Source organism: Vigna umbellata, chromosome 7 (genome assembly GCF_029865625.1).
Source record: "Vigna umbellata cultivar VRB3 chromosome 7, Vumbellata_1.0, whole genome shotgun sequence".
In the NCBI taxonomy this organism is placed as follows: Eukaryota; Viridiplantae; Streptophyta; class Magnoliopsida; order Fabales; family Fabaceae; genus Vigna; species Vigna umbellata.
This window is the reverse complement of record NC_142171.1, coordinates 4,114,857-4,186,945: the sequence shown is the minus strand read 5'-3', so window position 1 is coordinate 4,186,945 and position 72,089 is coordinate 4,114,857. Positions and strand designations below refer to the sequence as shown.

General features: G+C 36.2%; 5 protein-coding genes across 5 annotated transcripts in view; 2 read left to right on the top strand and 3 right to left on the bottom strand.

The window, feature by feature from the left end:
* Window positions 1–2,033, bottom strand: part of LOC148194975 (lysine-specific demethylase JMJ25-like) — a 2,932-nt gene extending 899 nt beyond the window's left edge. Inside the window, exons 1-4 of the mRNA XM_088093955.1 lie at window positions 952–2,033; window positions 723–838; window positions 222–321; window positions 6–144 (exon numbers count right to left, since the gene is read on the bottom strand). Coding sequence (XP_087950081.1) covers window positions 6–144; window positions 222–321; window positions 723–838; window positions 952–1,542 — 946 coding nt within the window. The 5' untranslated portion in view covers window positions 1,543–2,033. The remainder of the gene's footprint in view (window positions 1–5; window positions 145–221; window positions 322–722; window positions 839–951) is intronic.
* Window positions 2,034–24,774: 22,741 nt separating this feature from the next.
* On the top strand, window positions 24,775–28,166 carry LOC124829648 (uncharacterized). Its single transcript, XM_047303203.2, has 3 exons — window positions 24,775–25,471; window positions 26,107–26,258; window positions 26,380–28,166. Exons 2-3 carry the CDS (start codon window positions 26,114–26,116, stop codon window positions 27,816–27,818), a joined length of 1,584 nt encoding a protein of 527 aa, XP_047159159.1. The 5' UTR covers window positions 24,775–25,471; window positions 26,107–26,113; the 3' UTR covers window positions 27,819–28,166.
* An 8,275-nt stretch (window positions 28,167–36,441) lies between these two features.
* LOC124829647 (uncharacterized) lies at window positions 36,442–38,897 on the top strand. Its single transcript, XM_047303202.2, has 2 exons — window positions 36,442–37,778; window positions 37,890–38,897. The coding sequence occupies exons 1-2, from the start codon at window positions 37,034–37,036 to the stop codon at window positions 38,543–38,545; spliced, it is 1,401 nt and encodes a 466-aa protein (XP_047159158.1). The 5' UTR covers window positions 36,442–37,033; the 3' UTR covers window positions 38,546–38,897.
* Window positions 38,898–44,319: 5,422 nt separating this feature from the next.
* On the bottom strand, window positions 44,320–59,139 carry LOC124829644 (alpha-1,4 glucan phosphorylase L-2 isozyme, chloroplastic/amyloplastic-like). The gene is made up of 15 exons (XM_047303197.2): window positions 58,694–59,139; window positions 58,016–58,245; window positions 57,813–57,914; window positions 55,874–56,050; window positions 55,427–55,702; window positions 54,967–55,238; window positions 54,022–54,139; window positions 53,426–53,887; window positions 53,158–53,310; window positions 52,576–52,704; window positions 51,650–51,886; window positions 51,042–51,118; window positions 45,571–45,757; window positions 45,022–45,222; window positions 44,320–44,780 (listed from the first exon to the last, which is right to left on the bottom strand). Exons 1-15 carry the CDS (start codon window positions 58,908–58,910, stop codon window positions 44,664–44,666), a joined length of 2,955 nt encoding a protein of 984 aa, XP_047159153.2. The 5' UTR covers window positions 58,911–59,139; the 3' UTR covers window positions 44,320–44,663.
* Window positions 59,140–59,822: 683 nt separating this feature from the next.
* On the bottom strand, window positions 59,823–63,402 carry LOC124829645 (putative inactive purple acid phosphatase 9). Its single transcript, XM_047303198.2, has 2 exons — window positions 62,499–63,402; window positions 59,823–61,413 (listed from the first exon to the last, which is right to left on the bottom strand). The coding sequence occupies exons 1-2, from the start codon at window positions 63,204–63,206 to the stop codon at window positions 60,136–60,138; spliced, it is 1,986 nt and encodes a 661-aa protein (XP_047159154.2). The 5' UTR covers window positions 63,207–63,402; the 3' UTR covers window positions 59,823–60,135.
* Between the last annotated feature and the right edge of the window lie 8,687 nt (window positions 63,403–72,089).

Here is a 72,089-nt window from a genome sequence, read left to right as displayed (position 1 = left end):
AATACCCTGAATCTTAGCTTCTGTCTCATTCTCAATCCTTTGCTCTTCATCCAACAATCTTAAATACGGAAGAAGTACTTGCAGCAAACACATAGAGAACTCAACCTTCTCATCTTTATTGGTGCTGGTTTTTGCCTTCATTTTCTACAGCAACCAAAGTGACACCATTTTAAATGCTGAACTCAGAAAAGATGAAGACACTTGAAGGGGGAAGACCTAACTTTAATAAGTACATCAGATCGCAAGCATGCTTTGCAGTTGCAATTACCACGGCACACGGGACATGCCTCTGCAATGCAATCCTCTTTCAAATGAGGATACCTAAACACACAGAAAACACTTCAAGGATTAACAGTTGGTCACGTTATCATCATTCAAAACCAAAACTACAAAATATTTGCAATAACTGATCCAGAAATTGGTATGGGAATTGTTTCTTTCGACTAAAGTCATTTCCCCCTAACATAGGAAAGGGGACCATATTAGACATATATTACGTAACTTCTGGAAATTCCCCATAGAAAGCATTAACATATGGGTAAACAATGGACATGCCATTTATACATCGGCTTGTCATTTCTAGTCTTTCAAATATTCTGCTTGGCGCAGAAATAAACAGTGTATTGATCTTACCGAACCAACCAAGGCATGCTATACAATATCATGACATTACAATTTAAATAGAGAGAATAAATAAATTTCAAGGTGAGACGTAGTTATACCAATTTTCAATACAGGGTATGCAAAATCTTTTGGTTTTGCATTCTGTGCATCTCACAACCCTGCCTTTATCATTTCTCTGGCATTGATGGCACATATTGGATTGATTTTCAATAGACTGTTGATTGACAAACAGAAATACCATCTCAAATGTGAGCTAAAACATGTTTGTATGAAAAGCTAAACCCAAACAAACATAAGTACTTTTTATTAAATAATAAATCACTTCACCTCCTTATCCCTCTTATTCTTTTTCGGCATCACAACTTCTATTTTGACTTTACGGCTTTTAAAATTATGTTGTTTCCGAATGTCACTTCCACTTCCCGAAAAACCGGCAGGCATTTCAAACTCACCGTCACCTTCCTTAACAACTTTTCTTTTCCTCCCAAGTCTTTTCCTGCTATTTTCACCATTTTTCTCCAACAAATTTTCCCCCAACAACTTCATTTCCATCTCCTCCTTTTCCTTTTTACTCTTTCTTCCACGCTTCCTTTTCACACCTTGATCAGAGGTAGAAAATCCAACCCCCCCATTTTCACCTTCCTTAACAACTTTTGTCTTCCTCCCAAGTCTCTTCTCATGAAGCTCGTCATTTCCCCCATCTATCACGCCTTCTTGAAGAGGAGAAGAACCACCCACCCCATCCCTTTCACCGTGGCTAACATCTCGACCACCCTTCTTCTCCAGCAAATTGCCCTCTGACATCTTCTTGTTCATGTCTTTCCTTTCCTTTCTCACACCTTGAAAAGAAGAACATCCGACCCTGCTATTTTCAGCATTTTTCTCCAACAAATTTTCCCCCAACAACTTCCTTTCCATCTACTCCTTTTCCTTTTTTCTCTTTCTGCCACGCTTCTTCTTCACACCTTGATCAGAGGTAGAAACTCCAACCCCACCATTTTCACCATGGTTTTCGTCTTGAGCGCTGTTCTTCTCGGACAAACTGCCCTTGGACATCGTTGTCTTGCGCTTCTTTTCACTTCTTCTGCCACGTTTTCTTTTCACACCATCATCAACTGTTTCAGTAAAGTTGATTGCTTTCCTCTGATCAGCCTCACACTCGGCATTAAAATCCAAAGATTGAATATTTTGCTGGGTGGGGTTTGAATCGACCGGAATGGTGACTGTATTTCCTCGTCGCCTTTTCCCTTTGCCCGCCATAAAGTAGAGGGTATCAAATTTTTTCAGTGTCTTGGCAAAATATAAATTACCAAGATTGAGAATCACTAACGAAAAGTGATAAGGATTGAATTAAAACCAGTTTGAACCCTAACTATCTGCCTTTGACTGTCTGCATTTTATTTCAGTTATGCTACACGCTCCAACAGTACCTAGATTATTAAGATTTTACTTGGAAATGATAAATAAAAAAGACAAAGGGCAGGAAGAATTTTCAAAACCCGCGCCAAAATTAAAGCTTTAGGAAATGCTTTCCAAATTTAATCAACTAATTAATCAGAAAATTAAGATATCAATCGAAAAGCATTTTTTTTCTAATATTTAGATTATACACTACTACATATTACTGAAATATAACACCATAATCCTAAATAAAATTTAGGTGTTTTATCCTAAATACAAACATGGCAACGGCAGGAGGGAAGAATACTTCACCTTAGGTGTTTTATCCTAAAGCTATTGGTGAACAGATTCTATTTCATGAAAACTAACATCCGTGTTGATAAAAACTCAACAAGTAAAAGGTTGATAATGACATTTGTACCATTTTTGTTAGACAAATAGCCAAGGTTATTGAACTGAGTCTACGTAGACTTGTGGGAAGATTACCCTTGACTAGTAGACTCACAAGGGTCCAGTTCCCAGGAAAATTACACAAAAAAATAAACATTCACGATAACAAAAGAAAATGTAATTACAAATGTAATGGACAAAATTTATCTTCGCTGTTGAGCACACAATTTGATCGCCATCGAGAACAACCGACTGTTGAGTTTTAATGTTCATTACTGTCTTTTTTTGTTATTTTATACAACTTAAAAAATTTCCAGCTTTCTATTAAAGTTACATACTTCATATTCTATCATAAGATTCATGATATTCAGTTTTATTACAACCCCAAATTTATATACTACCTGGTGCTTCTCACTTCCCCAGTTAGCTGATACTAATCACATTTTTTATTTGCTGAAATAGGAATTCTTAACACAAATTCTTATATAGGTTTACATTAATATTTCAGTACCATTTACTTTGGAATGTCAGAGTGTACAACAGGATCAAACTCAACTGATGGCACTGCAGATGTCTCCGCAAATACTAGAAACTAGAAGTAAAAAGTTCCCTTTATTTGACGTTGTTTAAACTTAATTAGTAATAATTTACTACTAGATTTCTTTCAATGTTATTGGGATTCACTATTTTTCATTATAATAAAATTTAAATATTGAACTTATAATATAAGTATTTTAATAATTTTTTATATGATGCAGGAGTCCAGCTAGAAAAACTACCAAGAATTTAGGTAAGCTCTTGAATTTAACAACCTTCACAGCAACAATGAAGATAAAACAAATTTACCCTGTCTGTTCATTTTACCTTCAGATTTCTGACTTGGTGAGGACAGCCGGCTGGAATGAAAACAGCATCTCCAAGCTTCTGAACGAATGTCCAGGGCTCAATTCCTACAAGATACATAGCAGTGAATTTGGAGAGGAACAATTCAGACTTCTACCCAAAATCAAAATACAGAAATTGGGTTACTAACCATACTCCTCCTTAAGCTTCCTCTTATGCTCCACGGTCAAATAGAATGTCTGGTCATGGATCGGGTGAATAACCTTCCATACCGGAGGATATGAACCGTTCAAGAAAAAATAAAGTCAAATGAGTAGGTGAGGAAATCACAGCTGATGCACTATATGTATACAACAGGTATTGCCCGCCAATATACTTTAAAATAATTATTCACCCAATCCATAACGACATGCATTTAATGGAGTTGAGGAAGTGGACGAAGTGGACGAAATGAAGAAATTGGAGGAAATGGAGAAAGGGGAGGAAGTGGAGGAAGTGGAGGGAGTTGAAGAAGTGGAGGAAGTGGAGGAAGTGCAGGAAGTGGACGAAGTGGAGGAACTGGAGGAAGTGGAGAAAGTGGACGAAGTGGACGTAGTGGATGAATTGGACGAAGTGGACGAAGTGGACGAAGTGGAGGAAGAGGAGGAAGTGGAGGAAGTGAAGGAAGTGGAGGAAATTGAAGAAGTGGACGAAGTGGAGAAAGTGGAGGAAGTGGACGAGTGGACGAAGTGGAGGAAGTGGACGAAGTGGACGAAGTAAACGAAGAGGACGAAGTGGACGAAGTGGATGAAGTGGACGAAGATCGAGAAGTGAACGAAGTGGACGAAGTGTTCAAATTGGACGAATTGGACGAAGTGGACGAATTGGACGAGGTGGAGGAAGTGGACGAAGTGGAGGAGATGGAGGAAGTGGAGGAAGTGGAGGAAGTGGAGGAAGTGCAGGAAGTGGACGAAGGGGAGGAACTGGAGGAAGTGGAGAAAGTGGACGAAGTGGACGTAGTGGACGAAGTGGACGAAGTGGACGAAGTGGACGAAGTGGACGAAGTGGACGAAGTGGAGGAAGAGGAGGAAGTGGAGGAAGTGGAGGAAAATGAAGAAGTGGACGAAGTGGAGAAAGTTGAGGAAGTGGAGGAAGTAGACGAAGTGGACGAAGTGGAGAAAGTGGAGGAAGTGGAGGAACTTGACGAAGTGGACGAAGAGGACGAAGTGGACGAAGCGGACGAAGTAGACAAAGTGGACGAAGTGGACAAAGAGGACGAAGTGGACGAGGTGTACGAAGTGGACGAAGTGAACGAAGTGGATGAAGTGGATGAGGTGGACGAAGTAGAGGAAGTGGAAAAAGTGGAGGAAGTGGACAAAATGGACTAAGTGGACGAAGTGGAAAAAGTCGAGGAAGTGGAGGAAGTAGAGGAAGTGGACCAAGTGGACGAAGGTTCAGAAGTGAACGAAGTGGACGAAGTAGAGGAGTGGAGGAAGTGGAGCAAGTGGAGCAAGTGGTGAATATAGATGAAGTGGACGAAGAGGACGAAGTGGATGAGCTGTACGAAGTGGACGAAGTGGAGAAAGTGCACGAAGTGGACGAGCTGTACGAAGTGGACGAAGTGGAGAAAGTGCACGAAGTGGAAGAAGTGGACGAAGTGGATGAAGTGGACAAAGATTGAGAAGTGAACGTAGTGGACGAATTGGACGAATTGGACGAAGTGGACGAAGTGGAGGAAGTGGACCAAGTGGAGGAGATGGAGGAAGTGGAGGAGGTGGAGGAATTGGAGGAAGTGGAGGAAGTGGAGGAAGTGGAGGAACTGGAGGAACTGGAGGAAGTGGAGAAAGTGGACGTAGTGGACGAAGTGGACGAAGCAGACGAAGTAGACGAAGTGGACGAAGCAGACGAAGTAGACGAAGTGGAGGAAGAGGAGGAAGTGGAGGAAGTGGAGGAAAATGAAGAAGTGGACGAAGTGGACGAAGTGGACAAAGTGGACGAAGGTTGAGAAGTGAACGAAGTGGACGAAGTGGACGAAGTGGAGAAAGTGGGGGAAGTATACAAAGTGGACAAAGTGGACGAAGTAGACGAAGGTTGTGAAGTGAACGAAGATTGCGAAGTGAACGAAGTGGACAAAGTGGACGAAGATTGAGAAGTGAACGAAGTGGAGGTAGTGGAGGAAGTGGAGGAGGTGGAGGAAGTGGAGGAGGTGGAGGAAGTGCAGGAAGTGGACGAAGTGGAGGAACTGGAGAAAGTGGAGAAAGTGGACGGAGTGGACGTAGTGGACGAAGTGGACGAAGTGGACGAATGGAGGAAGAGGAGGAAGTGGAGGAAGCGGAGGAAGTGGAGGAAAATGAAGAAGTGGACGAACTGGACGAAGTGGACGAAGGTTGTGAAGTGAACGAAGTGGATGAAGTGGAGAAAGTGGACGTAGTGGATGAATTGGACGAAGTGGACGAAGTGGAGGAAGAGGAGGAAGTGGAGGAAGTGAAGGAAGTGGAGGAAGTGATGAGAGGGTCGCACCTCTCACAAAAGTTGTGCATAAAAGAATGCAGTATAGTACTAGGAAGTGACTCCTAGGTCGTCTCTCAAGGACCAAATTGCGGTTCAGTCTCAGATCGAACACATAGTGGGGGGAGTTTGAAAGTTTTTTGTGAATGCGAGTAAACTAAATTAAAATGCGAATGTAAACACGGAAGGAACCGAAGAATTAAAATGGTTGGTCACTAATTCAATTACGTACTTCCAATCACCGATTAATGACAATTACACACTACTCTTATCCAAATCCAAGACGAGTCACCCAACTAACTTAAATTAACATTACAACTAAAATATCACAACCGACCAAACTAGACAACATTAAAATGAAAATTGCTTGAACCAAATTAAATTGCAACATGGAATTAAAAAGTGAAAAGCAAACCGAGAATGAAGACACCAATTTAAAATGCTAAATGCACCGCTCCAAATTAAAATACTGAATGCATCGCTCCAAAGCTAAATGAATGCAAAGAAAAAGGAAATTAATCACCATGGTTTCCTCTTTTATACGCTCGGACTGCTCCCTGCCGTGCACCACTTTTCCTTCACCTAATCTACTTCTCGGTGCGCTACCTTTCTCCAGTGAAATTAACAAAAAAATACTCCAAGGCCGTGACACCTGTGTGCTTACTTCTCCTTCAATCCATCACCGTGCTCCAAAATGAAGAAAATGAATGCTCATTCACGAAAGGAGCACTCCAGGACGTCACCATGTGCACTCTGTCCGTGCTGCATCCCATCTCAATCCATCATGTGTGCCTCATTTTTAAAGAAAGAAGAAAAATCCCTTGATGTAACTGTGCTCTTCATTTCTCCACTGAAATTGAAAGTGATGAAAGATGTGCCTTGTGTGTGGCGGAATAAAATAAAGAAAACATTGAATGCCAAACAATGTTGGCCGTGACAACGTTGGAATCAAGAGGATAAAAGAATACTCAATGCTGCTGAATCAATTTTCATTCAATGAGAAAACAACGTAACAACTCTCCAAACTCCCAAAGGCGTTCCAAACCAAAACCCCGAAAAAAGAAACCGAGACCGAGAGTGTGTGTGCCCCCAAAATGTGTGGCGGCTGGCTCTCCCCCTTAAGGCCGTGTGTCCCTTTTTTTAGGGTAGGGTCCACACAATAAAACCCTAGGGTGCCAAGTCATTAACTTTTAATTTTGGGTCTAATCTAATTTACCAAAAATTGACCCAAAATATAAAAGTTGATACAAAAATTCTAAACTACTGAATTACAATTTAATTAATTCTAAAATGTCTATGTGGAGAGTCTTGAATTTATTTGGCATTCTTCCTGATGTCCCAAAATGTATTTCTGAAATTTTCCTGCACTTCAAAAATGCACTTAATCAGCTCAGAAAACCCAAATTAGCACAATTACAAATTTCCGACCAAATTAAGCAGAATTCGGAAAACGGGGAAATAACAAACAATTAAACACAATTCCCTGGTTTATTTAAGTGCAATAAACTAAATATAATTCAAGAAATAACGACTCATCAGATGCAAACAGGCTTTTGACCGCCTGACGGAAGCTTTGACCACCACTCTAATCATCCAGGCACCAGATTGGACAGCCCCTTTTGAGCTTATGTGTGATGCATCCAATTATGCATTGGGGGCTGTCTTGACACAAAATATTGATAAGTTGCCTCGAGTGATCTACTACGCTCCCAGGACTTTGGATGCTGCCCAAGCGAACTACACCACCACTGAGAAAGAGCTCTTAGCCATTGTGTTCGCCCTTGACAAATTTAGATCTTATTTGCTTGGTTCTCCTGTCACTGTTTTCACTGACCATGCAGCTCTTAAGTTTCTATTGAAGAAGGCCGAGTCGAAGCCTAGATTGATTAGGTGGATGCTCCTACTCCAAGAGTTTGATCTGCAAATCCAAGACAGGAGTGAAGCACAAAATCTAGTTGCTGACCACCTCAGCAGGATTGAGAGAGCTGAGGATGAAGCCAATGTTTTGCCTATCCAGGATAACTTTCCAGATGAAAGCTTATGGACGGTTTCACTTTCTTACCCTACCCCTTGGTTTGCAAATATCGTCAATTATTTGGTTGCTTCTGTTTTTCCTCCCTCAGCATCACGTGCTCAAATTTCTAAAATTAAGAGCGATGCTAAGTATTACATTTGGGATGACCCATATTTGTGGAAGTTGTGCAATGATCAGATTACAAGAAGATGCATTCCGGACCATGAGATTGACTCGGTCCTACAGTTTTGTCACGCTTCCTCATCGGGCGGTCATTTGGGAATTCAAAGAACGGCTCGCAGGGTGTTAGATTGTGGTTTCTATTGGCCCTCCATCTTTAAGGATGCTGAGAGGATTTGCAGCACCTGCGAGCCATGTCAGAGAGCAGGAGGATCACTTTCATGGAAACAACAGATGCCTCAACAGCCCATGCTGTTTTGTGAGGTATTTGATGTCTGGGGTATAGATTTCATGGGTCCCTTTCCTGTTTCTTTTGGTTTCTCTTATATTCTCCTGGCTGTGGATTATGTTTCAAAATGGGTGGAAGCTAGAGCCACCAGAACTAACGATGCTCGAGTTGTTGTAGATTTTGTTAGATCTCACCTCTTTTACAGGTTTGGAGTGCCCCGAGCAATTGTTAGTGATCAAGGAACCCATTTTTGCAACAGATCAATGCAAGCCTTGCTAAAGAAGTATGGGGTGGTACACAAAGTCTCTACATCTTACCACCCCCAAACAAATGGGCAAGCAGAAATCTCAAACAGGGAGATTAAGAGAATTTTGGAGAAGATTGTCCTGCCCAATAGGAAAGATTTGAGCAATAGGTTGGACGATGCTCTTTGGGCCCACAAGACTGCCTACAAAGCACCGATAGGGATGTCTCCCTACCGGGTTGTCTTTGGAAAGGCATGTCACCTACCGGTTGAGATTGAGCATCGGGCATACTGGGCTGTGAAGACTTGCAACTTCTCCATAGACCAAGCTGGAGAGGAAAGAAAGTTGCAATTGAGTGAATTGGACGAGATCCGATTGGAGGCCTATGAGAACTCGAAGTTCTACAAGGAAAGAACAAAGAAGTTCCATGATAGTTCTATTGTTAGAAAGGACTTCGAGGTTGGCCAACAAGTTTTATTGTATAACTCTAGGCTCGGACTCATGGGGGGTAAGCTGAGATCAAAGTGGACCGAACCTTTTGTTGTGACTAATGTTTATCCTTATGGTGCAGTTGAGATCCAAGGTCCATCCGCAGCTGAAAGCTTCAAGGTTAATGGGCACAGACTGAAGCCCTTCCTCGGCAATCCTTCTTTGTTGGATGCAGTGGTGGAGGAGACATCTTTGGTCGACCCCGCCTATTTTTCCCTTTGACTCAGGGGAGTTTCTTTTCTCCTTTCCTCCTCACTTTTATTGCACTTGTCTATATCTTTTGACTGTTCTGATTGTTAATATGATGATTGTGACACACTGAGGACATTGTGTAGTTTAAGTGTGGTCTATTAGGGGAGGTTTTTCTTTGTTTAGGTCTTGTTTTCTAGGTAGTTTTTGTTGTGTCTTATGTATAGTTTTACCTATTTCTCTTGCTTTCTGGACTTTGTTTAAGTTGTAGATATGTCTTTCACTTCATTGATACTCTGATTGGTTGGAAATCATTGCTTTTCTCTGCTTGGAAGATGATTATGATGTTTGAGAGGTTGATTTGATTGTGACAAATACCCTGTGCGAGAAATTGAGCCAGTTGATGTTCTTTCTTGTGTGTGATATGTCTCTTGATTGCTTGCACATATGCCTTGGCTTGACTCTTGTTGATAATTCTTGATTGATATGCATGTTTGAAAGTGATAAAGGCAGTTTTGTTCTTGAGCCTCTAGCCAAATAAGCTTACCTTGTTTTGATCCTTTGATACCTTTTTGATCCTACGCTTTCATCTTTCCTTGTTTTCAAAATCATACACAAGCCCTAAGTGAAAAACCATGATTACCTTAACCTTAGGGAATTTTGGAGCTTTGGAAGTGTTTTGGGAACAAGTGTGGTCTCTTGGGGGTTTCTGATGAATTGGCTGGTTGGTTCCTCTTCTTGTTTTGTGTTTATAAATATGTTGTGTATCTTGTCTCTTACAGTTGTGTCCTAAAGAGTGAGAAAAGAAAAAAGAGACAAGATGAAAAAAATAGAGAAAAAATGAGAAAATAAAAAAAATTGTGAATAATGGAGTCAAGAAGAAGATTGAATTAGAGGTTTTGGGTGTGATTTGACTGTGTTTACACTTGTTCCCCATCGCTCCTCTATTTCTTTTGGTTTGTAGCTTCTCATCCATATTTATCCTCCCTTGTCCTTGGCCCCATTACATCCATAAAAGACCTTTTGATTTGAACATGCATATGTTTCTGAGTGTTAATGTTAGAGGCCCGCCAAGTCTGTTGTTGTTTGCTTTCTTGAGTGCATTGAGTTAACATTGTTTACCCTAGACACTTGAGAGAAACACTTATAGTGCATCTGTGAGGTTTTGTTACTTTTGATTCACCTCTTGAACTGATTGATTATTTTGCCATGCTTGGAAGTGCTTGGATAATTTCATGAGTATCTGTTTTCTTTGATTTTGTGTTGGATATTGTCTACTTCCTTTCTTGGTCCAAATTCTTGGAGAACTGTGTAATTCTGTTTCTGTCCTTGTTAGTCTTTGTTTTCTGTGTGCTGAGTTTGTGTCACTTCCCTGATGTTCTTTGAACTATTCCTTGATTCGCGTCTTGATTTTGCCCAGGAGTGCAAAAGACTAAGTGTGGTCTATTTTGATGAGTCAATATTTTCTCGACTTCACCTAGTTTATTGTGCTAGAATTAATCAGGGAATTGTGCTTAAACGTCCGATATTTTTCCATTTTTGCTAATTGTGCCTAATTTGACCAGAAATTCTTATTTTAATTAATTTGAATTATCTGAGTTAATTATTTTCATCATTGATTGCAGGAAAAATTTTGGAGATACATTTTGGGACATCAGGAAGAATGCAAATAAATTCAAGACTCTCCACACAGACATTTTAGAATTAATTAAATTGTAATTCAGTAGTTTAGAATTTTTGAATCAACTCTTACATTTTGGGTCAATTTTTGGTAAACTAGATTAGACCCAAAATTAGAAGTTAGTGACTTGGCACCCTAGGGTTTTATTGTGTGGACCCCACCCTCATTATAAGAAACTCACGGCCCTTGGAAAGGCTGCGAGCCGCCACTTGCATTTGGCCACTTTACTCTCTCATTTTTTTTTTTTTGGAGGTTCTTGTAATGAAAATTCTCTTTAACTCTGGGTTTTTGGGAACGTTGGATAATGAATGAAGAACCCATTTCTCTTTTTCTTGGAGTATGAAAACGGTGATTCCTGGTGTGTGTGTGTGTGATGGGTGATTTCATCTTCAAGTGACAAAAACGCTGTCACGGTTTTGTTAGCTTTGAATATTCCCTTTGTTTTATTCTGCTACACACAATGCACATTCATTTTTCTTAGCTTGGAGAAATGATGATTTAACTAGGGAAGCGTTACACACTGTGCTGGAATGAACGCACGGAGAGCACAAGGGGATGAGTCATTTGAGTGGTCCAGCGCCACCTGGTGAGAGGGGAAAGAATTCATTCACTAGAAAGAGCAGCTCTTGGTTTTCACTTTTATTTGGAGAATAGGAAGCGTTGTTTTCAATTTGGTTTATGCACCTTTGGAGCTTGATTCCAGCAAGCACCCTCCAGTGGAGTGCACGGTTTTTTCTTTCTTCTAAAAAGGAGAAACTAATTCATTTTGCTTTAGGAAAGTAGAGCTGATTCAATCTATGGAGAATTTGGTTTTTGCTTTGAGAAAGTAGAAGTTGATTTTATTTGGAGTCCAATAGCGATGGGGAGAGAGCTGCGATGTGTTGGAACAGCCACTTGTTTGAGGGTGAAGAGGTGATAAGATGGGTGCAGGGACGTTACGGCTAGTAGAGGGAAAGTAGCTAAGCTTTTGGAGATTTCTTTTCTTTAGGAAATGAAGAAGTGGATTAGGTGAGAGTTGGTGGGAAGTCACGTCCAGCTAGGAGTAATGGCTGATTGACTTTTCCTTGAAGAAGATTAATTCATTAGAAGATTGTAGAAGAAGGGCACCACACACGCTGATTTACTTTGCTGGAAGTAAGCACACGGAGAGGAAGAGAAGAATTTACTTTATTATATTGAGTAAAAGGGTTGTTACGTTTGTGAAGAGGAGAAATGAGTTTTGGTGGAGAATGGCACGGTGATTGATTACACATGGTGTCACGGGAGTGTGTCACGTTCTGGAGGCAAAGAGGAGAAAATGCCATTTCATTTATTTTGCTAGAAGGAGGCACAGGTTCTAGTTGTAGAATAGGAACACTTTCTTGGAGAATGAAACACCTGATGGATTGAGATGGTGACTCACGCGGATGGATTTTGGGAAGCACACGGTTTAATTTGAATTATCTCCAAGCGTTGCTTCTTGTTATTTCTGTGATGAATTGTTTTTTTTATGTTTATGTTTAGCTTACAACATTGTGCATTTGATGTTTTAGCTTGAATGTTGCATTTCTGTAGTTTGAACTGTGTTTGGATATTTATTTGTTGTTGTGTTCAGTTTCGTGTTTTTATGCACTTGAATACCGTCAATTATATTCGGTTGTGTTTTATTTAATTTCAGTTTAATTTAATTTTACCACATCAAAGTAAAAATCTTCCACCAAACCCTCCCCCCCACTTCGTGTTGACCTGAGACTGAACCCAAATTTGGTCCTTGAGAGACGACCTAGGAGTCAATTCCTAGCTATACTGCATTAATTTTGCAATCAACTTTTGTGTGAGGTGCGACCCTCTCAACACCTATATACATGAGAGTAAACTTAATTGAATCAAACCCAAACAACATACTCATATCATTTTATAAACAACCTCCGTTCATCTCTGTGTTACTCTACTATTGATCAATTTGCATTCATATTTAATTTTATGTCTTTGCATTTGAAACCAACAATCTCATTTTATAGTCTTAATTAATTGAGTTATCTCACAATTGTTCAGTGTCGAGAGTCTTCAGGGATACGATATTTGGTCTTACCATTTTAAATTACTTGTGTGATTCGGTACACATTCCGATTCATCAACAAGTTTTTGGTCTCGTTTCTGGAGATCAAAAATATTGTCAACAAGTTTTTGGAGCTGTTGTCGGGGACTCACGGTTTAAACTATTATATTTGTGTGATTCTTAATTAATTTTGGCTTTATTCTATTTTACTTTATTTTATTTTATTTTCATATCTTTTATTTTTATTTTTGTTTTTGTGCTAACAATATTTTCTAGGGTTTTGTGTCTAATGCTTGTATAATGCAATTCGGACAAGAAATTAATTTTATGGGCACTCAATTCCACCAAGGTACTTTCAACCACTGTGGGAACCTCACTCAAGCATAGATCAAAGTCAATTTCGGCATGTTGTTGGACAATTTTATAAAGAACAACAACAAAAATGGCAGCAACAACCCTCTATATCAGAATACAAAGGAATGTGGAAGTTAGCCCTAAAGAGGAGTGAAACGTTGTTATCACTGAGAGTGGCAAGTTTTTAGATGAGAGAAAAATAGAGATAAAAGAAGAAAGTTTGAGCAAAAAAGAGAAGGAAATAGAGAAAAAGAAAGAAAAAGAAGAGAGTGAGAGAAAAGAGAAAGATGTAAAGGAAGAGGAAGAAAAAGAAGAGAGAAAAAGTGAGGTTGGGAGAAAAGAAAAGGGTAAGAATGTGGAAGAAGAGAGAAAAGAAACAGAAGAGGTCGAGAGAGAAAAGAAAAAAATTGAGAAAAATATTTTGTACCCTAAGGAGTGTTCCAAAAAGGAAAAAGAGAAAAAGAGAGAGGAGGATGAGAGAAAAAAGAAAGAATCTTTTGAAAAACCCCTTCCTCACCCAAAGAAGTATAATAGGAAGGAGAAGGAGAAACAGTTTGAGCGTTTCATGGAAATCTTCAAGAAATTGGAGATTAAAATTCCTATGATTGGGACACTGCAACAGATTCCTGGTTATATTAAATTCTTGAAAAAATTCAATAGAAAGCAAAAAAAAAATCCGGAAAAGGGAACAATTGAGGCACATGGCAATTGCAGTGGGTCAAGCCATTTTTTTTTCTTTTTATCTTTTACTTTTTTATGTTTCTATCTTTTCATCTTTTTATCTTTCTATCTTTTATCTTTTTATCTTTTTATCTTTTAATTTTTTATTTTTTATCTTTATCTTTTTATCTTTTTATTTTTTTTATCTTTATCTTTTTTATTTTTTTTATCTTTATTTTTTTATCTTTTTTATATTTTTTCTTTTTATCTTTTCTTTCTTTTCATTGTTTTTATCTTTTTATCTTTTTATTTTGTTATCTTTATCTTTTTTGCTTTTTATTTTTTTTCTTTATCTTTTTATTTCTTTTTATCTTTTAGTGTTAATTGGGTGCTTTAGTGTGGCATTCTTTAGTGTTTGTAGGATAAAATTCGAAAATTTGTACTAGGAGCACAAGATCATCAAAAGAAAAAGGAGGAAGAAGGTCGCAGGGTGCGCCTGGGCGCCCCATTAAGGGCGCTGAGCGCCGACCTTCAAGTGCTATGTTCATCAACACTTTGTGCATGAAATGGTTAAAGATATCAAAGATGGTGAACAGGAATATGTTGTAGATAAGTTGGTGTGATGAAAGAAAAAGGAACACTAACATCATAGATGCAGATTGTGCTTAATGGTGTCAGGCTCGTGACATTAAACAAGCGCTTATTGGAAGGCAACCCAATTTCTGAATTTTTTTATGTCTAAGGGTCAAGCTAGTGACGTTAAAGAAGCGCTTGCTGAGAGGCAACCCAATGTTTTACAAACTTTTATTTGTTTATTTTTAATTTATTTTCTGTTTATTTTATGATTGCTCTGGGTTAAGGTAGTGATGTTAAAGAAGCACTTACTGGGAGGCAACCCAATGTTCCTACAAACTTTTATTTTTTGTATTTTTTGTATTTTTTTTCTGTTTCTGTTTGTGTGTGATTCTAGAGTGCCTACTCTGTAATAGTTGAATGTTTGAGGGGAGAGGAGAGATTAATTAATTGATCTGAGAGTTATTGTAAGGACTAGGGAAAAGAAACTAAAAACTTTTAGGCTGAATATGAGAACCCAGGGCAGGGCAAAACCCAAAACAGTTTAAATTAAGAGGGGGAGAAGTACCGCCCACCGCCCGGGTGCCTACTTAGCCCGCCTGGGCGGCAGCACTACAGATGGGCTTTTTAGCCCAAAGCTTGGACGGACTCAACCAATTTTCAGCCTTTTTAACTCCAAGGGTTTCGTCCAAGCCCTCATTCTCTGATTTCCCTCAACCTAGCCTCTCAAAACACTTCTCCAAAGTGCTCTCTCCACTTTCCCCCTTTCAATTTCACCAAAACCCTAAGATTTCACCAATTTTGCACCATCCAAGAGTTTAAGTGGGGTTTTGAAGTGGTGACAGCTAGAAGCTGATAACAGTTGAAAAACTGTTATTTTTATACTTAATTTTGACATCAAAAACAACCTTTATGACTTAGAAACTAGCTTGGAATAATGCTTTTGCTTATGTTTTGGAAATAAGAGAGTTGGATGGGTTTTATGCTTGGTTTACTTTGTTTTGCAGGAATTAAGATGAATTAGAGGAAAGAAGTTGAAGTAGTAAGGAGCTGGACTCAAGAAAGGAAGTGAAAGTGCACAAAAGAAGAGCAGCAAGTACCCTCAGCACCACTTTTACCGCTGAGCGGCACTCTGAAGTCCCGCAGTCAACGCTGAGGGGCAAAACTGTAGCTGAGCGTCAAAATAGAAGAATCGCACTTACCGTTGAGCGGCAATTACCGCTGAGCGCCATTTTATTGGGCCTTGGGCCAATTTTCTGTAATTTTTAGGAAGCTATATAAGGTTTTAGTCGAATTAGGGTACCATCTTTGGACAGAAAGAGGCAAAATCACACTTTCTTCACCCCTTGGAGGAATATTTTGGATGCTCAAGCTCTATTCTTCAACTTCTAGGGTTCTATCTTTCATTCTTTCATTGTTTTTCATCTAGTTTCACCATGTCTATAATGAACTAAACCTTCATTGTTGTTGGGGAACCAATGTAATCCTTTGAAAGTCTCAAGTATTGAATTGGTTCTTTAATATATATGTTTTCTTTCATTAATTGTTGGGGTTTTTCTTCTATACTCTATACATGCTTTGTTTAACTCATTCAATTGCATGATTATTGATGTTATTTGTATGGACACATATAAGTAAATCTAGAACTGAACAAATTCTCCCAAGAGCTATATTGCCTAGACATAGGGATAGGAGGATTGGTTGCCTTTAAGCTTCTGTGCGAATGTAATGCATGAATAATTGTTAGGGAGACAAGACATTGTAAACTAGTGATTAGGAGTAGGCTTTCTTCACCGAGACATCGGGTTTAAGGTAAATTAGAAAGTGGCATTATCATTAATGAAGAAAGATGAATTCTTGAATACATGAGAGTGGACAGGATGAATCGGAAACACCAACAACATAATATTTCATATTATACATCAATCGTTGTGTGATTATTGATTAACTTTGACTTGATTTTTATCTTTTTATCTTTTTGTTCTTTTTATCTTTTTGTTTATTTTATTTATCTTTCTATCTTTTTATCTTTTCATCCTTTTAGTTTATCTTTTCTATATTTTTGTGCTAACAATTGTTTCTACGGTTTTGTGTTCTTGTGTATGCAGGATACAATTCGCACTAGGAGCAAGAAAACATCGGAACCTCTTCTTGAAGGATTGGACGAAAGTAGAAGGAGAAGGAGGATCCGAACTTCTAGAGAATTTTTTCCTTCTCCGGAAACACTTCTACAACCCTCACCACAAAGATATAGCCAGAGCACATAAGAGATGGCCGAAGAGAACAATGTTAGACGTACTCTGGTGGATTACACCAATGTTGTTGGCCCTCATCACTTTAATAGCATTGCTAGGCCGAGGGTCAATGCGGCAAACATGGAGGTGAAATCGATGTTGATATGATTGGTAAAAAGCAACCAATTTAATGGGCTATCACATGAAAGTCCATATGATCATCTCACCACATTAAACAAGATTTGTAACACTGTAAAGATCAATGGTGTGCCGGATGAAGCAATAAAGTTTAGTTTATTTCCTTTCTCATTGGGAGGCAATGCTAAGTTATGGTTGAATTCTTTTCCGGAAGGTAGCTTTATTGAATGGGAAGTCATGGTTTCAAAGTTCCTAAACAAGTACTTCCCACAATCCAAAATCAACAAAGGGAAGCAAGAGATTTCTTCTTTTAGACAAGGCATGGAGGAGACGCTAGGTCAAGCCTTGACGAAGCAACAATAGTCCTTCTTTTCCTTGGAGGTCATGGCTTTGATGAAGCAACAATAGTCCTTCTTTTCCTTGGAGGTCTTGGTTCACAAACCAATTTGATGCTAGATGCCTCAGTTGGAGGTAATATTAAATGCAAGAATCTAGAGGAAGCCACTGAATTGATTGACAACATGGCTACTAATGATAATGAGATTCATAATGAGAGAGGAGCTCCAATTCAACAGAAGGGAGTTCTACAATTGCAATCAAATGATGCCTTGCTTGCATAGAATAAAATCATAACTCAACATTTGGAGAATTTGACAAAGACACTCGCTCGGTTGGAGGCCTTAGAAGATGTCAATTTTATGGCCAATCAATTTGAATACCGCCAAGGGAACTACAACCAAGGGTGAAAACCTCACCCAAGCATGGGTCAAGGTCATAATGGAAGAGCTAGACAAGTAGGACAATTTAATAGACCACAACAGCAACCATCAATATGGCAACAAGTATCTGCATTGAATGAGAAATCATCCAAGCTTGAAGAAACTCTTCAACAATTTATTCAGGTGACTATTTCCAACCATAAAAGCACTAAAGCTGCAATTAGAAATTTGGAGATACAGGTTAGTAAAATGGATAAGAAGCTGGAAGATATGTCTGACAAGAGTTTTGGGACTAATACTAAGGTTAACCATAAGGAAGAGTGTAAAGTTATTGTAAGTGCAGATGTTGAGAGGGTGGATGAGAAAAAAGAAAGAGTTGAGTTAGAAACAAAAGAAGAAAAAGAGGAGAGAAAAGAAAGAGTGGAGAGAGAAGAATAGATAATAGGTGAGGATGAGAGAAAAGAGAAAGAAAAGAAGAGGGGAGAGAAAAAAATTGAGAAAAATGAAAAAGTTCTTCCTTATCCTAAGGGAAGTGAAAAGATTGAAAAAGAGAGACAATATGGGCGTTTTAAAGATATCTTCAAGCAATTGGAGATTACAATACCTTTGAATGAAGCACTGCAACAAATTCCAGCTTATGCAAAGCACATGAAGCAAGTCTCCACAAAGAAGAGATATCTAGATGAAAAGGGAGATTGCAGTGATATTGAAAAGAAGCCACTTCCTCCAAAAGTGAAAGATCCAGGAAGTTTTACTATTCCTTGCGTCTTTGGGAAGGAGAATATAAGGAAAGCCCTAACTGATTTAGGGTCAAGCATTAATTTGATGCCTTTATCTTTGCTCAAAAAAATTGGTGATCTTGAAGTCAAACCAACAAAGGTGACTTTCCTAATGGCGGATGGATCTTCCAAGAAACCTTATGGTGCGGCAAAAGATGTGGTGGTTTGCATAGACAAACTAAAATTCCTGGTAGATTTTGTGGTGATGGAGATGAAGAAGGATGAGAAGGTCTCAATCATTCTTGGAAGACCGTTTATGAAAACGACAAAGGTAATCATGAATGTGGTTGATGGGATGATAGTGCTTCAAGACCGAGGAGAAAATGTGATCTTTAATGTCTTTAAAGTGGAGCAGCATATTCAAGAGAAGGAGGTTAGTCATAAAGTTGCATGTAAGGATGTACCCTTGACTAGTTCAAAATCTGCAAAGTGATAACAGTTGAAAAACTGTTATTTTCATGGTTAAAATTGATACTAAAAGCAACCTTTAACACTTAGAAACTAGCTTGAAATCATGCTTTTGGTCATATTTTTAGAAATAAGAGAGCTGGATAGGTTTATGCTTGATTTCAGTGTTTTATGCAGGTTTTAAGGTGAATATGGTGAAATAAGTGAAGAAGGATAGAGATGGAATCAGAAAAGAACTCAAAAAGTGCAAAAGGAGAAGTCGCAACTACCGCTCAGCGGCAGTTTACCGCTGAGCGGCGCTCAGGAAACCCCGTTGGCTCCGCTGAGGGGTGAAAATGCCGCTGAGGGGAAGAATCAACTCACGCACTTACCGCTGAGTGGTAGTTTACCGTTGAGCGGCACTATTTTGGGCTTAGGCCCACTTTTCTGTAATATTTCGAACAATATATAAGCTTTAGGACTTCCTAGGCTTTGTATCTTTGGCAAAGTACGAAGCAAACACTCATTTTTCCACCCCTTGGAGGAAGATCTTGGATGCTAAGACTACCTACTCATATTTCTAGGGTTCTATCTTTCACTCTTTAATTATTGTTCATCTAGCTTCACCATGAATATGGTGAACTAAACTTTGTATTGTTGTTGGGGAATCAATGTAGTCTTGTGAAACTCTCATATATGAAATTTGTGTTTTAACATCTTATTTTAAGATACATGCTTTCTTTCATCATTAGTTAGGGTATTTCCTCTTTGCTTAAAGCTTACATTGTTTAACTCATTCAATGCCATGATTATTGATTTTGTCGATATTGGAACGTACGGGGAAATCTAGATCCGGGGAATTTCTCCCAATAGCATATTGCCTAGACATAGGAATATGAGGGTTGGTTGCCATTAAGCTTCTATGCTTAAGAATTAATTATTAGGAATGCTAGGAATTGTATGAACTCGTAATTAAGGATAGGCCTTCTTGCAAGGTGATTTAGAGAATGACATTAACATTGATGAAAAGAATGATGAATTCCTAAAAGTATATGAGAGTGCATAAGATGAAATTGATAACCCCAACAACATACACATCCATCTAATTCATTAAAGTGTTTGTATTCCTCTTTTCCATTGATCAAATTCATGCATACATGTTTTATTATTGTCTCTTGTATTTAAAACCTACAATCAATTGATAACAAGTCTTAAATAATCAACAAATCATATAGCTAACTAGGCCGTTAGTTCTTTGGGAGAACGATACTTGGTCTTAACGAGTTTTATTACTTGATACGATTCGGTCACACTTGTCGATTGTCAAACAAGTTTTTGGCGCCGTTTTTCGGTGTTCATAAATTTGTCATCATAAAGCCGGTCTTCAAAGGTAAAAATTGTTTCTTGTCACAGGTTAGGAAGAAGAAAAACATGGCAAAGAAAGGAAGGTTCATGCATTAGTGCAAAAAGGACTTTAAACATCTGTTATTTTGGGCTCTTAATGTCTGATCTCTGTCCAACGTCTATATGGGTGACGTTAATGAGACGTATATAGATGTCCGATCCATACAGGTTAGACGTCTTTGAGGTTGCTCCTGACTCATGGTGATTCGAGTTTACAACTTTATATTTTAGTTGAAGAGAATGTATTGTACATTTTTTTTATTGGATGGTTTTAAAAACGTAGCGGAGGGAATTGGAGGAGTACAAAACGCAAGAAATCACCGCCATAGAATGCCACCTAAAGACACGAGAATAATTGCACAAAAACCCAACGAAAACGCATTTTAATCGGTTCAAATGAAAGATAATGCATCAAAGAGTGATGTAATCGGAGTAAAATTAATTTAAAACGGTGCAAAAGTGAGAAAACGAACCTGAAAAGCGTAACCCGTAGAGAGAAAACGCGACGAAGATGATGAACAATGAGTGCGCGTAACGGCTGTCACGCGATGTTTTAATGCCAAAATTTAGACGTCGGTTCCTCCAATTAACAGACGTCTAAAGTGCTTTAGAAATCGGAGTGGCGGGATCAGACGTCTAAATAGAGTTAAAAAGTGACGTTTTAAATTTCTGGATTTATGGTTTAAACGTCGGTTCCCCAATTAACAGACGTCTAAAGTGTTTCAAAAGTCAGAGTGGCGGGATCAGACGTCTAAACGGAGTCAAAAAAGTGACTTTTTAAATTTATGGATTTAGGGTTAAGACGTCGGTTCCCTCAATTAACAAACGTCTAAAGTGCTTCAGAAGTCAGAGTGGCGGGATCGGACGTCTAAACAGAGTCAAAAAGTGACTTTTTAAATTTCTGGATTTAGGGTTTAGACGTCGGTTCCCCCAATTAACAGACGTCTAAAGTGCTTCAGAAGTCGGTTCCCTCCACAACAGACGTCTAAATAGAATAAAATTTCTTTTTTTTAACTTTTTCATTTAGTTTTGGCGTCTATTTGGGGGAGTCGACGTATATGAGTATTTAGACGTCAAAATAATTGTTTTATTTATGAAAAATGCCACCAGTCATTTTTTACGTTGGATATTTGAGGGTTAAACGTTTAAAGGGTGACGTTAAAGGTCTTTTTTGTACTAGTGATGATGACTTGATGGAGGCACAACTCAAACTTGTACACTAGTAAGATTCAAGAACAAGTTGTGGGTTGTGAAAGACTATAGAGAGAAGGGAGTGATAGAGATTGAAGCTCCATATTCAAGGAGAGTCAAAAAGGTGGACCAGAAGCAGTTGATGAGTTGGTGTGATGAAAAAAACGAGAACACCAACATTGAAGATGGAACTTGAGCTTTATTGGGTCAAGCTAATGATGTTAAAAGAACGCTTACTGGCAAGCACCCTAGTGATTTGAGAACATTAACTTCCTTAATTTTGTTATTTTGGTGATGTAATTTATAAACTTTGGGACATTGATTTATGTTGTTTGAGATTTTATGGTATAGCATTTACTGATGGATGCTAGCTGGTTGAGTATCTACTGAAGGATACTAGGTTAGTAGACACCTACTGATGGGTGTTGGTAAGAAAGATTTGCACTCACTGAAGGGTGCTGGAGGATTTTGGGTCAGGATCGTGACGTTAAACAAGCGCTACCTGTGAGGTAACCTAGTTGATTGACTTTATCTTTGTTTGTTTTGATTTTGCTAGAGTTACATTGTACGGATTGAATGTGTGAGTGACGTGAAAACCTAAATGCATGGGGTGACTGAGAGGCATGAGTATAGGACATCTAGGGCAAGTTAAGAAGGAGAGTTAGTGCCGCAAATGCTCGCGACTATTGTAAATTTGGGTGGACCATTTCGTTTCAATTGGGCTTAGCGAGATTAGGCCCATTAGGTTATTTTATACCCTAGGGCGCGACTTTGCTTCCACTTTCAGATCTCCCTCTTCCCACATATTCTTAAGCACTCTCCAAAGAGTTCTCTTCACTTTTGCACCAAGTTTCCACTCAAGTTTGGGGGTTTGGTGAGAGCATTGTTGTTGGGGGCTGATTTCTTCACTTTCTTAGAGCATTTTTCACTCATCTAGCATCTCCACCCAAGTAAGTACAAGCATTTTACATTCAAGGGTTTTTGAAAGCATGGATTGGTATGAACATGGTTGTCTAAGCATGATTCTTTAGGGATTTTAATTTTTATGCATGATTAGATGAATTAATTGCTATTTGAACCGATTAAAATGCTTGATTTGAGTCTTGAACTAGGAAGATTGCATGTAGGTGGAGATTTGAACATGTTTTGGGCATTTTTGAAAATCTACAGAATCGCCGCTCAGCGAAAATTTGCCCTGAGCGCGATTACTGCAGAGTGGTTTCTTAAGCTTGTTGGGTTGCTGGTTTGATGCACAGGTTGCGCTGAGGGGTTCTGTTTGCCCTCAGCGAAGATAGGAATGCTCTTAGGGTGTTGTTTATGGTTTACTAATGCTTAGTGATGTTTCTTATGGTTTTGTGAATTGTGTTTGATGTAGGGATGACCTCCTCATCAGGCAAGAGGATCAAGACTTAAGTGGCAGAATAAGACACTTACCAATTCTGCGAAGGATCCTTTACGAATAGCTCTATGGGTGGAATGATGTAGACGTCCTCTACAAATGCACTAAAGTAGGCTCTACCTTTGTGATTGAGGGAAGGAGACGTCGAAGGTTGTAGTGGGATGGACGCTTTGCTAATAGCCTTGACCAAATGAAACACTTGGCCTCTACAATTAAAAGGAATGACAAGGCAAATGATGGAGACACTCTGGTCTACGAATTGAGAACCCTAAATGGTTGTGGAGGGAGAATACTTTCTACGTCTCAAGAGAGGGAAAATTTGGAAGAAGGGAGAATTGGTTTCGGGAATCCCTAATAAAGCTTATCCTAGTGCTTACCGACGTCAATTGTCGATAATAAGCCAAACAATTTACCGATGAATCTTTACACATACACATTTACTGCTGGACAAATCTATCGGTAACAAACTGAACCACAGTCCACTAGTAATTTCGCAGTATTAAAAACTTATTGAAGGATTATAGTCCATCAATAAATATCTGTTGATAATTTGGATATTTCGTGTAATGATGTCGTGCATCTTCTTCCCTTTCACTCCAATGAACATGCCAATATCTTTATCAGATTCTTCCATTACATTCATTTTTTATCTATCATTTTCGATCTATCATTTTCAAGTTAAAATTGGTGAACATACCATCCAACTTAAGGAGAGATTGTTGAAATTGTATGTTCTATTAAGATTTATGTTTAGAAGCAATTAGGTTTTTTCAACTTTCTCCTTTTCCGCCTTTTTCTAGGTTTTACGGAAATCCTATTTAAATTAAGGATTTCCTTTCTATACACATATATCAATCAAAGAGTTCAATTTTCTTTCTTACCTGTTTGTGTGGCTTTTGCTCTGCATGGTTTATTTATCCAACCTTGATAACCATGGAAGCTCGTGCAGTTACCGCAAGGTTCATATGCCATTTCTAATAAACAGTGAGTTCACTTTAAGAGTAAGAATGTTAATTTCTTTCCCTTAATTTTTTTAGGACAAACACCAGTAAGTTCTCCAAGTGGACAAATCGGATTTATGGCTCTTAAATATATATATATATATATATATATATATATATATATATATATATATATATATATATATATATATATATTGAAACTAAATAAGATTAAAAGTATAAAGATTTTTTTTGGGTTATTATTTAATTCTTTTCCGTGAAAATTTCTTGGTTTATACTACGGAGTTGATTTTTTATCAAAAAAAAGTAGAGAAAAAAAATCAAATAAATAATTGGATAGATAAAAAAAAGTTATTATACAAATATAATATATAATGTTATGTGAAGAATGTAACGTCCCGGCAACTTCCGTCTGGTTTGTCCTCGAACCACACCGTACTGGGAGAGGCTAGGCTCTGATACCATCTGTAACGTCCCGGCAACTCACAGGGACCGTTGACTGCCCCCACAGACCACCACCAGGCTTTCCAGTGTGCTTTGTCCTCACTCGCACACTTTCTGGGAAAACTTCCCAGAAGGTCACCCATCCCAGAATTACTCCAGGCTAAGCACGCTTAACCATGGAGTTCTTATGAGTGAGGCTACCGAAAAGTAAATGCATTTTGGTGATATGAGTAGTCAAATCAATTCCTTTAAGCTATCCTTCAACCGTATAGTCCCATACCTATACAGTCTCCAGATCCCTCTCATTCCGGTGTATGTCCGATTCGTCCATGTACCCCTTCCACCCGAAGCTGCCAGGAGCCGCTCCTTGTCTGTGCCCCCTGCACCATGCCTCTTGCACCGGCGTCACTCCCCGCCCTCGTCAGTGCCCGGATGTCACAAAGAAAATCTTCCCCGAGTTAAAATCAAATCTTCCCCTCCACTTTAATTACCTTATTGCTTGAGTATATAGATAATTGTTTTCACCAATTAATCAAGTTTTCCAAAAGAAAATCTAAATTAAATTAATTTTTATAAACAATTCTGACCTTTTGAATTTTTCTTTTTTCCTTAATGAAAAGGGGTGTAATTAGAGTTTTAATACTGGGCATTTTTTGCGGCTCGGTTGTTGGAGGCCCAACCCAAGAGAGTATTTCAGCCCGACATTCATATCCGACCATGTCGTAATGAAAAGCACGAACCGTACCTCGCTCTTCGTCGCCGTCTTCCTTCGATCTTCTCCCTTTCGATCTTCCATTTCCTTTTAATTATTGCTTCTAAATCTTCAATCGAGTCCCTATTTCGTTTAATTCCCGAAATCTTCTTCCGTTTGATTCCAAAATTGCGACCCTTTTATCAATCCCTGTCGTGGTCTAGGGTTAGGGTTTCGATTAGGTTTTTTAAGGTCACAGGATCGCTGTATTTCCTTGTGTATTCCCCAAAGCTACTGGTTTTTGTTTTTACTTGCTTGATATTTCCTCCCAATTCGAGATAATTTCTGGGCTTGTTCACGAGTCTAGGGTTTCGAACCGGCCAATTTTTAGGGTTTTCTGATATTTCAATTTCTGGTGCGTTTTTCTCTAAATTACGTGAGGGGTTCGATTGCTTCTCATACCCGACGAAATTGTAGTGGTCGTATTGTTTTCAATTTAATAATATTCGGAGCGAGCCAATAATCTAGGGTTAGGTTTGAAATACATTCTGTTGCTATTGTAATTGGTGAAATTTAATTGGGGGATACGCTCTTTGGCATCAAGGGACGACGTTTTCTGTGCAATTCCGCATCCAATTAAGCTTTTGATTCGTTTGAACCTAAACTGTTCTCCCAAGTGCTGTGTGGTCCAGTGGTCTTGAGTTTGAATTTGAAAGAATTAACAAGGTGAGAATGATTTGTTTCATTCCTGCTTTATTGTCGTTATGTATTTTCCTAGGCTTAAAATTCAATTGTTTTCATTTAATTTGTGCATAAGTTTCCTTTTCATATGCTGCTGTGCCTTTCGCGTGGTAATTTCACTATAATGCTTAGCACATGATGCTTTGTCCTGTAAATGGGATATAATTCTGTGCCGAAGTTTAAAGAAACATTATGCTGGTGTTGAAAAGCTATGACAGGTGGTTTCCATCATATATATTATTTTAGTAACTACTTAAAGTTTTTTTAATAAAATTAAAAAAGTAAGTAGAGATATGTATTGAGCTTGATACACCTATCGGCAGGTGACAGCAATGGAAATTCTAGCTCCGTCATATTCCTTATTAGCTTTAGTTATTGTTTCTTTCAAATTGGAACAGTTCTCTCTCTCAATCTTTTGTGGTGAACATATTTGTAGATGGTTAATGTTCACAAATCTTATACTAACAATTGTGATATATTTTTCTTTCCATCTCAACATATATACTCTGAGCACAAGTGCAAACATTCCCCTCTGAATACAATGTCATTTGTGCATGAAATGCCTTTATTTCTGTGGTAAATTTGTTTTCTAATATGAACCCTTGATTACTGCATAGCAGAATCAGAATGGGGTATAAGAGGTGTCTTGAGGCTAATGAACTTGAGGATCTTTCTTTGAACAAAGCAAAACGTTTTGAAAGCAACAATGAACCGGTTTCATTAGATGATATTGTTACGCCTAATAAGGCCTTTGCAAAGACTGTTATTACAGGTAAATGCTTTTGTTTTAATTTATTTTCATATTTTTTAAACATATTTTAGGCTGTAATTTACCTGATTGAAAACTGTCTGATAGTGGATGAGTTATAAAGAATATTCTTCATTTGGTATAGGCGGTGGTGAAGATGACTTTTACAATATTCAATGGTATGATCCACTCGAAATAAATGGTGCTAAGGAATCTCCGTATGCTGGTGGTGACAAGAATGTTCAAACCAGCGGTCATTTCAGCAGTTATTCTGGCGAGGATGATACCGGGTCTGGGGCTACATCATTATCATCTGCTTTGTCAGATTGTTTGGAATTTGATATTCCTCAGAAAGCTTTTGTTCCTTTGGATGATGATTATTTGGGCTTTGATTGCTCACCTAGAAAATCAGTTCCCATTGGTCCAAATCACCAAGCTACCATTCCTGTTTGGAGGGGCAAATATATTCATGACAGGCCCTCCTCTGGCTTAGTATCAGCTAATACTGTTGATGAAGATAAGGAGAGACTCGATGGGACTTCTGTGCTCTCAATGCATGAATCTGGCTCTTATTCTTCACCTAATGAGTGTGGACAAGGCAGGAAAGAGTGTAATTGCCTGGATAGTGGCTCCATTAGATGTGTTAGACAGCATGTAAGGGAAGCACGTGAAAATTTGTTGAAGACTTTTGGGAAGGAGAAGTTTGTGAACTTGGGATTTTGTCACATGGGAGAGGATGTTGCACAGCATTGGACTGAAGAAGAAGAAGATATGTTTCATGAGGTTGTCTACACCAATCCTGCATCATTGGGTAGAAACTTTTGGAAACATTTGTCAGTCACTTTTTCTTCTCGAACCAGCAGGGAAATAGTCAGCTACTATTTTAATGTTTTTATGCTGCAGAGGAGGGCCACTCAGAACAGGTCCAGGTTTTTGGATATTGATAGCGATGATGATGAATGTAATACAAGAAACCCTGGAATTCTTTGTTTTGAAAGTTCAGATGATTCTGCCATAGAATCTTTTGGTGATGAAGATGTCAACGTAGAAAACCAAGATAATTATTCTGATGAAGATGATGATAACAGTGACGATGGAACTGATGATAATGTTCTTGGTTTAACTGGATGTGATATGGGAAACACGATGGAGATAGAGAGTGAGATTGATCAAAGATCATCAAATTGCAAGGAGAACTCACAGGTTGAGGCTTCGAGTAATCCTGATGAGCGTGTCGATGGGTGTGCTAGGATTCTTAATTACGACATTGATGTCCAGGATGATTCCTGTATGTCCTTTGAGTGCGATGCCAATATGGCGTCGTGCCATTCTCATGGTTTTGGTGATACTAACTCTGCTTTGCAAGCTAGGGGATTTAAATGTGATCAGAGTCCGCGTGTGCAAGGAAAACTTGATTTGTCCTGCAACGTAATGGAGCATGGTTATTTGTTGGATTCGTGTGTTGCTAAAGACTGGTATCATGATTACACAACATGTCCGGCTCCAAGTACAGATTTAGACTTCTTACCTACGTCCAATTTGATTGAAGAGTTTTTTGGCACTCTTGATAAAAATACTGAGTGACTGAGGAATTAGCTCTTGGTAGTTTTTATGGTACCCGCATGGCAGGATCAGGATGGTGCAGTTACGGACGTGTTATTTGAGAGTACCAGGAGGAGCTACTTAATAGTGGTGGAGAGGTTTGGTGCAATATACAGATCCAAGGTTGAAACGGATAGCCTTGTATTCTTTATTTCTTTGTTTTATTATTTTCTTTAATGCCAGAGAGAAGACGGTGAGGGTGAGAGTATAGGTACACATTTTGTGTTAATTTGTACATACTTTGTGTTCACCTCACCGCTTCCAAAAAAGAAATTGTATGATATATTGTAAAAAGCCACTGAATTTGAATATTATCTCGTATTCTCGCAAGTTTTGCCGTTTGCATTAATGAATAAAATTATTAATTATTGAGTTTGTGCAACTATATTTTTTTTGTATATCATTTTCACTTATACTTTTGCTTATTATGTGAACGACTGACTTATTCTTAAATGTATTAATCAATTACTGTTAGACGCTTTTGATTTATTAATATGTTAATTATTAATTTTTTTTGTATATTCTTAATTTATTGTTTGATTTATTAATATGTTAATTATTAATTCTTTTTGTATATTCTTAATTTATTGTAAAATCTATTATTTTTTCTTGTATTTTTATTTATCTATTATCGGCGTATAAATCATTTAATTTTGTGGACTTTTGTTTCTAGAATAAAATTTAAGTATGTAATATCAGTACATGAAATCAATTTATTTATTTTAATTGATCTTGATAAGTTATGTATAAGACAGAAGAGTACATTTGATGGATGAGAATTCAATTCCTTACTATTTTGTTACCTCTGTGACCTATATTCTTCCTTTGATTATTTGACTGTTTAAATGATTTCTAACTGATAAAAAGGGTAAAGAAGAAAGGCCCAGGATATTGACTGCTTGGTACTTTAGCAGGATATCAATCCACTCTCCTATCATTGACTTTCAGGTGCACAACATGAACTTAATTGGATTAAACAATGAAAACTACATTCAATTTAATAAACTAGGTTGATTATTATCCACAAACAAACAAATAAAATTTATTATTAACTATGTGAATTAAATGTTACAATATTTAAATCTTTTATATGATTAAAGATTTAATGTTCTTACCGATTTGATGCAAGGTTTATAAGGTGGATGTAGGGATGTTAATAGGTTAGGTCTGACAGTCTATTTTATTTTATTCACAGTGAAAAAAATTCCACTTATTATTTGTTTTATTATTTACAATATACTTGTTTAAAAAAATTAAATATTTATGCATATTTTAAAATTTGTGAGTATATTTGAATAGTTGTAAATATTTAAAAATATACATTTTATAAATTTTAAAATAAAATTATATATATAATTAAAATTAAATTTTAATTAAATTTAATCTAATAAAATATAAATTTAATTTAATTTTAATTAAATTTAACTTAATAAAATACAAATAATTTTTAATCTTAATTTTTCACTAATAATAAATATGTACAAGTATGAATAATATAATACTTATCTCTAACCTTTTTATAAATAAATATTAAAATATTTGTTATTTGCTATACATAGCTAATAAATATTGTGGATGCTAATTATGTTTATTACAAATTTTATCTGTTTACACCAACTAACACACGAATACTTTTATCATCTTTAGGTGGATGAAAGATCTTCAGTATCTGAACCTATAATGCAGAATGACTGCGGAGCATGGTTTCTTGGATAGAAATGGAGGAAAAGTCTATTTGCAAAGATTTGACTCTCAGTAAAAGTAGATGGATAACGTAAAAGTATAAAGTAATATTAAGTATTAATTGAATACTTTATGTGACAAAAAAGTTTGTAGGCTTTTAAGTCTATGTAAAAAGTTTGAAAATATTACAAACTGACACATGAACAAACACTATATTAATACTAATCAAACAAAACTGATGTAATTGGATAATTTTTACAAATACGAAGATTTAATTAAACTAAATAAAAATTAAGAATTAATTAAATAATTAAAATTAATATGAGATCAAATAATGATTTTAGCATGATTGAGCGAAAAATGATTTCCTTAAACAAAAGTCTCTCATCTACAAACGTGATAGATTTAACCTACTTACTTGAACAAGAAAGGTTTTGTTTGGCTTCACAAGTCAAGATAAATCCAATATAACAAAAATTGTACATTTATAATTTTTTTATCCAATATATCATTACTTAATGTCTTAATCTACATAATTCATTAGTGAAACAAAATTATATCTTTTTTGTTTCATATGTTTCTATACTTAATTTATGTGACTTAATTGAATTTCACTTCATAAATTCATCATTTCATACACATTTAAATAATAATTAAATTGATATAATATCATTCAAAATCATAACATCACTTAACACTATGATAAGTAAGATAATCACATTTGAGTGAAACAAACCCTTAAGAAAAAGAATTGCTTTCTTTCCTATTTTTGTTTGAGAAAAACACACCTAATGCTAAAACCAAACTTGCACTCTCATTTTTGCTTAGCAAAATGTGCCTCACTTAAATGAAAATTTTTCAAAAATTAGAGATTTAACTGCTTCACTTATTCACTAGAATCATAAAGATCTCTCTTAAAAAAATATTAGATAAAGGAAATTATACAATAACTTCAATCATTTTTATAAATTTACCAAATTATGGCATCTTATACATTCTTGCATCTTATACATCCTTAACAAGTTCAAAACACTGAAATACATTTGTATGGTTTAGATCTCAAATTCTAATCCATTTATTTTAAAATGATTTTTCAAAACTCAACATAGCATTCAATTACATAACTCATCTCGATATCAATCAAACCTTAAAAAAAAACTAAATGTACTCATAAATCTCTATTCAAAACTCAATATTGATATTGGTATGCACCAACTTGATAGGTTAACATGCACAAAATTTCTATCACACCAACAATTCCAGCATAACAATTCCACATTTCATAATAATAATAGTTTCGCAAACGTATAAACATCCCATATATATATATATATATATATATATATATATATATATATATATATATATATATATATATATATATATATATATATATATATATATATATATATATATATATATATATATATATATATATATATATTCACCTTCAAGTAATTTCTCTAATCTAACTTATTACTACTATTTTATCAAAAGATAGTTTGTTTTACTTGAAATTAGCTTGCAGTTGAAGAAATAGTTAAGGAACAGTTGGAGAACATAAAAATTTTAGAGACTTAAATAAACACAGCAAAACAAAAATCAAAAGCTAAACTAGTTGAAAGAGTAATTTTTCTCAATTGATCAAACAAAAATTAAGGATAAATGCTATAATAAAAGGAAAAAGAAGTAAAAAAAGATGGTAGGCATAAGTCCATTAGGTTTTATAATTTTAATGAAAATCTTAAGCAAGAATCATTCAGAAAAAGAAAAATTCCCTCTTGTTCACATTTTTGCTTGAGAGGACAAGTATCTTGCTCTCATTTTTCCAAACTTAATTATGACTCAAATTTGTATCCACTAAGTAGCTTTTTGTAAAATTGTTTTTTGTTTCTAATTTTTCACTAAAGAAATTGTCCTTAGAATATTTTTTCTGGAGATTTCTCATTTTCATATTTTCTCAAATCTATTTATTTTAACATTACCACAATTCTTTGCACCATTTTAGATTTGTTGAGCGAATTAGGCAAGAATATGGAACTCAAAACTAACCATCAAAATATACCCTAAATTTAGAAGTTACTTTCAAATGAAGAAAAACCTATGCATTTTCCAAAACCTGAAATACAAAAGAAATGAAAAGGAAAGAGTTTACCCTTGATTTTTTTAAAAAAAAAAATCTTCCTTTAATTGCTGTAGAATTGAAGAAAATTGAATGAAGTGTTAATGATTTTTTCTAGCAAGAGAAAGAGAAAGAGAGGACAGTTCTTTTATATAAAGACATCCATGAAATGACTTACCATCTCCATTTTCTTAAATACAGTTAAAGTTAAAGTTCAAAACAAAACTCAAAGTTAACCATCTAAACTTTATCACTTACACCAAATAATAATACACATATAAAATAAATAACGTCTAAAATCTCAATTCTTACAAACAAGATGTGTGAATTTTGGTTAAAAAAAAAAACTATTGGCATTGTTCAATTCCTAAATATAAAATAAAATCCTAAACCTTAATCTATAATACTCAGTTGAGTCCACAAATTTAGAGATTAGAGAGAATCATAATTTTCTTCTATTTTAAAAGATTTTATTTTTTAAATTAGGGATCAAAACAAAATTAGTCTCAATTTAAACACATAATAATATGAAGTTTTAAATATATTATTACTTTTAGATGTTGAATAATAAATATATTATATTTAAAATATATTACACTTAACTTTCAATGTTATTTTAGTTTCGATAACCAAAATAATAATTTCTTTCAATCATTTTAAAATGATATTTAAAATAAAAATTAATTTTTATTTTCTCAATATTTTGTGCTCATGAGTTGAATTATTTAGAATATAAAAAACTACTTGTATCGTACAGTCTCTTGAGCACCACCAGGCCTACCATCCAGGCCAATCACTAGGCCGATCCATTAAGTCGATCATCCAAACCGACCAACCACCTGGTCGATCATCCAGATCGACCAACTATCAGGCCAGTGCCACAGGCCGATCATCCAAGCCGACCAACCACCCGGCCGATTATCCAGGGCGATAATAGCTCATTAAAGCCCCTAATGAAGATTAAGGCGTGATTAAGCCATCATTAGACCGCCAAAATGTAAAAACCCATTACAATAAGTATAAATAAGAGTCCTAGGTATGATTTCTAGACAGACTACTCATTATGCACACCATATGCCTTATTTGTGGTGCCAAACATTCGGTCATTTTACTGACTTGAGCGTCGGAGTGCCTTTGACAGGTGCCCGTCCGCCTAGCATGGAGAAGGAGGTGGGAGAGCGAGCATTATCCGGTCTTCAACGCCCATCCAGTCTTCAGTACTACCAAGAGTGTTTTAGCGAAGGACCTTCATACCCTACCAGAACATTTTCCGTACAGTCTCCTAGGCACCACCAAGCCTACCATTCAGGCCAATCACTAGGCCGATCCACCAGGTCGACCAACCACCCGGCTAACACCACAGGCCGATCATCCAGGCCGACCAACCACCCGACCGATCATCCAGGCCGATAATAGCTCATTAAAACCCCTAAGAAAGATTAAGGCGTGATTGGGTCGTCATTAGGCCAACAAAAGGTAAAAGTCCATTACAACTAGTATAAATAAGAGTCTGATATATGATTTCTAGATAGACTACTCATTATGCATACCATTATGCCAACCGTTCGGTCATTTTACTGACTTGAGCGTCATAGTGCCTTTGACAGGTGCTCGTCCGCTCGGCTTGAAGGAGGAGGGAGAGCGAGCAACGTTCATCCGATGAGTGGTGTTGTAAAGGACATCGAGTGTTCATACTCATCCGTTCGGCCTCGGCCAGTCGGCCTCATGCTCTTGGCCAATCAGCCTCATGCTCTCGCCCTTTCGGCCTCAACCTCTTAGCCAAATTTGGCATCCAGCATCCAGCCCTTCGGCCTCAAGCTCTCGGCCAGTCGGCCTAAAGCTCTTAGCCAAAATTGGGCTTGACAATTTGGCCATTCGGCCTCCAAGGTAAGTCTTTGACCTCAACCATTTGGTCATTCGGCCTCAGGTACTTAGCCAAATTTAGCGTCCAACATCCGGCCCTTCGGCCTCAAGCTCTCAACCAGTCGGCCTCAAGCTCTTGGCCAATCGGCCTTAACCTCTTAGCCAAAATTGGGCTCGACAATTTGGCCATTCGGCCTCCAAGGTAAGTCTTCGACCTCAACCATTTGGTCATTCGGCCTTAGGTACTTAGCCAAATTTGGCATCCAGCATCCGGCCATTCGACCTCAACTGCTCGGCCGTCTATGGCGTCACAAGTACTTAGCCAAAATTTGGCATCACATACTCGGCCCTTCGGCCTCAACTGCTCGACCGTCCATGGCCTCACAAGTACTTAGCCAAAATTTGGCATCAAATACTCAGCCCTTCGGCCTTAACTGCTCGGTCGTTCATGGTCTCACAAGTACTTAGCCAAAATTTGGCTTCAAATACTTGGCCCTTCTGCCTCAATTGCTCGACCGTCCATGGTCTCACAGGTACTTAGCCAAAATTTGGCATCAAATACTCGGTTCTTCGGCCTCAACTGCTCGGTCATCCATGGACTCACAGGTACTTAACCAAAATTTGGCATCAAATACTTAGCCCTTTGGCTTCAATTGCTCGGCCGTCCATGGCCTCACAGGTACTTAGCCAAATTTGGCCTCTACCGTAGGTCGGCGACCGTGGATCTTCACCAAAGGGAATCTCGGCTGACCTCACCATAGGTTGGCGACCGTGGATCTTCACCAAAGGAAATCCCAACCGACCTCACCGTAGGTCGGCGATCGTAGATCTTCATGAAAGGAAATCTCGACCGACCTCACTATAGGTCGGCGACCGTGGATCTTCACCAATGGAAATCTCGGCCAGCCTCACCATAGGTCGGCGACCGTGGATCTTCACCAAAGGAATCCCAACCGGCCTCACCGTAGGATGGCGACTAATTGAAGGATCAGTAGCGTATCCAACTCAGCCGACAAAGGCAAGACCCATTTTTCCAACCACCTATCGTGATCAACGAATGGTGAGGACGGAAACAGAAACCATCGAAGAACCCGTCTTTATCAGGAGTAGCATGTGCACAACCCTTTCGCATAATCAACATCATGCTCGGGCTTGGGGGTTGATATACCGTACAGTCTCCTGGGCACAACCAGGCCTACCATCCAGGCCAATCACTAGGCCGATCCACCAGGCCGATCATCCAGGCCGACAACCACCCGAACGATTATCCAGGCCGACCGATCATCTTGGCCGATAATAGCTCATTAAAGCCCCTAATGAAGATTAAGACGTGATTGAAACGTCATTAGGCCAGCAAAAGGTAAAAGCCCATTACAATCAGTATAAATAAGAGTCCAATGTATGATTTCTAGACAGAATACTCATTATGCACACCATATGCCTTATTTGCGGTGCCAACTGTTCGGTCATTTTACTGACTTGAGCGTCCGAGTGCCTTTGACAGGTGTTCGTCCGCCCGACTTGGAGAAGGAGGAGGGAGAACAAGTAACGTCCATCCGGTCGTCAACGTCCATCCAGTCTTCAGTACTACCAAGAATGTTTTATGGAGGAACCTCTGAACCTAACTAGAACACTACTAAAATTAACTTTAAGTTGAAAAGATTGTTTAGAATAATTCTTTTAGATAACGCGTGGAAAAGTATAAAATAAAATAGTTGAAAACATGAAAACATATTATACGAAATTGATGATATTTATTAACAAAGAACTATTTGTGAAATATATATTTTGCTAGTATACACTTGTATATCTTTTTTTAATAAGATAAGTTCTTAAAACATCTTAATATATTAAATTGTACAATATTGTACATGTTTCTTCTATTACATATTATTGGTGTTATTTCTCATTTTAAAGATAATATTTGTTAATTACTTAAGGTTCACTGTAAAGTTGAGGACAAGGATTTAGGACCAAGTATTTAAAAATAGATTGACTAAAATTCAATACTTTTAAAATGAGAAAAATGTGAACATTAATGCTTTGACAAATAAAAAGATATTTAACTTTTTAGCATAAAAATGGAGATTGTAATATTTGTAGGGAAGGAAAGTGTAATTTTTATACAATGAGAGAAGAGTATATTGCAACTCTCAAAGTAAAAAAAGTAAAGATATTAATGAATATGCGAGAAGCAAAAACGTACATAAGAAAAGTTGTAAAACAAATTTCTAAGTGGATGGTATAAATGAAAATACAATGTGGAAAGAATAGTTCTTTCTTCTTTTTTTTCCAAAATTGGCATGGACTTAATAGTGCATAAAAACATAAAGGTTGCACCTTTGTCAAAATTCAATCATCAATACGATTTTTATGGTATGCATATTAATTTTAACAAATGTATCATTGATAATTTGTAATTGTGTGATAGTTTCAAAATATTGTCATTTTTTTTAATTTAACTAATTTATATTGTTAGTGTATAACTTTTTGTGTCAATAAATTAACATGGTAATATAGTACATGTTTGTTCTATGATAAATTGGTTGAAGATATATGCAGACTTTGAATTTGAATTTGAATCCAAAGATAGAAAAAGAAAAAGCAATAGAGAGTGAGATGAAGAAATAATTTATTGGACAGCTAGAGAAGTTCAACAACAAATCTCCACTTGATCTGAAAAGATGAAAGGTAAGTAAATGCAATTTGAAGAAGTTATGAGGAAAACTAGGTATGAAAGGCTTTGCATCGGAATAAAGACACGTTAAATGCAATTAAATATGATTTTGAATGGAGGGGACAAATTCAGCTGTATGAGCTTAGAAGCAAGACAATCTAAGACATAGTTTGGATGTTTCAGTTTTAGTGTGTCATATGTGGCACCAAAGCCTAGAGATCCTCAAAACAATCCACAAATCTTGATCGTTCAATGAACTCCCAATGGTTCTCAGACAGTTACACGTGCAGCCTATAGTTCCTTTTCTCATTTAATTTGATTTATTTTCTTTCGCATGCATGGAATTCTCCTCCAACTACTACACCCAACACAAGATAAACCATAAAACCAAAGAGCAAAATCACAGTGTAGATTGATTAGCTCTCATATTACAATGAATAACTATGGTGGAAGCCACTGCTAGTGACAACTACCATCGAATTTGATCCCTTTTTATTTTTATTTGTGACTACATATACCCTTTAAATTTTGAGCATTCTATAGGGAAACGGAAATTAAGGGGTCTCTCCCCTTTTTGTGGGTTGGATCTTGTACTTATGGAACTGTCACATCTGACCATTTTGATTCTCTTCTGATAATCATCATCACCACCTGGTTAAAAAGCAAGCAACTTGGTGATCTGAATTTTGTCCCTTTCTCTTCTCTGTTCTTTCCTTCTTTCACCGTTTTAGGTGGGGCTGGAAACGTGATGATCATGGATTGAATGCTATGTTGTCCTTGCAGATTTGAGGTTTGCGACATAGTTTGTTGGGTATATCTGGTTTCTGCGTCAGATTCACGTCACGTCAGTCCATGGAGGAGAGGAAGTATGTTTGCAAGTATTGCAGCAAGAGGTTTCCTTGTGGGAAGTCTCTGGGGGGTCACATCAGGACCCATATGACTGAGGAAAGAAGTAATGCTGATGCTGACATCTTCATCAAGTCGGATGGTGTCAAGAAGAAGAGAGATTTATGGTGCGAAGATGTTGTCGGGAACCCCATTTATGGCCTCAGAGAGAATCCCAAGAAAACAATGAGGTTTGTGCATTCCGGCTCTCGTCGTGGTTGTGGTAGTGGTGTTGCCGGTGCCAACAATGAAAAGGAGAAGTTCTGCAAAGAATGCGGGAAAGGTTTCCCATCGCTGAAAGCTCTATGTGGTCACATGGCTAGTCACTCCGATAAAGAGAAGAGAACCATCAAGTTTGAAGACAGTGACAAGAAACTGAAATTGGTTATGGACAGTCAATCTGACACCGAGACCTGTCCTCCATCTCATCCAAGGAGATCCAAGAGAATGAGGGTCAAGACCATTAACCTTTCCAATCACCCTTTTCCTTCCTCTTCTCCTTCTTCTTATTCTGTTCCGTTGCCCAATGGCTCTTCACCCGTTTCAGAGGTAGAGCAGGAGCAAGAAGAGGTTGCTAGGTGCTTGATGATGCTGTCTAGAGATTCTAGCTTCAAGGGTCGTTTTGCTTCGGTTGCCGAATGTTCTGATAACAACTCAGTTGTTCTAGAAGCAAAATCATCCTCTCCTGATATTCGGATTGGTGTCAGCAATGGTAATTATAACTTTGTCTCTAATAATGCTTATGATCTTGTTGACAACAAGTTGTTTAGAGTTAATGATATCAAGTTAAAGTCTGTTGAGTTTGGTGCTTCTGATAATTCAGGTTCTAGATATTTCAAACACGGTCCCAAAACCAAAATGGTTGACTCAGATGTCTCCAATGATCAATTTAAGTGGCCCAAAGTGGGAGATAAGTCAAGCAAATACACTGCAACTTTGGTGAAGAAGTCAGTGATGGAGGAGTTGGATTATGATGGAACAGATGGAACTGCAAGGAAGTTTGATTCCAGAAAGAGAAGCAACTATGATTATTCTCTTGATAACAATCCAGTTGGTGGTTCTAGCAAGAAGATAGCAAATGGTTTTGGCAATGAAGTATATGAGAATAGTACAAAAGGTTGGAAATACGAGTCTTTGGAGGGTGAAAGGGACTATGATTCTTTTGATTATTCCATTGAGGAGAGCCATGAAAACAGTTCAGAGACAGAATCTTATCCTGCTCCCAGCTCTCATAACAGTAAGGCCCTCAATGGGAAGAAGTCCACCAGCAAGGCCAAGAAGAAGTTGAAGTCTAAGAAAAGCAGGGATCATGAGTGTCCAATCTGCTACAAAATTTTCAGGTCAGGTCAAGCCTTGGGAGGACACAAAAGATCTCATTTCATTGGTGGTTCTGAAGAAAACACTTTGGTGATCAAACAAGCTGCTCCTGTTGTTCCATGCTTGATTGATCTAAATCTACCTGCTCCTGTTGACGAATAAGGAAATGGACATCCTGGGATTTGCATCATTTTGAAGCATCTGCGGTTGAGGTACTTGAATGAATGTCTCGAATTCTTAGAATGTTTTGTCTTTATCCCAATGATGAAAGCGAATGCATTGTACAGCCATGTGGATAAAGGATTTTTGTTCTTAACGCTTTTACTTGCTCTGTTTGGTAGGAGGTAGCTGTTGTCTTTCATGTTAATGTCACATGACAATTTGGTAGTATCTCCATTGAAATATTTGACTCTTCCTATAACCAACAGTAGTCTTAGAATTTCATTCCTTTGCTGCGAATAACAATTTCACCCTTCCACAGATTCAATTAATAATATCAGGATGTTTGTCTTTCTATGTTTATCAGTCTTGGTTTCATCCTCTTGTCGAAATGTACAAAACACGATTTTAAAAATTTATGGCCAATGCATCTTGTAAGTGATGATCAATAACTAAATATTGAATCCAGTTATACAATCTTAGCTACTATTTGCAACTGACCAGTTTTTTCTTTTGATACGCAAAGACTGGAAAATGGATATTCTAGTTTGTATTGATGTTAGTTTTTCTTTTGTCTTGCAACCTAACTGAAGCGTGTTCTAACTTTATTTGTTTTGTAATTGGGTCCAATTTTTTTACCCACCAAAGCATGTCTTATGACCAAATTTATCTATTTTAGCACAGAATTGCACTATGGGAAATCCTATTCTAGCCATAGGTGTAGTTTCTAACAGGTGATTGCATAGTCCTCGGACCAGAAAGTTATATTTTGAATTTGATCAAATCACATTCATTACTATATATATATATATATAAAATAAAAAAAAAAGAAATAGTTTGATTATTATTATGTAGAAAGTTGAAGATTGAACGAAGATTAACTAGAATGCAAGGACTAAGAGAAAAAAACCACAATTTATTTTAATTATTGAAGAGAAAAATTGTGGATCAGGTGGTTGTAAGGTCGCGGTTAAGGTAGAAAAACTTATAACAGCTCCATGTGTACATGTCTAACACGTAATTGTAATAGCAGGAAAATTCATATGCCTTTTGCTTCGTGTCAATTACTATGTGTTATTCTGTATTCAATTATTTTACCCTTTGGAGTGTGTGAGAGGACCACTGGTATTATAGTAGCTCTTGCTTTCATGTGGGCTCAACACAGCCCGCACCAGGTAGAACGCTGAGACACTCAACAATCAAATACCATGCAAACAAACACGCCTGTGGAATCATCATATCAAAAGCTAACACTAACATAACCAAAACATTATAGATCAGAGGAATAGAATAGATACAAATTTGAAGAATTAGTTGAACTGAATAAAACATAAAATAAATGTTGATTTTGCATTGCTAGAAAAGAATAGCGAAGAGATGAAAAGAAACAAGAAATAAAGTAAGTAAAGTTCTTTCCTTGCAGACAAATCAACTTAAAAATTCATCTTTCTATTTTTACTCTCTCTCTCCAACCAACCACGTATTAGTTCTTCTTTCTATAAACTGACTGAGTGTTTTTTTTAGTTGAAAACTGAGACCCACTATTGTATTCTTAAGCCTAAAATGAATTTTGAGAAATGGTCTTTTTTAAAATTAATAAAAAACAAAAATAAGACCTTGACAAAAGTTAAAAATTACTTTTTTCACAAGGATTCGAGTCTCATTCATTTAGGAAAGGACATACCCAGGTTGCTACTATATTTAGTTAATTAATAATAAAAACTGCATACCAAAAAATTGTCCGTGATTTGCAATAAAAGAAAAACATTTATGTTATCTTGTCCTTTATAATACAGTTGTAATGTGAAATTTGAAATGAAAGATTAAAAAAGAAAGAAAAACCAAGTAGCAGAGAAAAAAAAAAGTGCTTACAACAGAGTTCCAGAAGTGCTTCCGTGAATAGAAAACTGAAGAATCAGTAGTAATTTGAACAAGTTGGTAATTGACTGAGTGGTTTGGCGTGATGATGCTTAGTGATGAGGGGACAGATGTTGTCTCTTATACACATAAAGTGCTAAGCACCAAACTTTTCTCTCTGCCTTCTTGTTAAGACAAGGTTGTAAACACAATCACAAACTTGTTTTTGCCAGTTTCATTTTTATTTAGTGATCATGACAAAACTGAAGCCACGCTTTGGGATCATAACAACCGATTCTGCATAATGTAACGTATTCCATCTTCTTATATTTTTTAAATTTTAACTAAGAATCTTTCCACGTAAATCATAAAAAAAAAGGAATTTCTTTACCGATTCATTAGCATGATGTGACAATAAGTTTGACTAAAATGTATAGAATTTCATTAAGTCTTTAATATTTAAGATTTTGCTGAAGAAATGTAAAAGGAGTTTGATAAAGAGGGATGATAGTTATTTAGAAGTTTGCTGAGAAATGGTTAGTTTATGTAATAGAGGGGGGAAAGGCATTATCTGTGCGTGAATGTAATTGTCTTATGGAAAAGAGTGACAGAAGCAGAGACGTACTTGGTTCCAATGATGCAGAAAAGGTAGAAGTACTTGCAGTAGCTTAGCTTACACTGAATGTGAATTTTCCAATTTTATTATTTTTCTCCTTTTCACTGTTAACTTTATGCAGCAAGGTGGTGTCTGTATGTTACTTGCGGAATGTGTGGTTTGTGGTGTGGTAAGTGATGGTGTGTGATGCACCTTCGACAGTGTGTGAATTGGGTAAAAGAATCATCATGGAGATATCTGGGAAAAAGGTGTTAGGAAAGTTAACTAATAAAGAAGGCAGCGTTAGCTTTTTCTATTTTGATTTTTGCCATCATCATAAAATAGATTAAATAGATCTGGGCCATTCAGTATTCGCCACACCTGGTCCCTCTGCTGATGCTTTGGTGATGGTGACTATGCTCTCCAGTGCTTACAGATGCCAGACACCAAGTTATGTGTTTTAATTGTTTGGAGTACGAGACATGTTCTAGGAATAATTACAAGTTCAAACTGTCACACGTTAAATAGAAATGTAAAACTAAATATACTACACTCAACAGAAGTTGTACAAAGATTTGATTATTTGTGGAGGAACTCATTTTGAAGTAAAGTTTTGAAGTGTATGATAAATCTGTTGGGAGGAAATAATACTTGTGACCATACCATTTGCATTCTTACCCGTGAGCTATGGTAGGGCCTTATTAAGAGATGATTTGATGGGTGGGACAAAAATACTGAGAGAGATGAGAAGTTGAGGAATCAATGAGTATAGGACAAGGATTTTGGACGCCAATGCCACCTTTGCCACAATTAGCTAGGGAACCTCTTTTCGCTGAGTAATATCTCACCTACTTCTAATTTTTATTCTCTACCATTTCATTAAAATTTACAATTAATTTATTTAATAACCTTCTTTTTTTATACATGTTTTTTCAGAAGGGAGATGTTTATTTGATTGAAATATTGTTCGTCTTAAAAGTATCAGCTTGTATAATTGATTATTTTTTGTTGAGCATTGTCAAGTTATGACTTCTTAGTTTTTTTTTCATATCCTTAGTTTATTTTTGTTTCATTCCTTTTGATTGATATTTACAAAAAATACTTCGATACATAAGTAAAAAAGAATTTACTCATGTTTAAATATAATAACTAAAGTAATTAACTATCTTATTTGAATGATCTATCTATACAAATTATAATGATTTTTATTTACCATCAATCTAATTATTAATCATATCTTACACCCAATTACCATATTAATTTGTATTAATTTTCTTTTTGAATTTAAATAATAATGGACTATATATCTCGATCGATCGGCCTACAATCAGATGAGAAATGTTTATGAATCTTTACGTTAAAAATAGTAACTAATCCACAAAATAAGAGAAGTTTCCTCGATCACCGTCTCAGCAAAAGTTTTACTGAACCAACATGTTATAGAATTATCCTATTAGTTTCTATTTTTAACGTGTGATCGTTTCACTAGGTCCATACTATACATTAATTAAGTTATATTAATCTCTTCTTAACTAAATAATAAGTTGACATATTTAAAAAGTTTAAAAATAATTAAATGTAACATATAAATTTTTAAAGTTATAAATTAAAATTAATTTTTTTAAAAGTAAATAAAGAATTATTCTAAAATTTTCATATATGAAAATGTTATATTTTAATATAATAGTATATAAAATTAATTATTAGGATATATTTATAGTATAGGAAGGAAATGTTTTGATTTTATCTTGATTTTCATGTGAATTTTTTTTATTTGTATGTTTTCTTCATCCATAAGATCGTTTCTATCACATGAAACAAACAGGCTAAATGATACAAATGAAAATAATGTTATAAATAATACTTGATAAGAAAATACATTCTTGTTTAATAATAGGTATCTTAATTATTATAAAAAGGACTTTTCAATATGTTCTTTTAGTTTTTTACATCTATTGAAAGATAAATGTTACAGGAGAAGACATAAATTTAATCCTTTTTTTCTACCACGTAAATTAACATTAGTTACATTTATAACATAGTTAATTTTACTCGGAGTGATAATGAGGAATAATAATTAGGCCCATATATTCGGCCTATATGACCCAAATAACTTATAACTTATGTGAGCCCACAACGAAGTTGACCCAAATAACTTATAACCTATGTGGGCCTACAACGGGCGAGGCAGCTGTGTTGCTCCTTGCGTCACCCGAAGTGCTTCTGCATCTTTCCACTATTTTCTTTTATTTCAAAAATACTTTACATCTCCCTATTATTTTCTTTCATTCCAAAAATATCCTACATCCTCAACAATCTCTTTTTTTCTCTCTCTGCATTAATGGAGCATTCATATGACTTAGCTCTTTAATAAAGAGTCGTTTAATAACAAGAGTTTCAAAATCAAATCAATTAAAATAAAGTACAATTGTAGGATTTGTAAGAGAAGTGTTTAAAGAGAATAAAGCAATAAACACACAGTTTATTTTATACTACGTCTAGTCATCTCTGACACTTTAGAGGATTCCAGTATAATTTTCATCAAGATTAAAACTAAGTAGTCTCACCACTCCTAGTATCCCTAGTCACTCCAAGTAACCAGGGTTACTCTAACTAGTACCGAATTTCACCGAAGAGATACAAACACCAATAACATCTAAGTCCAATCATATAAGGGATTGATACCATTCTCTACCAAAAACCTTAAGGTAATGAGTTAATGACTATTTCATCTTTATATAATGCTCTACTTTCTCATTTCTATCAAATGTGGGCCTTAGACTCACTTGGATTCCCAACACAACCAAGATAACTTTGCTCAACCTTCAAATTCGACTAACTTGACTCAATCTTCTAACCAGTCCAACACGACCTACTTTGCTTAACCTTTGGTCTAGAGCGACTGGGTTAACTTTTGACCTAGTCTTGTTGAGTCAAATTCTTCGACTCGATCAACTTGGCTCATTCTTTGATCCAGACCCTGTCGATTTGATTTTCAAATCATACTAAATCAGTTTGACCTTCTGTTTGACCGACTATTTTGGGTTTGTTTTTACTCTTTTGATGCTTAATTTTTTTATATGAACTTTTTTACTCCGACCCATGTGGGTTAGTATACATTACCTCGTGAAGGATTGGAAAAGATGCATTTCAATGAAAAACGAACACACTATATAGAACATGTAAACAACGAAAAGTTGAAAATTGAAACAATAACAAAAACACAAGCATGTTGATGACAATATATATATATATATATATATATATATATATATATATATATATATATATATATAAATTAGTTTTTTATGATATAGAATGTTCATCCAAATAATATAATAATGTTACCATTGCCCAGATATATAAATGTGTACACATCACCCTGTAAAATTGTACAAAATGGTTACCAATTAAGTAGAATAAGAGTTTGATTTTATTTGGTACTGATTACATAGTTCAAACCAGCATTTAAAATAGAATCAGATATCTAATTTTACATGATTTTTTGAGACATACAGCAAAATGGATGAAGATCATGTTAACTCTCCCAGAACAACAAAAAGAGGTTCACTTACATGCTTACATTCTTTAAAGCCCAGGTGAACTTGAATTTTGATGGACTTTAAGCAAACAGAAAATGCCAAAAACTTAGATTGCAGGAGTAACTTTTCAAGCCAAATCAATGGGTTCAATTCTCCATATATCTCTAGCATATTCATGAATGGTCCGGTCACTGCTGAATTTATATGAACCAGCAGTGTTCAAGATTGACATTTTTGTCCATCTCTGCATCCACATCAATGAAATTTTGAATCGCTACATGAGTCATATGCTTGATAATATAACTACTGCATTAATTAAGCAAAATAAAATATTCCCATCCTTCCATAACTGAGTAACGTTTAAGAATTTTTCACAGATGTTAAGAATAACAAGGAATAATTTCAAAATGCTGTTATTCTTCATATATGCTGTTCATGTGCTTGATATATTAGTGTTTTATGTATCATTCCTTGATAATACTTACTTTTTGATCGCGATATGCCTTGTCAACTTCTTCTTGGCACTCCAAGTAGCTGGGGAAGTCCTTGCCTACAAGGAAATAATCAGCACGACCATAGCCTTCATTCCCTTCCAAGGACCCCATCAATTCATCGTAATTGTAGGGGCCAAAAACACCACTTCTTACATATGCCTTTACTTCTTCAAATCGTGGATCTGGTACGAACTGCACATTTTTAAAAGAGACCAGACAATAGTGAGATTATGATGCTTCCACTGGTTTGGCCTACAATGATAATATTTTAAAGGATCTATAGAGCCTTATTTATTGAATCTTCAACTGTTAGACTATACATATATCTTGTTGCTTTCATGCCAATTTGGAAATGCATCATGGAAGTAGAGCAAATTACCAGAATATGAGGGTTCTGAACTTGTTCAAGCTTTTTTTTTAGTGTAGCTGATATACTTGTCGTTTACATTTAGCCAATGCTTACGAAAGAAAAACATGAAAGGAAAGGGAAAGAAAACATTGAATGATGAATCATGTATTCTTATTCCTTTTAAAATTTACCTTTCCCTCGGCTCTTTCTTTCCGTAGCTCAGCAATATCTTTTGCTCGTGCACCAAAAAGAAAGAAGTTATCTTCTCCTACCTCTTCTCTTATTTCAACATTAGCTCCATCAAGAGTTCCTATAAGTATGCATCCATTCATTGAAAATTTCATGTTGCTTGTTCCACTGGCCTCCATCCCAGCCGTGCTAAACAGGCACCGAAAACGTTTAAAACAAAAACTGTTATAGTGGATGATAATATCAGTCCTATAAAAAATGAACTCAAACAAGAACACATAACCAACCACTTTGATTGTAAACCAAAAGTAAATTATTTTTAATATATATTTGTGATACGAATATAATTCTAAAGGAAAAAGGGCAAAAGGAATGATCACTAAGGTGTATGAAAGAAAGAAGTGGAAACCTATTCCGTGGGGTGACTTGCACACACCCAATGATTGGGATCTTATCAAAAAGATTTCTTTCTCTATTTTGAAGAGAGAGAAAGGAAGAATACAGAAGAGAGGGGGCAGGATGTGTAAGGGGCTGGCATTTTTGGGGTAATTGGTAATGAGGTCAGGGCATATAACCTGTTGAGGGTTTCTTCTCCTCTGTTTAGGCAGAGTGAGCAATAAGTACAAGAGTTCTTTTTATCTTTTCCCCTTTGCCTTGTTCTTTGGTATCAATTGATATCTTGAACACGGTTCTGGGAGTGCATGGTCTTCACCCGCAACGCCATGGAGAAACGCATGGATGGGCTCGAAGAATAAATGGCGGAGCTGAAAAACATTATCTCCCGCGACTGGTCTCGCAATGTCAGACCCCACCGGCGCCAATCACATCGATATGCAGAGGTGGATGGAGAGGATGATAGCGAGGAGGGAGACAATCGAACAAGTTACACCTCTCGAAGCATGAGTAGTGACTCGTTGCGAGACTTTGGGGGTAGGAATTGAAGATTCCGATATTCAGGGTGAAGACGTTTATGGGTGGATCGTTTGTGTGGTGTGATATTTTAAACTAAATTTAGTGGAAGAGAAGGAAAAGCTGGATGTTGTAGATTGCCTTGGAGGACAAAGCGTTGAGCTGGTATCAATGGTAGGAAGAGCAGAGTCAAGAACTCAACTGAGAGGAATTCAAAGGTGGGTTGATTAGACGATTCCAACCAGGGTTGGTCAAAACCCTTTCGGACCATTGCTGAGCATTAAAAAAAACAGGCTCAATTATGAAATATAGGGAGAAATTTGAAAGGGAATTTGCTCCCTTGAAGAAAGAGGAGGGGATTATGTTGAAAGGGATATTTCTCAATGGCTTGAAAGAGGAAATTCAAGTGGAACTAAAACTCCACACTGTGGGCACATTGGAAGAGTTTATGGATAAGGCGTTATTATTAGAGGAAAAAAATAACGCATTGCGGAAAGAAGGATTGCTCAACATGGAAAAGAAGGGAATTGACAGGGTGCTTGGTAAGCCCAATCGAGGGTTTACGCGATGGGAAAAGGAGGGAATAAAGAAGGGAATTCTGATGGAAGCATGGAAATAGAAGTTGACAACAAGAGGGGTGGAAGTGGAGGAAGGTTATCACAGGCAAAGGTGCGGGAAAGGAGTTGGAAGGGCTTATGTTTTAAATGTGGTAAGATGTGTGGTAAGGATCATATTTGCAAGATGAAGCATTACCAGCTTGTATTGATGGAAATGTCTAAATAGGACGAATCAGATTTGGGAAAAGGAGAAGAGGAAGTGGCAGAAATTCTTGCAGTGAAGGTCTTACAACATCCATTGAAAAGTAAGGAGGGTTTAACCTCCAATAAATCCTATGGGAAAATTAAGGATAATGTGCTTGTGTTGGTGGATTGCGGGGCTTCCACTAATTTTATTTCAAAAGAAATTAGTCACTCTATTGGAGTTGGGAGTGGAGGACACCTGAAAGTTGTAGTGGAGGTGGGAACAAGAAAAAAGTAAGAATAAAGGAATGTGTAAGCACCTGAATTTAGAAATGCAAGGGGTTTGAATTCCAGAAAAAAAAAATATAATGGAGTTGGGAGGAATGAATGTGGTGTTGGGGATGGACTAGTTATCAAGTTTGGGAGAAGTGAAGGCCAATTTCAGAAATTTGGAGTTGTCTTGGGGCCCTGCGGGAGAAGAGGGTGCTAAGAGGTGACCCTTACCTATGCAAGTCTAAAGTATCATGGAAAGCATTGAAAAAAGCCCTTCACAATGAAGGTGAAGGATATGTACTCTCATGCCAAGCTAATGGGTTGACTGAAATAGAAGGAGGAAATTTGGAAAATCCCAATGTAGTCTATATTTTGGAAGAATTTACAGATTTATTTCGAGAAATTGTAGGGCTACCTCATAGAAGAGCTTGTGACCATGCCATCGTTCTTAAAGAGGGAGAACATGTCCCTAACATAAGACCTTACAGGTACCCCTACTATCAAAAGAATGAGATAGAGAAGTTTGTGAAGGAAATGTTGATTGTTGGAGTTATAGGGCCCAACAATAGCATGTATAGTAGCTCAATTATTTTGGTTAAGGAAAAAGGTAGAGGATGGAGATTTTGTGTGGATTATAAAGCCTTGAACAAGTTCACAGTGCCTAACAAGTTCCCCATTACAGTGATAGACGAATTGTTGGATGAATTAGGAGGGGCACAAATATTTACAAAACTAGATTTGAAGTCTGGTTATCACTAGATTCAAATGACACAAATGAGAATGAGGCAAAGACAACATTTAGAACTCATGAAGAGCATTATGAGTTTTTGGTGATGTCATTTGGACTCACCAATGCTCCTTCGACCTTCTAAGCTCTCATGATACGAGTATTGCGACCTTATTTGAGAAGATTTACCCTTGTATTTTTTAATGATATCCTAATTTACAGCAAGGAGATAGATAGTCATTGAGCTCAAGTGAGACAAGTATTGACAACTTTCAGAGAGCATAGTCTGGTGGTGAATAAAAAGAATTGTTCCTTTGGCTGAAAGAGTATTGAATATTTGGGTCATGTCATCTAAGGCTAAGGAGTGGCAGCTGATCCAAACAAAATACAAGCCATGTTGGATTGGCCTATTGCTAAAGATGTGAAAGGAATGAGAGGATTCTGAAAGGTTACTACAGGAAATTCGTCGAGAACTATGGAAAAATACCTGTTGGAAGTCTCATATCGACTAGAGATAAGACCAATTTATAATATATAAGTGGGTGCAAACCTCACCTTACAAGCCGATTTTATGGGGATAAGTTAGGCTTAAAGTCCACTTCTTAACATGGTATCAAAGCCAGGTTAGAGCTTATCCTAACAATATTTGTTGTTTGTTGGCATATTGTTCCATCTGCTATCGGACCATTATCGGATCACCCATTAATGTCTAGTCTCATGATCAAGATGTAAGGCCATTTTATAATATATAAGTGGGTGCAAACCTTACCTTACAAGTCGGTTTTGTGGGGATGAGTTAAGCTTAAAGTCCACTTCAAAACAATAGCTTAGCCTCTAACTCAACAGTTAAAGAAAGAAGAATTTCAATTGAATGAAGCTGCTCAAGGAGCCTTCGAGAAGCTTAAGGCAGCAATGTCTTGGGTTTCAGTCTTGGTTGTCCCAAACATTGAAAAATTATTTGTTGTAGAAACAGATGCTTCGGGTCAAGGGTTACGAGCAGTTTTGATGCAAGAAGGCCAATCTGTAGCTTATATGAGTCACACACTTTCAGAAAAAAAAAATTGAGCAAGTTTGTATATGAGAAGGAGATAATGGTCGTGGTGATGGCAGTGCAAAAATACTACTTGTTGGGAAAGCCCTTTTTTATGCACACAGATCAAAGGAGTCTAAAATTCTTGGATAATCAAAGATTAATGGGAGAGGGACAACACAAGTGGATATCCAAGCTCATGGGGTTCGACTTTGAAGGGAATCATCCAGAGTATAAGGTGCAAAAGGGTAAGTTCTATCTTAAAGGAATTCCATGATACTACCACAGGTGGCCACTCTGGAATTTTCAGGACCAATAAGAGAATATCTAACCTATTCTATTGGGAGGGAATGAGGAAGATGATCCAAGCTTATGTAAGAGGATGCAAGATCTACCAGAGAAATAAGTATCAAACATTGAGTCCAGCAGGGTTGCTGCAACCTCTTCCAATTCCCAAACAAATTTGGATTGATATATCCATGGATTTTTTAGGAGGATTGCCTAAGTTGAGAGGAATGGATACAGTTTTAGTGGTGGAGGACAGCTTCACAAAATATGAACAGTAAAACTTCATGGATTTCCAGAGTCAATTGTTTCAGACAGAGACAAGGTCTTCATGAGTTCCTTCTAGACAAAGTTGTTCAAATTGGTCAGGACTAAATTGAAATTTATCTCAGCTTACCATCCTCAAACGGATGGTCAAATGGAGGTGGTGTATAGGTTCTTGGAGACTTATCTCAGATGCATGACAGGGACAAAACCTCGGCATTGGACTAGATGGTTGAGTTGGGATGAGTTTTAGTATAATACCAATTACCATGAAGCTATAAAAGTGACTTGTTTCAAGGCCCTTTATGGGCGAGATCCCCCTCATGTGGTGCGAGGAGATGTGCCAGCTACTCCCATGGAAGAAGTGTCCTCCATGATGCAAGAGAGGAATGAGATGTTGACTGAACTCAGAGACCACTTATTGCAAGCTCAAAACCACATGAAGCAACAAGTAGACAAACATAGAAGAAAGGTGGAATTCAAGATTGGGGATTGGGTTCACTTGAAGATCCAACCATATAAACTAAAAAAATTAACCAAGAGAATTAATCAAAAGCTGAGACTGAGATATTATGGGCCATATGAAATCAGTGAAAGAGTGGCAGAGGTAGCTTATAAATTGAAGTTGCCAGAAGGTAGCAAGGTCCATCCAATTTTTCATGTTTCTTTAGTAAAGTCAATTGTGTCAATAGAAGTAACAGTGCAGCCACTTCCTCTGTGTATAACTGAGAATTGGGAGCTAGAAATGCAACCAGAAGAGATTCTAGTTGTTAAGGGAGGAGGAGAGACCGTGGAGGTGTTAGTGAAATGGAAGGGTATGCAATCATGTGAAAATTTGTGGGAATCTCTACAAAAGATAGGAAATTACTTCCCAGAACTTCACCTTGAGGACAAGGTGTGATGGAGTTGATATGAATATAATTCTAAAGGAAAAAGGGCAAAAAAGGAAGTTCACTAAGAAGTGGAAACCCATTCCGTGGGGGTCACCTTCACTCATGGGATCTTAACAGAAAGATTTCTTTCTCTGTTTCGAAGAGAGAGAAAGGGATAATATAGAGGGGAGGGGGCAGCAAGTGTAAGGGGGCTGGCATTTTTGGGGTAATTGGGAATGAGGTCAGGGCATATCACCTGTTGAGGGTTTCTTCTCTCTTTCGTTTAGACAGAGTGAGCAATAATATAAGAGTTCTTTTATCTTTTCCCCTTTTCTGTGTTCTTTGGTATCAATTTGCAAATAAAGAAAAGTACCTGATATGCTGGGACAACTCACTGCCCGGAATTAGCATTTCAGCAACACTAACATTGTAATCAGGAACAAATACAACCTGCACATTAGATAGAGACAAGAATCAGTCTTAGTCCAAAAAGGCTAGTTTAACACTTTGTCCTAATTGTTTTATCTTTTCATTGGAGACTTGGAGTGACCAACTACCTGAAAATTTCTAAAGACAACATCCTATATCTTCGCTTTTAGGAGGGGGGGTTTTCTTATACTTATTATCAAACCCAAAATATCAGAACAAAGCCGTTAATTAGTTTAGTCCATTTTTTAATGGGATATTTAACCTTTATCATGTTAGACTGAAACCAAATCATTTGTGAACAATAACATAGATAGATTCTTTCTTCTTATGGTAAAGGAAGAGATGTTAAGACCACGTGTGTGTGAGGTCAGAAGAAAGCAAAAGCCTTCCTCAATGGAATTCAATCCAGGAATTGCCCATTTACAGAGTGTCATTCGAGATAAACCAAAACAGATTTTTATTTAACCATCGTCAGGCACACAACCAAAATTTGAATGACTATTAAGGACATCACAAAATGTTTAAAAATCTTTACCCTATGTTGAATCATACCTTTAAAAGATCTCCAATCTCTGGATCACGGTTGATTGTAGCTCCTACATCTGTGATGAATTTTACTATCCTTTTAGCTTGAACATATGTTGCAAATGCTTTACCTCCAAAAATACAAACTCGAGGAACAAACATTTCTTTTCTTTCCTCGGCACTCAATTCTTTCATCCTTTTGTAGCGATAAACAATTCCCATGATATTCAATAACTGGCGTTTGTATTCGTGAATGCGCTTCACCTGAAAATGAATATATTAGATCTTTCTCTAACCTTGATTGAGTGAGGAAGAAACATGTCATTAGAGTTATAATGGTTATCCCACTTTCCCAAGTAGGTTTTATGTAAGACTTTTTTTCTATTGAGCCGACACTGATCGAATTTTCATGTGTAGCCTAATAATTGGTCAATACTCAGTTTGTGATGTATTTTATTTTTGTTAATAATCACGTGTACTTGTGGAGAAAATATAACACACTAAAACCACTACATTAAAAATTGAATCCGTGATATTATAGTAACATTTAAGCAAAATTTGCATGGTTGATTGCTACACTCTTGTAGTAAGTCAGAATCTCTCACAAAGGGTTGGTGTTATTTGTAGCACAGGCGATTTTAACTAACAGTACTAGGTTGCGGCCCTTCTCTTATGTGGAAAAAATTATACCATATTAAGAGTTTCTACAATGCTACTGCCTATGAAAAAATTAAAAACTAAGTTTCTTTAAACAATTCTCATGCAACTATCAAAAGTAAATAACTTCACAAATAAAGCATGCTTGGGTTGTTCTAGGTTTACTCAAGCAACAAGGAGGAACTGATAAATAGCCTCCATTCCTTTATCTAGACCAAATATGCCCCCCAGACCTTCAATAAATGTTAACTAAAAGTGGAAGAAAGTAATGAAGTGGTTGGTGACAGAAAGCCAACCTGTACATCAAACATTGCACTTGGATTGACAACATAACCCGTTTTATCTTTGAGAAATGATGCAACCTTAATCTTGTTTCTTCTTTTTGCTTCTATCCACTCTAGTTGTAGATCCTCATTATCTGCAAACTGGTAAATAAAATTCTTAAAGAAAAGATATAGAAACTGTTACAATATAGGAAATGTCTCATGATATGTTAGATTATCCTCTAATATTAGCTTCTCTATTTCCTCGTTATCCCTTATGATTGGTTACCATATTTTCATTAGGATTATAAGTATCTCTTAGGATTAGTTACCACATACACTGTTTCATTCTCTTAATATCAATTAGTGTTCCATTCTCTTTTATATCTTCTTCCCAGTATCTAAAACCCCATAATTTCAATAAGGACAAAAATACTACCTCAGGTTATTCACAAGTAGTGTACTAACTAACAAATCAACTATATTGCTTGCTGTCGTTATGAAGCTAAATATATGATCAATCAGTCATGCACATATATTCATTGTCCAACTCTGGAGGTTAAATCATGTCACGGACAGCTTATCTAATTCAAATATCATTTTAAATTAATTTACCTTGCGAAGTATAGCCAATTTTTCAAGATCCGTTACCCAGTCTTCTGTTCCAATCCACTTGGTTATTATTTTACTAAGATCAGGATTACAGAAACGGATCCATCTTCTAGGAGTCACCCCATTTGTTTTATTCTGGAATTTCTCAGGCCACAACTGTCAAAAGTCATACGATGATGAAATTTGATGAGAATTTTACTTTCTGGATTACATATGATGAGATCCCAAGAAAGTAATGTTCTTGAAAACAGTGAAATCATTTTAGTGTTACCTCGTAAAATTCATTAAAAACTTCATCTTTTACAATCTTGCTATGTATTGCAGCTACACCATTTACAGAAAACCCACCAGCAACACACAGATTAGCCATGCGAACCATCATTGGTAGTTTTGGATCAACTTTGAACCTTACTTCAACTTTATTGTCTGTATCCTCTTCAATTGATAGGTTTTCATCATATTCTTCTTCTTTTCCCTCTTCTCCTACTTCTTCTTCTTCATCATCATCATCATCATTTTCGTCTTTTTTTTCTTCTTTTTCAGTTGCCATTACATCATTACCTTCAACATCAATTACCTTCACAGGATCAACAGTTGAAGTCTCTTCTGTACTAAGTAGTTCCATCACTGAGCTAGGCAACTCGATATTTTCTAGTATTCTCATTTTTTTAAGTCTTTGTTGAAACAAGTCTAGATCATCTATCCCGTACTCAGAAATGATCTCATGTATCAACTGGATAGCAATGCAAACATGCATAACACTAAGATAAGATTTCACAAAGAATGATATGTGAATGAACAAATGAACCAAGAACTGTATATAATATGACAATCTAAAAATCAAAGTCTCATTTTGAACAATAATACCTCCTCATCTATCATTCGTATTATTTCCACATGTCGAGGAAGCAAATCCTGCAAAAGTGTCAAACTCCACTTCTCTAGTGCTTCCGGTAGAATTGTGTGATTTGTGTAAGCAACAGTTCTAACAGAAGATCCATTAAAAGATGGATAAGAAAATGTATAAAATCAAACAAGTAGTTATGTAGGAAAATAATCAACAAAGCACTCAATGTATATTACAAATGTTATTATTGAGAGGCTCTGAAATTTGAAGACAGAAACCTACTCTATTGGTTTAAGTTGGCACACTGGTCCTTGGTCAATGTAGCTGTTAGATTTCTGGATAGAGGAAACCAGGAAAACCGCTGCAAATACCTAAACTCACTAAATAGATCACGTATTATTCATTCTAGGCAACAAGTACAGAATGAATGCATCCAAGGGACAATGTTCCCTTCACACAGGATGGCAATGATCCTGTCAACAATTCTCCAAACATCCAAACAATGTCCCTGCATACAAAGACCCCCCCAACTATATATAGAAAGTTTCACTCAACCTAACAACCCAACTAACAACTACTTTTTAATATGTTTCCTCCTAACATACACATTACATATCCTATCAGTAGCTGAAGCAGTCTTGTTAAAAAAATTGAAGCCAAGGATTAAAAAGAAAAATTCAGAACAAAATCTCACTACCCTTTACAAGTAAATAATATCTTAAACAACAATTTTCCAAAAGGAAGTATTTACCCTTAGAAAGATCCATTCGGGCTTAAAGCACGTGCTAATACATTTGGTTTTGCTGAAATTCAACACAAACGGATGGAAAGAATTGAAATGTGGGATCTAATATCATTTTAAAGACCTACACTACCAAGCGACCAAGATATTAGCTGATATCTCAACAATGGCTTTATATCTTCTAAATACAAGGTGAAGACACAGGTTTTGCAAAAGGAAGTACCTCTTGGTAATATTCCAGGCTTTCTCCCAACTTAAACCCTTGACATCCATCAATATCCTAATTAGCTCAGGAATGCAGAGAGTTGGGTGAGTATCATTCATTTGCACCACCACTTTATCTGGGAGAGTGTCCCAATTTACTCTCTTTCCTGATCTCTTTTCAAAGCGTGCTATGATATCCTGGAGAGAGGCAGAGCACAGTGTGTATTGTTGCTTCAGTCTCAGAGTCTTTCCTTCTATTGATTCATCACCAGGGTACAGAACGTAGCAGATCTGCTTGAAAAATAACATTGAAAAAAGTGAGCATAATGTTGTGATTTATGCACACAGTCAACTGAAGTTAGTGCTAATACAAAGAAGTTTATATAACACTTAGTCATGAAAAGGTGCAAGTTCAATTTGTAACATGGAGAAACTAGACATTTGTTCATCCAACAGTCACAATATTCCAAAGGTTAGACCTTTTCTGCATTCTTCAAAACAGCATATGCTTTAGCATGATCTCCAGAATTAAAAGCTTGCAAATCAAATTCTTCCTGTGAAACTTTTGTGGACCACAATCGCAAGTTTATAGTTGTTCTTGTTTTGTATCCTGGAATAGGAACATCATAAGCAACAGCCAATATATTTTCTCCTCCAACCCACTGTTTACTTCCATTTGGCCCTGGTATAACTTCTCCATAGAATTTAACAGGATAAGTGACATCATTTCTCAGAATTTCCCAGGGATTTCCCATCTGCATAGACACAAATCGGTCAATGAATCAACAAAAGAACTTCTTACTTGCTAATGTAGCAACTGAATCACCCAAAAGAGTAACAAAACAACTAAAGAACAGTGCATGCCCAACCTAATATGAAAAGTAGCTTCAAGCCATTAACTATGAAACCATGCATATAAAATATACCTCAAGCCAGTTTTCAGCAACTTCGACCTGTCCATCCCTTGTTATATGTTGTTTGAATAAACCATACTTGTACCTAAGTCCATATCCCCATGCAGGGTAATTCAAAGTGGCCAAGGAGTCGAGAAAGCAAGAAGCAAGCCGACCTAATCCACCATTCCCAAGGGCAGCATCTGGCTCCTGCGGATTTTACATGAATTGCATTTAATGAAGCTTTACTCAATTATTTAAAGTATGTACATAAGACTGTAGCTCCTGAAGGATTATGTGGTCTTGCATAGTTTATCTTAGTCTTAGGAGTTTGATTCAATAAAAGAAAAATGGATTTTACTGGTAAACTTGATTACTTGTTTAATTGAGGTCAGTCCTACCCACCTTAGTTGCCACCTCTTTGGGGTTGCCATAATTGCAACCTCAAAAGTAGTGGTTTAGTATAACATCAACTAGTGGTATTTCTAAAATATGGTAGATAAGTAAAGTGCAAATGTGCCTTGCAAACTTATTCCGTGAGGTGAAGTTAAGCCCGAATCTACATTTTAAGATGGTATTAAGGTTGATGACTCGACCACATGACCAACTAAGATTAACGGAATTGGCAAGGAATCCAGATATGAGTATTCTTTCTGTCAAACTCTTCCTAAGAGTGGATCTATATATGGAGATTGTTAGATATTTGCGTTTTATGTTAATTAGAGAAACATAGTCTCTATTTAATTATGTTATTTTTACATACCTATGTTAATTATGTTTTTTTTACATATTCATTTGTATTTGGGCTTAGCCCACATTCTTATAAATATATTACTCTATATGTATTTTATACACAAGAGAGATTAATCTTATACGTAGTTTTACTATATTCAATATGGTATCAGAGTCATTGTTAGTCTATCCTAGCGAGATTTGTTGTTGTTGGGTATATTATTCTATCCACTACCAGACCACCCATTAATGTCAAGTTCTATGCTCAAAATGTATATACCTCGGCGTGCGGGAGTCTTGGAAGTCTCATCTCAACTAGAGATAAGGTCAATTCATACTATATAAGTAAGTGCAACCTCAATTTTCAAGCTGTTTTTGTGGAATTGAGGGGGAGTATTAGATATATATTGTTTTATGTTAATTAGGGAAACATAGTCATGTTATTCTTACATATTCATTTATATTTGGGCTTAGCCCACATTCTCATTCTTATAAATACATTACTCTATATGTATTTTCTACACAAAGGAGATTAATTCTATACCTAGTTTTACTGTATCCAATAGTAGTCATAGCTAAGCTCTAAAGGTTATCATCAAATACTCATGAATAAAAAAGGCTTTCACTTAGGGAAAATGTTGGTGAAAATCCAAGTTTTTTTTATCAGCAAATGTTAGTTGTTATTATTATATTAGTGGGGGGAATTGAACCCATATCCTTTCCCACCCTCACTTCAAAACCCACCAAACCAACCTTATAACTCACAAATGTTAGTGGGGGAGTTGAACTCACACCCTCTCCCACCCTCCCTTCCAAGTGTAAGTATAAGTCCCAAATTGAGTAAAAAATGAAAAATTTAAGCACCACATAAAGAAGAAGACCCATAAATCTATTGTCTTTAAGAGTTTGGGTTATGGGTTGGACATGGTGTCAAGTCTCTCATGTGGGTTTGCCTTTAGCACATTAGTAGAGTGCAAACTTAATTTTATAAGCTGATTTTGTAGCCTTGAATTAAGTCCAAATCCACATTCTAAAGCTAACAATATTTTCCAAATAATCTCAATGATTTTGAGAATCAAATATGAATCTATTAGTCCGCAAGATAATAGATAACAATTTTGTGAAATGGACAAAATAGTATTAGTTCTGCTTAACTTGCTACCTGTACGACTAAGTCAAAAATAAAATTAAATCACTTTATAGTTTCTAACTAGAGAAGAAAATTGTAATATAAATAAACCTTGTTAGCCACGTCCTCTAAATTGTGACCCAACTTTGTGAGAGCCTCGGCGTAAGGACCCAAGAGCTGTAAATTCCCAATTGCATTTAGCAATGCCCTACCCTTAACAGTTAGGAAACGGAAGACATTAATTGTAATTAATAATTGATAATCATTTATTATGAAAATGACCTCTGCCTCAATAAAGTAAACCCAGTAAGAACCTGTAGATACTCCATAGACATATAGTAAGCTAGCTTGACATTCTTCCTTTCATAGTAGTCATTTGTTGCATTCCAATTTATGATGAGGGAATCACGAACACTCTCTGCAGTTGCAAAGAAAGCCTTATTGAGCTCAAACTTCTCCGGAGAAAATGGGGTGGTGAACTCGGCATGGAATTTTATGCTTGAAGCAATAGATGCAGAATCTGGAATAAATTCATAGAAAGTATCTGCGAATGTGAAGAAAGAATTATTAATTAGGACCTTATTAACAGGAAAAATAAAAACAATGTTCAGACTATTACTAATAAATCTCATATTTTTAGCTCAATAAAAACATAAAGATGGGGAGAAAATCTTTGATAATTTAAGATTCAATTCAACTCCTAACTCCTAAAAGTGTTATAGTAACCATCATAAGAAGCCACTGTTTAGGTCAGCTATTATATGCATTGACAGTTTAATTTGATATATACTCGAACAGTGTTACCGTTGAACATGGTCATGGTGCACCACTTAATACTTCATACAATATTTTCCCCAAAACTAACATCTTACAAAGCTAACTGAAAAATATATAACCAAGAGAATTAAACATGAATTTCCGAATTATACACTAGAACAAAAACTAAAGAAATACAGTGATAAAGTAATCGAAAATGCAAGCAAGCAAGCGACCTCGTTTGGCAAGTGGATCTTTCAGTTCCTGCTTCTCGTCGCTGGCAACATTCTTCACAGAGAGTTTTCTTATTGACTTTCTGGAAATTGACTTTGTGATGACAAACAACTGCCAAATATTGTTTCTTTGACTGAAACCTATGAAGCTTGATTTTGAATTGTGATGTAAAGGTGAGCTGGAATGCCTGCAGGTCGTTGAGAAGGGTAGAGCGGCCATTGGTGCAAGGTTTTTTCAAATCAGTGCTTAAGCTTGTCCAAGAAAATAGCAACAAGCAGCACAGAAATAATGTTCATGCATGCTGCTTAGGAAGACAAAAAAAAAAGAGTGAAAGAGGAAATGTTTATGTGTGTTTGTCTGTCTTCTTATCTTCAATATCTTGGCATCTGTAGACTGTACTCTCTGATTTTGAACACGAGCAAAAATAGTGTCGCTATCCCCGATCTCTTTTGTGACACTGGTTGGTTGGTCCTCCTTCTTCCTTTCATGATCAAGAATCATGTTATTAAACTGGCATATGAACGAAACAGTTAATGACCAAATTACCCATGTGATATTTCTGCCTTACACATTCAGATTTTTTTCAGTAAGTTTTGTCCACATTTTGGTATAGCACGTTCATTCCTTGTCCGAATATGACCACTTGTACAGCAACACAATATTGCTACTTTTCTAACCCTGACTTAAAATCCTACACATGACAAAATAGATTGGGCTCATCACTGTGCTATGTGCCCATAATAAACAATTGATTCGAGTTTGAATCTAGAAAATTTTCTTAGTTGAGGAGTTGAGTAAAAGTATCTTGTCTGTTCAATGAAACCAGCTTGCTTGCCTTTCAAGAGGGGCAACCATCTCTCCTTTCCAAGTTTGTGTATCAAAAAACAACTGACATTCAAAATTTATAGATCAAATTGGGCAATTCCTATTCCGACATTAAAGTTAGCGTATCAATAGTGCACTCATATCTAACACTTTTGTTCTGTTACAAACAGTATAGTCTCATCCGACAAATCATATTACCTTGAATAAGGTCATACGAAAGGCCTCAGATACCATAAATAATCAAGAAAAAAAATGCATATATACAAAGACATGTCCTCAAGTACATGAGGTGACAACTTAATGGTCTTGAACAAAAACGAGTGGAAATCTCATTTAGTGTATCAATAGTGCACTCATATCTAACACTTGTTCTGTTACAAGAGTATGGTCTCATCCGACAAATCATATTACCTTGAATAATGTACAGCACAAGGTCATACGAAAGGCCTCAGATGCCATAAATAAGCAAGAAAGAATACATATATACAAATACATGTCCTCAAGTATGAGGTGACAACTTAATAGCCTTGAACAAAAACGAGTGGATATCTCATTTTGTTTTCCTTTTATGTGAACCTTCACGACCTATTTGAAAAGGTGGTAACCATTAATAAATAGTTCAAGTCTCCGTAGTCTTCACTGGAGTCCAATTGCTCCTGGCCTCCTCAGACTTCTTCCTGGCACTTGTGACGAAACCAAGAACGTAACCCATGAATGCCCCAAGAAATAGCACACTTCCTCCCTTCACATACCATGACAAAGTGGACTCCACAATAACATTTTCAGCTTTAGAGTTAGCATCAATACTACAGTCTCCATTACCACTGACAACTTCCCCAGATGCCAGAATTTCCACCATGTCATGCACTATACCGTCATGGTTTCCGACATAAGAAAGCACAAGCTTCTGCTTTGAAGCCACCAGTCTTGTGTACCCAAACTCACCCCCACGGTACAGGGACCAATTCGGCTGTGGAAAGATTGGGTCATTCGGATGGTCTGGCCTTGGTTCCCAGGTAGGTTGCCAATCTTGCCCTGCCATGCCAATCACAATATGAACAGTGTATGCTTTCTTGTCCCCTGTGCTCTGACCCACATTACCACCACATGTGAAGTTATTCAGTGCACAAAATCTCTCATATCGATGAACATGACCCCAAAGAGCAAGTGAGACCTTGTTATTCACAAACAGAGGTTCCAAATGCTCCAGCATCTTCCCTCTTAAAGCAGCATCCCTATTTTCATGACTGGTAGTATACATGGGTCTGTGCCCTTGCACTACCACAAAAGGAGTTTTGTTCCTGTCAACTGATTCCAGATCATGCTTCAAGAAGTTGTACTGGTTGCTCCCAGGGAGGAAATTAGTCTCCGTGGAAATATACACAAAGTGTACTGCTCCCATATCAAATGAATAATAAAGATTCCTAGTTGGCGGGGCTTCAGTTCCAGTCGGTTCTGAAGAGTTTCCAGGCATGTTGAATCTCAAACTGTAAGGCACACCACACTCACCGCCCCCATCTTTTCCATAAGTGGCCCAATCAGGTTTCCACGGCTGCAAAGGCCAATCATACTCATGATTGCCAATGCAAACATGGTATGCCACTTTGGACGCAACAGGCTCAATCTGGCTGAAAAAATGGTCCCACAACCACGAATAACCTCTTGCATAGCTAATGTCTCCAATGTGAGATATAAAGGCTGGCTTGTCACCTAGAGCTTCAACATCACGGAGGATCCACTTCATGGTTGATACGCTTTCATCCTGTGTTCGCACAAACGTATTATATGGTACACTTGTTCCCATGTCACCAAATAGGAAAGCTATTGTTTCATCTGAATCACTATTCCTCGAGACAAAACTGTGAGTTGCAGACCAACCTCCATTATCATTTCCAACCTGGAACATATCAATTCTAAACAGTTAATATCTTAACATTTCTCCATTCATGGGCTCACTGTTTGTGAGCAAAACATCAATTTTGTTCGTGAAATTGACTAACACCAGACAGTTTAGTACTACCAAAAGAAAAATTAATACCTGACTTGGGCGTCAGCAAAACTGTCCTAAGCAAGTATTCCATATTCTTTTTATCAAATAAAATCTCATTCACCAGTGTAACCATGAAAAGTAATGACTTAGTAAAATGATACTTTGACAAACAAAATTATTAGATTCATTCAACACTATCATTTCTTATTTTTTTACTTTCTTCTTTCTTAACAATAATTCAAAAGTTCATTTTTTTATGACTATTTTACCCTTATAATGTGTGTCAAATAAATATAAAGTGTGTAATCCTACCATTACTCTTAGGATTACTCTTTTTAAAAGAGTATTTAGTTTGAGCTAAATAGATATGTTCATTCAATGTAAAAGTTTTAACAACTTAATTAATATAAGATCATATATACACTTCAGAAAAAATAATATGTACGTTGACGGTATTTCCAATATCGACCAATTAGAAATTGTCTCGAATGATAAATTCATTGGTTAATACAATAATAATTTCAAAATCTATACACTTAATATGATTTCTAATTGATAGATAGCTGAACATATTTACGCCAACAGTGTATAAAAGTTAATCTCTAATTTTTAAAGAAAAAATTATGAAGTTGGCAAATTTATCAATCATAACAATTTTTTCAATATGATCAAAATTTGAATGTTGGTATAAGAAAACCTCTGCACTACCAGAGCACGTATTATTTATTCTTCCATTTATTTCAGTATACTCCAATGCAAGAGTATCATAAGACCGGAGTCTTAAACCTTGTGAGTAAATACATAAAAAGTAGGAGTACTTTTATTTGATTAAGTTGTACGGAATCATCAGATCATTAAGCTCTATTTTTGAAGATCAATTTGATACTAAGCGATGAAGTTTCAGAGACCAAAGCGTGTTTATGTTATTTTGTTAGACAACTTAAAGGAACTTAAACTGTGGCACTTTCGTGTATACCTTAAAAATCACGTACCTTGTAATAATACATGTGTCCCTTCTTCAAATCCGTAAGAAGCGCGTTGTGGATATAACCAGGGTCTCTCCACCCAACACTGGAGTTGGCGGGCGCGTCGCACATGTGGTCCCTCTCATAGCGCTCCACACGTGCGAGTACGACGGTGTCGAGCGCGTCCTCCTTTTCCCCGTAGCGCACGTAGGTCTCGTGGGGGTTGGGCGTGACGTACATGACGCGCATGGCGTCGGGTTGGTCCCCGAAGGCCAGGTGGATCTGTCCGGGGCCCCGGTTCGGCGCAAAGGCAACCTCGCCGGAGAACGCCAGGAGGCGGCGCGTGGAGGGCAGAGGGTTGTTGTCGTGGTCCTTGCGCTTGGGGTTGATTTCGGATCGGGTCCAGCGGAAAATTCGGAAAGAGTAGTTGGAGCGGAGGTCAACGAGAGGGAAGGAGATGTTGCCCGACCCGGATTCCCAAGTGGGGGATTCGGAGAGGAATCGGTAGCCGACGAAGTTGTCGTGGGGAGAAGTCGGAGGAGAGTAGATGGCTAGGAAATCGTAGTCGGAAGGGCCTTCGACGCCGGACCATTGGAGGTGGACGAAGTCGCCAGATTTGGAAAGTGTGGTGGGGGTGGCGGAGAGGTAGGGTTTGGAGTGGACGCCGGGGAAGTGGAAGTGGAGGAAGATGAAGAAGCAGAGGAAGAAGGGGACTGTGCCATGATCGGAAATCATGGTGGTTGGGTGGATTTCGATTCGAATTCGGGTTCGGATTCAGATTTTGATATTGGATGTGGGAGTTAATCTAGTTCGTGGTTTTGTTTGACGATGATTAGGGACGTGAAAAGCATCGTTTTTGCATTGAAGTGGCATATTCCATCCCTCAATCTTCTTTTGCTTTAGCCACTCTCAGTTTCGCTGTCTTCATGGATACGTATTTTTAATGAAGGGAATACTATATCAATCATTTAAAAAATATTATTATCATTAATTTAGCAAAATCATTTTAAAACTTCAAAATTAATTTTATGTTATTCGTTCAAAAATTAATTCTTCTAAGATTTAAATTTAATTTTGTTCCGGGGAAAAAAAGGTTGATTGGTTTTAAGTAAAAACATTTAATCCCTTAACTATAAGGCAAAATAAAAATTGATTTTTACTTAAAGCTTTGATTATGTTTAATCTCCTAATTTTAAAAAGTAATAAATTTATCTCATCTATTTAAAAGTGTTAAATTTTGTTTCATGTGCAAACACGATTAAGGCATATGAAGTGTTTACATGTCTCTTGACACACGTTGTTCATGTGTCAATAATTAACTTTTAAAATGTAATAATTTTTTAAGAAAAAGTAGACCAATTTGACTGTTTTAAAATATGGACCAAACATCTTCAAAATGAAACCACAAAGAGTTTTCTCCATTTCCATCTCTTGAAGGCTCCCACTCCACATTAGTGTTTACTTAAATAGATTTACTGTTGAGAAAGAATAACAAAGATGAATATGCACGAATTGTTCGCGTTTAGATTTGTAGATTTGAGAGAAAATATGAGCGCTGATTTGCAAAATCTCTTCTATTTTCAATTTTGTTGATAAACAACGATTTACAATGATTTGTTTCATTTTACTTTATTATCATGTTTCTTTATTTCCTCTTCTACTATTTTGTACCTCATCTCAAAGAAACAGAATTTCTTGTTCCTCACTTGTTTGCAATGCTTACTGGAACTATGTAAGTTAAAATAAAAAAAATAAAAAAAATAGGTAAAAAGAAAAAGGAAAAAAAAATAGGATAAGAATCAATTATCAGTTGGTTTAAACCCTTTAGTTGTCCCTATTTATGTGGGTTTTTCCCAGTTTGATCACCTTCTTATTAGAATCCCTAATTGAGTCCTTATAAGTGCTAATTTAAATCAATTGAGCCCCTACCGTTAAATTTAGTTAACGGGGTTAAGTTTTTGCATAGGTGGAAGATTGATGTGTCAAAATTTTAAAATGTGGCATACTGAGAGTTGAATGCGTGGAATTTAGCAACTTTTTAAATTTTAATAATATGAATTTCTAAAATAGGATTTAGGGTTCATAGAAGAGGAAGAAGAAGCTACAGGTGGCAAAGAAGATGAAAGTAAATTTGTCATTAAAAGGACAGAGGATGACCAAAAGAACCTCATGGATCTGGGAAATTTAGAGCTGGAAAGGAACACGCGGTTGAAGAATCTTATTGCCAGAAGAAGAAAGGAGATTGATATCTGAGAAGAATCTAATAGACTTAGACTTTGCTGATATTACCAGTAAAAACCCAACCTAGAAAAACCCAAACAGCATCCAGAGCACCACCGCAAATCTCCTCTCGCGATCTCCTTCTTTCACCTGTAATTCCCAAAATCCAGAAAACGCAAAAAACAAAAAACCAAACCACCACTCTCCCTGAAATCGCGAGTCTTCTCCTCCATCACCGCCACAACCCAGATTCGCATCAGCCTACATCGTGCCACCTTCACTTGTAGATCCAGAAAAGCCAGAAGCGTCGGAACCACCAAGAACTTCTTCTCCATAGATCATGACGCAAACCCTGCAAGAAACCACTTCTCAGAATTGCGCCACCGCTTCCATGTTCTTCCTCCTCTAGAGATTTCGAAACCTACAAGGAAAGCAAAGAACCAGAAATAGATTCCTTAGTGCGACCCAGTAGCAATGTCGCACCATCAGCAGCGATGAGCAATCCTTCATTAGTTAGCCAAACCCACGTCGCGGTAGTGCACCATCTCCCCTTCGTGGCGTAAAAGCAAGAACAATTTTCCCCACTTTGCTGCAATGCAATTGGGGTGGATTTGATCAACAACCATGATCTCGTCGCCATTGACAGCGTCGTCTCCTTCAAGTCTGTCATCTGGTTCTGGATGACCCCACAGTCCCCCAAGCCTTCCTTCCACAACAACCTTGATTGCTACTCCCAGACCCCATTCGGAAATTCACTTCTTAATCTCCATCCCTTCGTCTGATCTACAACCACTTCTCAGCTTTTTAATCCCATTCAATTTGATTGAACCCTAAATCTCCTAATATTATATTATTACATTTTACCAAAATTCCACGCAGGCCTAAACCATGCCACGTTTCAACTCTCACCATGCCACGTCTTAAAAAATTAGACACATCAACCTCTCATCTATGAACAAACTTAACCCCGTTAAATAAATTTAACGGCATGGACTCAATCAATTCAAATTAACACTTTTAAGGACTCAATTGGAAATTCTAATAAGAAAGGGATCAAACTGGGAAAAACCCACATAAATAGGAACAATTAAAGGGTTTAAACCTTATCAGTTCCACGGAGAGAAATAAGGGGTGACTTACCCCTTTGATTAGATTTTTTAGTTTTTATTACTTTTACTTTCTTTTACTTTTATTTTTTCTAATAATAATATAATAAGATATTTTAAGATGTATTTTTCAATTTGAAAAAAATATAACAATTAAAATTAAAAACATATTTTGACAAAACATAAAGTAATAATAATAATAATATTAATAATAAATATGATAATAATAATAATAATACAATTTTTTTTAAGTTAAGAATTAACTTTTATTTTTTTCTCTTCTTATAATAATGTTTACAATTATATATAATATTAACAATTAAAATTTTATATTACTTTTACTAAGGGTATTTTGATAATTTTCAATTTCTACCAAATAAATAATTTTTTTTATTTGTCACATCGGTCAAATCTTATACTAGTTTTTACAAACTTTACTTCCAAATTCACTCTCACTCACCTCAAATCCACTCAAAAAAACAACAATCAATTCATCCTGAAATATCCTCAAATTCATTCACTCATTCTCCCCAAATCAATCTTGTAAAGTGAACACAGTGTTCTAATTGTATGTCACAAAATTGTCGATGATGATGTCGACCACCTCTGGATTTAAGTCTTTGTCAACGTTGTCAATGCCAAGGTCATCATTGGAGGTGTCATCATTTGGAAACATCACACACACATATAAATATAAGTATCTTAATCTTTCAGAGATCAAATTAAGTATTTTCTCAAAATTTTCTGAGTTCTTACATTCACGTTTAAGCTCTATGAAAAAATTGTGCATCAAAATATGTAAAACTAGATATCCATTCTTTTTGGGATTAAGATCTTTATTTCCCTTGTTTTGATATAGATGGTTATCTAACCATTATATGGATTTCTCATTACTTACGGTCACTTCAATTTCTTTGTAGCATGGTTTGAGTCAAAATTGTCGTTACTTATCAAAGTATCACGACCAAGAACCACCATTATGAAGACTTTTCGTCACCTATAATCACACCACCTACTTACCAAAGTTGTAGGATCTAGGTTATTTTATCGCTACTTACCAAAGTATCACGATTAAAACTTGCTTCCATTTCTCCCGACTTATCAAAGTCGCAGCCGAATAGAAACTGACTCATTTATATCATTCTTTCATACCTTACCATCATTACCACCTTCTTATGCACGAACAAAACAAATTCAAATCCTATGCACTAAAATCCACTTAAACATCTACTATAAATTCATCATTTATCATTTGAATGCATATCTCATCATAACCATAATTAATCATCTATAAGACATCAATCTACAATTATTACTAACAATTATCTGTATATAACCAATAAACATATCTCATACCTCACAAGACCACAACAAATCATTTTTAACCATTAGAACAATCAAATAGCTAATGACAATTGATTATTGGATGTGATAATCGACTATCATTTCATGGATATTGATTATTTATCATAAATAATGGATTATCTCTTCTAAAAATCGATTATTCCAATAAAGATGACATAAAACAGAGTTCAACATTAAACCACCTCAATTCACATGCTTCAAAAATACATGATAACTCAAAGTCACAATCACATGGACGCACAAACATTATCAAATATTTCATTATCATCAAGCAATTGATTTCAATCAATGATTTCTCACATCAACTATACTTAAAACTCAAACCAAAAACATCCAGGCTAACACCTTTTTCCAACATCATTCATAAGTTCACCATGTGATCAAAAATTCCTCATCATACTTAAACCAACATGCTCATAGTCCATCATACTCAAAATCCAGTACTCACGATCCAAACAAATACTAAGGTCAGTCATCTTACTAACCTTATTCACCAACAAATACTCCTCATACTCAAAATTAACACGTAGTCATACCACACATATACAAAGAAAGGTCATCCCTTCATGATTCTTCATATATTCAAGATCATCAATCCAATCATACAATTACTACATAGAGTAAAAGAGATAAGTTAGCTCTCCTTACCTCTTGTCTTAAACAACTTCAATCCTTCTTTAAACAAATTTGAGTAACTTTAATCTCCTTTGCAATCTCCTTCACTTCAAGAATCTCTTTTACACTTTAGATTTTCCTTTAAACCATCATCCTCTTTTAAAGGACAAAGGCCGTAGACAACCATGGTCCATCCTTCCTTATTTTAATCAAGGAATCTCTCAAAAGTTGTCCCCATCCTTCCTTTCCAGCCCCAAATTCAAAGAGCATGTTTGTCATCCATTTTCGCATGCAAAAACGTTGTTCCAACCTGTCTTCTTTCCCTTGCACTAGGATAATCGATTATCAAGCTCCAAAAAGTAATTTTCATTTGGAAGTAATCGATTATTTCAAGTCTGGAATAATCAATTATCAATACTATTCTAGAGTGAACTGACTCTCAAATGGTGGATTAACTCCTTCCAAACTTTAGGGTTCTTATGTCCTTTGCCAATTCCCAAGGATATGACATATGTCTTATATGATCTTCATTCTCATGAAATCTTTCTTTCAAGAAAGGTCATTCTTTATGGTATTTGTTTTCCATTTAGTGTGTTTATTCCCCAACACCTGATACTTCTCAAAATCAACTTCCTTTACTTTCCAATATTTTCACCACAACTCCATCACAACATATTCATGTTGTTAGCGTCCCTACTAAACCTACTTTCCCTATGGCAAATTATTACATTTCAAATCCTTCCACATCCCTCAACAAGTCTCTACAAACTCAACCTTTTAGACATTCCACTGACTTCTACATCGACCTTCTTATCTAGCAGATTTTCACTATGATGTTGTGGTTGCTTCTAGTTGTTTCAACAATCCGACTACAAGTACTTGTGCATATCCTTTGTATTTTGTTCTTAGATTATAATCATTGAAAAACTTCTTATGATTTTTTTGTTTTTTTATCACTATTATTTCTAAACCCACACCCTTTTCCCAAGCCTATAAAATGGATTGTTGACAAAATGCTATGAATGTTGAGTTGCATGCTTTACAGTAAAATCAAACTCAGTCTCTTGTTGATCTTCCCAAAGGTAAAAGTCCTATTGGTTGCAAGTTGGTCTACAAGGTTAAATATCATGTTGATGGCACTATTGAGCGATATAAAGCATGGTTAGTAACCAAAGGCCACACACAATTGGAAGGTATAGATTATTGTGATACCTTCTCTCCTATTACTAAAATCACTACATTCAAAATCATTCTTGCCATGACAACTATTAAAGGTTGGTTTCTAGAGCAAATAGATGTAAATAACATTTTCTTCACAAAAGAACTTCATGAGGAAGTTTATATGCTTCCTCCTTCTGGTTTGCTCCCCCTGGTTCTTCCAAAGTTTGTTGATTGCACAAGTCTCTTTATGGCCTCAAGTAGACCAGTCGACAATGCCAAAACATGTTATCCACCACTTTTTTCTCTCTCAATTACACACAATTTTCACATGATTTTCTTTCACTGCTTTATTAGTTTATGTTTTAAGTAATAAGGATTTAGATGAAGTCACCTTTGTTAAGCATGTCTTAGACACCAAATTTAAAATCAAAGACTTTGGTTCTTTAAGATATTTTCTTGGTCTTGAAATTACAAGATCCAAATCTGGAATTTACATTATTCAACAAAAGTATGCTTTAGAAATCCTTGATTATAGTGTGTTTCTTGGTTTTAAACCTACGCCCACTCCTTTTGATCCTTCTATTATACTTCAAGCTACTCAACGACAACCTTTTTCTAATGTAGTTGGCTACAAATGGTTAATTGGCAGACTTTTGTATCTCACTATCACTCGACCAACATTGCTTATTTTGTCCAACAACTTAGCTAGTTTATGTCAATCCTCTTGATACTCATTACAAGGTTGTGCTTCACATTATCCGCCACTTAAAAGTATCTATGCTTGAAGTTTGTTCTTTTTTGCTTCCTAAAAGCTTAGACTTTTCACATTTGTTGATTTTGATTAGGCTTGTTGATTGGATACCCGACACTCCATCACTGGTTTTTCTCGAATCATCTTTAATCTCTTGGAAGTTCAAGAAGTAATATATTATTTCATGTTCCTCTTCCAAAGCTTAGTATCGAGCTTTAGTCAATCTTACTTGAGAAATTCAATGGTTACATTATCTTCATGTACCACTAACTCCCATTGTTGTATATTGTGATATTCAACTTGTCATTTATCTAGCTCATAATCTTGTATTTCATGAGTGTATCAAGCATATTGAGATAAATTATCATGTTGTTTGGAAGAAGATTCAGCAAAATCTACTTCATCTTCAGCTTAACTTCTTAATGCTTTCACCAATCCATTTCATCCTACACATTTCAACAATTTTGTTATAAGTTACGACTTTGTAACATTCATCATCCAATTTAAAGAAGTATTACTAGATATTTTCCTTATTTATTGTATCAATTAATTAATAATTTTATTTTGTTAGTTAGTTTTGTATCTATTTTTTTTTGTTTTAACATAGTCTTATGTAAACTTTGTCATTATACTCTTGATTCAATTTTTACACAATAAGAATTTATACACAATATGAACTAAGAGTTATTAAAGATAATAAGTAATTATACACAATATGAAAACTAAGAGTTATTAAAGATTAATATCTCATGTCTAATCTTAATATATTTCCATCATCATCCATGAAAATAAGTTGCCTTTATTGAAAATAACATGTTTTTGTCAATTCTCAATCTCCAATAAATAGGTATTCTCGACAGAGCTTTTATGCTCTTACTTTGGATTTCGCATGAGAAATTTATGTGAAACATTAAATCTACATTTGTGACATTCCGTCAGTACATAATGGGAGGTTACAGGTAAGGTTTGAAATATTTAAAAAGGAGAGCTGATATATTTTGTTGAAAAAGAAAGAGATTCATGTATAACATTTTTATAAATTTAGGAATATACTCTTTTTGACGTAACTTAAAAGGGAAGTGTAAGGCCATAGAAAGTTTAATATTATGAGTGTGTAGCATCATAATATCTTAATCTCTATATATATATAGAATTATTTATAGTCTCTTCAATTTCAAACTTCATAAGAGTTATATATATTATCCATCACTAGAAAGTGGTTCCTCATTCAAAAGAGAGAAATACAAAGATATAATTGTTGAGGAATAAAAATTGAGTTCCTCCTTAAAAAAATAGAAATACGAAGATGTAATTGTTGAGGAGTAAGTGATTCCTCTTAAAAAGAAAAGGAGAAATGCAAATATGTAAACATAATGGAAATAAGGGCTTTTTTTTGGAGACATTTAACCAAGTAGCTATAGATAGTATATAAATATCACACAAGAAAACATAGAACAATACTTTTGGTCTCAAAATTTACCCAAGACTTTAGAATAAAAAAAACTAATATGATTGAATGTATTCATAAAATGTTGAGAAATAATATGATTCATAAATGCATTATTACTTGTGTTGAGAGAGTCCAAAATTTAGTTAAAACCAACTCGTCAAGAGACAACATTTTTTGTTTGAGTGTAAAATAGTAAAATCTCTAAACCAAACAAAGCTCAAGTCTTTGGATGCATTGAGAAATTTCTCATAGAAAGATTACCACAAAACACGAATTTAATAAGAAAATAAAGAACCATTTCTAAATCTTTCATTTTGTATGGACGCATTTTTGCGAAGTTTTGATCTCCTCTTTCTTTCTTCTTCCGTTCTCTACGGATATAGAATGAAATAATTTCATCAATTTATGCTTACTATAAAATTAGCAAAGATGAATATGTAAATCATTGGTTGGTATGCGCTAGAGAGTTGAAAAAACAAGTTCCCGCAAACAATTTTCACAAATGAACATACACATTTGTGTAAGTTCCTTTTTTATTAACCAATGAATGGTTACCACCTCGATAGTGGATCTGAAATTTGAAATGAGACGTTAAAATATAAGAATGATTGATCCTAAAATAAGCATTCCACTGAGTGTTTGTGTGAACTGAGGTGTTGACAAAGGAGGCAGAAGCATTTGAATTCCATGTAAAGTGTACTTGCAAGGTGAGCACAAAGTTATATAGATGCGCATAACACTTCCATATAAACTTCGTGACTGGTTTGATGAGAGATGGTGATTGCTGACAAAACACCATTAATTGGAGAGTTGAGAGTGAGCCCCCCTCCATTTTCAAAGCAATTATATCACTTCATGTGTCTCTTGCTTTGCATTTAAACAATCACACACACTCACTTGGCTAATGTCACCCTTCTTCTTCCTCTTTTTTCCATCACTTTCTCACTCTT

Excerpts from the sequence above, each read along its gene's own strand:
- LOC124829645 (XM_047303198.2), bottom strand. The coding sequence starts at position 63,206 with ATGATTTCCGATCATGGCACAGTCCCCTTCTTCCTCTGCTTCTTCATC. Across the intron at positions 61,414-62,498 it reads GACACATGTATTATTACAAG|GTTGGAAATGATAATGGAGG; the intron begins GTACGTGATTTT and ends GATATGTTCCAG.
- LOC124829648 (XM_047303203.2), top strand. The coding sequence starts at position 26,114 with ATGGGGTATAAGAGGTGTCTTGAGGCTAATGAACTTGAGGATCTTTCT. Across the intron at positions 26,259-26,379 it reads TGCAAAGACTGTTATTACAG|GCGGTGGTGAAGATGACTTT; the intron begins GTAAATGCTTTT and ends CATTTGGTATAG.
- LOC124829647 (XM_047303202.2), top strand. The coding sequence starts at position 37,034 with ATGGAGGAGAGGAAGTATGTTTGCAAGTATTGCAGCAAGAGGTTTCCT. Across the intron at positions 37,779-37,889 it reads TCGGATTGGTGTCAGCAATG|GTTCTAGATATTTCAAACAC; the intron begins GTAATTATAACT and ends CTGATAATTCAG.
- LOC124829644 (XM_047303197.2), bottom strand. The coding sequence starts at position 58,910 with ATGGCCGCTCTACCCTTCTCAACGACCTGCAGGCATTCCAGCTCACCT. Across the intron at positions 54,140-54,966 it reads GCCTGGAATATTACCAAGAG|AACTGTTGCTTACACAAATC; the intron begins GTACTTCCTTTT and ends ATCTTCTGTTAG. Across the intron at positions 51,119-51,649 it reads AGATTGGAGATCTTTTAAAG|GTTGTATTTGTTCCTGATTA; the intron begins GTATGATTCAAC and ends TCTAATGTGCAG.